Genomic DNA, 72089 nt, shown 5'->3' with positions numbered 1-72089 from the left:
CTTTGTTTTCTGCCATAAGCATGGCATCATCTGCACATCTGAAGTTGTTGATATTTCTGCCAGCAATCTTGATTCCAGCTTGTGCTTCATCCAGTCCAGAATTTCGCATGATGTACTCTGCATGTAAGTTAAATAAGCAGGATGACAACATACAGCCTTGATGTACTCCTTTCCCAATTTTGAACCAGTCTTTTTTCCATGTCTGATTCTAACTGTTGCTTATTCACCTGCATACAGATTTCTCAGGAGGCAGGTAAAGTGGTCTGGTATTGCCATCTCTTGAAGAATTTTCCACAGTTTGCTGTGATCCACAGAGTCAAAGGTTTTAGCATAGTCAATGAAGCAGAAGTAGATTTTTTTTTTTTTTTTTTTTTTGTGGAATTCTCTTGCTCTTTCTATGATCCAATGGATGTTGGCAATTTTATCTTTGGTTCCTCTGCCTTTTTTAAGTTCAGCTTGAACATCCAAAAGTTCTTGTTTCATGTACTGTTGAAGCCTAGGTTGGAGAATTTTGAACGTTACTTTGCTAGCGTGTGAGATGAGCGCAATTGTGTGGTAGTGAAAGGTTGTTGCTGAACGATAAAACGCTGGGATTCTTGGCCTCCGGAGGAGACGAATTCAATCCGGGGCCAGAGACGAGGCTGGATCGCTCAGAGCTTTTGTGTAATAAAGTTTATGAAAGATAGAGAAAGCTTCTGACATAGGCATCAGAAGGGGGCAAAAGAGTACCCCCCTCCTAGTCTTTAGCTGTATGTTATATAGTCACTCACAATCTGTTAATGAAGCGAAAGGCATGTCATAAAATTTAGAATGGCACCAGATAATTCATCCCTGGCCATAAAACGATTGACTTGAATCTTGTAGAAGGGCAGAATACCAACAAATAGTTTCATTTACATAGATTAGGGGAACAATACCTGAGTAAGTAGGTTGGGCCGTTTGGCAGAACCAACTTGAAGATAGAGTCTGGGGTACATTAACATAGCTTAAGACAACATTTCCATAAGAAAAAGAAATGTATTGGTTAACTCAAGGTTTGAGAGTAGTTAGCTTCAGGTGAAACCAGGTGTCATGGCAACACAGCATTTTAAGAGAAACCTCCTTTTAAATTTGTGTAGAGAAGAAAAAATATCGCTGGTTTGTTTCTTCCTTCCGCTTAAGAGAGAGAAAAATGTTTGGCACTTGCAGCCTCTTTCTTCCATTTGGAGACCCCTGGCCTTCCTGCCTGTTACCCTCTCAGTAGTTTGAATATTCTTTGGCATTGCCTTTGTTTGGGATTGGAATGAAAACTGACCTTTTTTTTTTTTTAACATAACTGACTAAAAAAAAAGAAAAAGAAAGAAAGAAAAAGACAACGTTGGCTGAAAGGCAACAGATAAAGATAAAATCTAATGAATCAGTTATTAGAGAAAATTATGTGTCATGGTGTTTTTAAAAAATTTTAAAAAACTTTAAAAAAGTTTCAAGAGATTTGGCAGGGTTACAGAGTAACATGTTAGATACTGAGAGGGAGATATTTGAGCAAATTCTTGAAGAATTTGGAGAATGTATGCATGAGTACACATAGGAGAACATTCCTGTCAGAGAAGAGGACCAGTACAGAACCCTACGGGTTACTCTTTATCACATTTACTCATGTCAGTAATGATGATAGTTTTAACTTTAGTGATATATTTAAGGTTATAAGATGTGTTAAGAATCATATATTTTGATAAATTAAAAAAGGTAGCCCAGGTTGGATGCATGAGGCAAGTGCTAGGGCCTGGTGCACAGGGAGGATCCAGAGGGATCGGGTAGAGAGGGAGGTGGGAGTGGGGATCGGGATGGGGAATACATGTAGATCCATGGCTGATTCATGTCAATGTATGACAAAAACCACTACAATATTGTAAAGTAATTAGCCTCCAACTAATAAAAATAAATGAAAAAAATAATAATAATAGAAAAAAAGAAAAAGAAAATCAAGGCTTACAACCTCCAAAAAAAAAAAAAGGTAGGGCTCATGAATGGATAAAAGTGTGCCACAACCTAAGGGGCATGATTATTTTAGTTTTCTGTGCCTGACATTCAAATGTTACAAAGCTCTGTCTGTGGTTCTTCAGGCAATCTTTCTACCAGATCTAATCCCTTAAATCTGTTCATCACCTCCACTATACAATTGTAAGGGATTTTATTTGGGTCATATCTGAATGGCCCAGTGGTTTTCCCTACTTTCTTAAATTCAAGACTGAAGTTTGCAATAAAGAGCTCATGATCTGAGCCACAGTCAGCTCCAGGTCTTGTTTTTATTGTTTTTACTGTATAGAGCTTCTACATTTTCAGCCACAAAGAACATAATCAATCTGATTTTGGTTCTGATCATTTGGTGATGTCCATGTGTAGAGTCAGCTCTTGGTTTTTTTTTTGAAAACTGTATTTTCTATGACCATTGTTCCCTTTACAAAACTCTATTAGCCTTTCCCCTGCTTCATTTTGTATTCCAAGGCTAAACTTGCCTGTTACTCCAGGTATCTCTTGACTTCCTTCTTTTGCATGTTAACCCCCTATGATGAAAAGAACATCTTTTTTTTTTTTTTTTCCTTTTGATGTTAGTTCTAGAAAGTCTTGTAGGTCTTCCTAGAACCTGTCAACTTCAGCTTCTTCAGCATCAGTAGTCAGTGTATAGACTTGGATTACTGTGAGGTTGAATGGTTTGCCTTGAAAATAAATTGAGATTGTTCTATCATTTTTGAGATTGCACCCAAGTACTGCCTTTTGGACTCTTTTGTTGACTTCAAGGGCTACTCCATTTCTTCTAAGGCATTCTTGTCCACGGTAGTAGATATAATGGTCATCTGAATTAGATTTACTCATAACCGTCAATTTGAGTTCACCGATTCCTAAGATGTCAATGTTCATTCTTGCCATCTCCTGCTTGACCTTGTCCAATTTGCCTTAATTCATGGACCTGACATTCCAGGTCCCTATGCAATATTGTTCTTTACAGCATCAAACTTTACTTTCACCACCAGACATATTCACAACTGAATGTCATTTCTTCTTTGGTCTAACCTCTTCATTCTCTCTGTAGCTATTAGTAATTGCCCTCTGCCCTTCCCCAGTAGCATATTGGGCACTTTCTGACCTGTGGAGGCCTCATTTTCCAGTGTCATATCTATTTGCCTTTTCATACTGTCCATGGGGTTCTCACGACAAGAATTCTGGAGTGGTTTGCCATTCCCACCTCCAGTGGACCACATTATGTCAGAACTCTTCACTATGACCCATCCATCTTGGGTGGCCCTGAATGGCATGACTCATAGCCTCATTGAGTTATGCAAGCCCCTTTGCCATGACAAGGCTGTGATCCATAAAAGGGATCCTTGAAGGACATTCAATTAAAAGTGAACATATATCAAAGAACAAAATGCCTACAAACTTATAGATGTAATTATTTGTGTATCTAGATAACTAATTTATCTTATTTTATTTATGCTATACTGTGAGGAACAGGTAGGAAAAACTGCATTTCCATTTGGTTATAAAAGCTTCCAAAATCATAGGAGCATATTATAGAATCTACATAGAAATGGAAGAGATGAATAAGAGGTTATAATCAAGTAGTAAATTTTTCATCCTCCCACTTGCCTAATATTCACAGTGACTTAATTTCACTTTTATAAAAGAAGCTTTCAGTGGGTACAGCAATATTTCTTTAAAGTAATTTGAGCTTTAGGAAATTTATTTAATTATATGATGTATAAATACAATGAGGCCTATAACAAGTGGGAGTAGAACATTTATAAATCCAGTTTTTAAGTAGTATTATTTCACTGAAGAAAATATACATCTGGTATTTATTATATGAAACTCACTGGGTGATATAAAAAATGAACTGAGAATAACAAAATATAAATAAAATACATAAGAAACATTATTAGGCAAGGAAACTAGCAGAGGGGTGTATGCTTATTTTCAGTTAATTTATATTCAAAAGTAAGACCACGAAACACTTTTATAAAGATACAATAGGAATTGAAAATTAGCAAGCCATGCCACTAAAGCAAAGGTCAACATATTTGATTATTAACTGCTGCTATACTCTTTGTCAACATGAATTCTAAGTTTTGTAACCTCCTTATGTTTCCTGATATATGGAATTTTTTAAAAATAATATGAGGCCAGTTCAATTAACTGTCCCACTGTGAGGAAAGGGTTATAGCTTGGGATAAAAACATTTTATTTCTTATTTTTATTATTTAATAAATAGTGAAACAAACTACTTATATACTAAGAAGTGCAATTGCTAATTACATCTAAAGATTTGTTATTACGGTTTTATATCAGTGGCAGCAGAAAATGGATGAAGAGCATATTCCAGTTTTACTCAGATAATCAGTTACTGAAAGACTTAATGGAAAGGAAAGGTGAGAATTGGAATAAATTTTATGTGACTTTAACCTGATAAACTCTTAATGAAATGTGTATTTTTTAAAAAATAAATTGCTAGTTAAGCAATTAGCTCAACCACAAAAGATGAATAATAATGTCTTATTAAAAGATAAAATAAGATTAGCTAGTATTTTCTACAGGGAAGAAATTTATTCTAAGAAGAAGGATGTCAATAATCAAAATTTTGAGTTATACCAACAGTTTTAAAACATTCTGCTGTAATGAAGCCAAGACATAAAATAAATAGAATTACAGCTTAATTCAGGTGGTAGGAAGTTTAAGAGCTATTAATGGTTATAGTGGTGTCTTTTTTTTTTTTTTTCCTGAGGAATGAGGAGTGATCCACCATAAAAGTTTTTGAAATCTGGTGAACTTGAACTTACTGCTCGACATGTTTGACATTAAAGAGATTTATTCTAGTGGGCAACCTTGCTGATGCGAACACAGAAAACAAAAAGTGGCTAGACTTTGGTAAAGTTTATCTTCAGAGGAAATTGGGCCAGTGGGGCCAAGATCTGTGTTCTGAAAGAAATAGATTAAAATCATAATCCAGAATAAATTGTGCCTCAGATTGTTCATTTCACATGGTTAGAGTTTTATGTGGAGAATGTGCCCACTTATTCTTGGAAAGTCTAAATTCAGCATTAACAATATGAGAAACCCCCAAATATCATCAGGTCTTCTCATGGATCTCCTGGCTGCTGCTGCTGCTGCTAAGTCACTTCAGTCGTGTCTGACTCTGTGCGACCCCATAGACGGCAGCCCACCAGGCTCCCCCGTCCCTGGGATTCTCCAGGCAAGGACACTGGAGTGGGTTGCCGTTTCCTTCTCCGGATCTCCTGGCTAGGATAGGATAAATTTTGAAGATAAGTGTTTTTTTTGTTTTGTTTTGTTTTTTCCTGATGAGAATAGTTGAGTCTAAGACAGACAGGATTAATCAGTTCCAGTAGCTCACAACATTCAAGGAGATGCCTCACCCTGGGATGAGCTCACAGTAGCCTTACTAACATATCGCTAGTATTCCCAGTGAGAAATACACAAGAGCTGAGCCTTCAAGAGATTCAGTATTAATAATGTACTATTTGAAAGGAAAAAGAAAAATCTAGAGGGAAAAAAAGTTGATCTGGAAGTTTTAATTTCTTTATAGTCTTTTTATGCTTCAAAGTAGATAGCCATGGAATTTCTGGGGGTTTTAATAAAATATGTAGCACAAAAATTATAAGATGCACTACACCATGAAGTGATAGATAATTTCGAAGTACATATATTAAAGCTAAGTCAAAAATGGTTGATAAAAATGAAAAATAAATTAATTTTATATGAAATATACTTCAATAATGATGTTCAAAATAGTTACATATATCTCTTCGTGCTGTAACTTCCTCAATTTGGTGGGTTTTTTCAACTAGGCTTTCCTGGTGGCTCAGATGGTAAAGAATTTACTGCAACGCAGGCGACCCAGAGTTCGATCCCTGGGTCCAGATGAATCGCTGGAGAAAGGAATTGCTACCCACTCCAGTATTCTTGCCTGGAGAATTCCAAAGACAGAGGACACTGGCCGCCAAAGTCCATGGGGTTGCAAAGAGTTGGACACAACTGAGAGACTAACACACTTCTTCAGTGTGTGGGAGATTATACTAAGAGATCTGATTTTGTTAGTTTTGGGATTAATGGTATATAAAAATTCCAGTTATGAAAAGTAGATCATAAAATAGATGACAAGAAGCACATTGTAAAACAGTTTCACCTACAGCTTGATTCACTGGAGAAATATTTTAAGCATTCTATTCACTTAAAATAATATTTAGTTTATAAAATCATCCCCAAAGAGCTCTTTTGAAACACATATCTCAAAGAACAATTTCTAATATACTAAAGATCATTTTTGAACACATAGAAAAAGTAGTCCATGGTAAATTTAGTAGCTATAAGAAGGTATTTCAAAGAAAGAAAGAAAAAAAAAAAAAAAGAAGAAGAAGAAGGTATTTCAAAGGCTAAAATTGATTGATATTAGACTTACCTAGTTTTAACTTGATATTTCTTTGGGGTTAAATACAGGTTATTCCACTGTTTGCACACTGTATTTGGATTGCAAATATAGTTAATGGGGAAAAAATAACAGAATCAATGTGTAGTTGAGTTAAAGGTTATGGAAGTTTGTGTTATAAGTAGGAGGATTGATACAATAGGCATATTCTTTGTGGATGTGTGGTAAAAAAAAAAAAAAAATACTAGGGTAAAGGGCAGCTGCGTTTAGCTTTTCTCTAAGGAGTTAAGGCAATGTAAATTTAATTAATTTTCAAATACTTTGCATTATTAATCATTTTATAAATTTGTGGTATTTGCTTCTTACTTCTTGAGAGATTTACATTTTCAAAAGTTCCATTCCAAGCTTGTTTCTTCATCAGTCTTCTTTCCTTTCAAGTACTTCAAATGTTATTTTTGTTCTTTTGAAAATGACCTTACATTTCCTAGAAGCTTTTAGACTTGTTCATTTCTCTGCCTGTGTGCTAAGTTGCTTCAGTCGTGTCCTACTTTTTTGAGACCCCATGGACTGTAGGCCAGGCTCCTCTGTTCATGGGGTTTCCCATGAACGGGGTACCATTTCCTTCTCCAGGGGATCTTCCAGACACAGGGATCAAACCTGTATCTCATGCATTGGCAGGCAGATTCTTTACCACTGAGCCACCAGGAAAGCCCACTGATTGGTTATCAAATGCTATAAATTCTACCCAGACCCTTAAAACCAATCTGTATCAAATCAGCTGTTCCTAATAATTATAGACCCATGTTATCAGGATTTCCTCCCAAATCCCATGTGTAATCTTTCCCTGAGTTAATTGTCTGCACATAGCAATCATATTTAACTTGGAGATAAATTTACAATTAGAATTACTATTAGTCAAATGATAATTTAAAGCTGTATTTCTCTTGAAGTTTACTGCTCCAATTTTAAATGCTTATTTTAAAATTTTGAGTCTTATTTTCCTGCTTTGATCTCTTGAGGCAGACTTTCTTGGGGAGGAACTTAGAAATCTATGTTTTCTACCATATCTTCAGGTGATTCTCATGCATGATGATCTTTTGAGAGCTAAGATTAATGGTCAAACCCCTGCTCATTGGAATCACCAGGGGGGCTTGTTAGAAAGGCAGATTACCAATGTTGCCATCTGGAAAATTCTGACTCAGGAAATCTCGAGATAACTCTGTGAATATATAACCCAGATTTTTCTGGTATAGTGTATTAGAAGCTTGATATTCAGGATTCCATAGTATTCAGGATCGACTCCGTATTTTGAAGGTAAATGTTTAATTTCTTAACCTAGGGCTCTCAGATGCTATGGATGTCAATGCTATGCTCAAAAAATGACAGTTATTCAATGTTGTCTAGTATTAGAGCTTTTTTGTAGGATTCACAAATCTTTGTAATGTTTCCATTTCAAAACAAAACAGTCTTGCCTACTATCAGGTCCTACATGTATTTCTTCTGTTCTGGTAAAACTGAATTTCTTCCCTTTGGTTTTCTTCAAAAAGATGGTTTAAGCTATTCTATTAGGTGAAATTTGTAAGCAATCTGTTGTAACTCCAAAATTGGGAATATGATTATAATTGTACTAAATGTCCTTATTAATTTTGGCAGAAGTGAACTCTTCAAATTATTGAATCATCTCATGCACAAACTTAGTATGTTTCTGAATTATTTATTTACACTTTGTATCAGTATTTTTCTGTTTTTGTCATAAAGATCTTGCACATTTCTTATATTTGTGTCTAGAAATATATATCTCAGTAAAAAATTATATCTCAGTGAAAGAGTTTGTTCATTATCAAATATTTCAACTGATTAATTCAGACCTAGGAAGTCATTTTCCCTACATATTGACCATAAAACTACCATACAGATATCTTTTAACACTTGTAATAATGGTCTCTTTTTTTTTTTTTTTTTTAGTATATGCATTTCTTTTCTTCTCTTCTTCACATTAGCTAAAATCTTCAGAATGATGTTGAATGAAAATGTTGATGTTGGACCTCAACTGACATGTCCTTGTGTTTAGTGGCAAATATAACAGCAGCAAAAACTGACACTTAATAATGCTATTATGTGCCAAGATGTTTCAAACATTTTACATGTATTATGTCTTTAAATTCTCCTAAGAAAACCATGAAGGAACTGAGGCACAAAATGTTAAATGATGTGCCCAAAATACTAAACCTAGAAAGTGAAGTAGCCACATTTGAGCCCAGAAAGTTTGCTTAGTTTCATGTTTGCAACAGATCAAAGTAGGTTCTCCTTATTGTGTAATAAAGACAAATTCCTATCATAATTTATGCAGAAAATTTACTGTACTATTGAAAATATTTTATGTAGAATGTTTATATGTAAATTCAAAATAAATTTCACCTATGCTTTTATGTTATTTTCTAGGTTTCTGCTATCTTTAAAGTTTAAAAATGTTTAGAAATTTCCTTCCAGAAGTTGTTTTTTAAAAATTCTATTCACAGTCAATAGCTTGCAATGTTAAACAAAAACTCTATTTTGCTCTCATAATTAAATGTTTGTTTAATCACTGTTAACAAAAGTGTAGGATAAAAAATGGTTTCATTGGAAAGTACAATGTCAGTAAGCTTTTCCTTCTATGTAGTTAGTCTATTTATGCTGGAAATTTTAGTATTTTCTCCATGCTCTTAAATTAAAAATAAATTTTTTCAAAGGACATATCTGAATAGAAAACATTTTTATTGATCTTTAATCACTGCAGATGGTGATTGTATCCATGAAATTAAAAGACGCTTACTCCTTGGAAGGAAAATTATGACCAACCTAGACAGCATATTAAAAAGCAGAGACATTATTTTGCCAACAAAGGTTCATCTAGTCAAGACTATGGTTTTTCCAGTAGTCATGTATGGATGTGAGTTGGACTGAAAAGAAAGCAGAGCGCTGAAGAATTGATGCTTTTGAACTGTGGTGTTGGAGAAGACTCTTGAGAGTCCCTTGGACTGCAAGGAGATCCAACAATTTGTCTATTAGTAAGAGTATACAAATCTAGAGTATGCTTTTTTTCTAATATTTCATTATCAGGTGTGAAGGACTTTTTAATATAAATTTGTATCATATTGTCTTATTTTGAAAGAAATGTATATGTATATATAAAAGTTACTAAAGTATAAATTCATATAAAACCTTTAAATTTTAAGTAGAATGGATTATTATATTGAATTAACAGAGTGAAAAGGGTATGAGAGATGAAAAATGAAATATATAGTTCTCTGTAATTTTACAAAAGGGAGCTTTTTTTGTTTGTTTGTTTGTTTTTATTTTTTGTAAATCTAACACAACAGTAAAATAAATTAGGAGAGAAAAAAATGTCAAAAGTTATTTTATCTCATTAGAAAGCACAAAAATCTTTTAGAATTCTTCAGGATAGGCTAAGTGTCAGATCATGATACATAAGAAAAATAAGCCTGTACCTTTCAGCTTCACAAATGTGGTGGATTTTTTTTAGAGGTAAAACATTTCTAAAGTGGTTGATTTCATTTTGGCACTTGCTCAGAAATATTTGCCTAACTTGCCTGATGATGAGAATCATTGGGGTGTTTGTTAACTACAGCTTTGCAGATTCCCTCTTATCTATGATTTATGAGGCCATGGGTATTTCTCAGGGGGTTAAATTTTTAATTACCCATGTGATTTTGATCACTGAGGAACTTTGGGAAACATTGTTTAAAGAAGGTTTTGAAATCAGCTATATGAGACAAGAAATGCAGCTTAAACAATGGAAAGAAAACTGACTATATTCAAACCTTCTTCTCCCATAATGGATTCAAGGTCATATAAATCCAGCTCTAAGTGAAATGGGGTTGTATCCATTTGGTAGACAGTGAGCTTAAATCTACCTTTCCTACTCTAAAGGATTTAAAGACTAAAATATAGGAATGTTGATCTTTATTTTCTACAGCTTTACCTCATTTTTAGTACTCAATTTCAAATGTTCTTCTAATTATGAAAGTTACAGATGAAAACAAATACAAAAATAGGATTTTAAAATCATTTATTATCTGGTATAAAGTACCATTTCTTAATTACCTCTCTGTAATATGTTAGTGTTAAGAGAACAGTGAATTTATAGTCTTCTTAACCATTTTGTAAAAAAGGTATTTTCATAGTTTGATTAAACTCTGAATACCTGACTGGTAAATATATTCAACAAGGAATTCAACCTGTAAGGGAAACTGCGTTAAGGCCATTCTGGTTGACAAATGTTTAGTCCCAGAAAGATTACATAATCTTTCAATAACCCATGCTAAAATTCAACTTTAGCTGCCAGAAAAATTAATTACTTTTATGCAAACTGAAGTTCTTATCATGATTTCCCTATGATTCTTTTCTAAAATTCCCATCGAACAGCCTCAGGCTATTGGCTGCATCTCTTCTCAGTTCCATAGGGTGAGAGGCAGGATTTTCTTTCCCATGATGTTGCACCTGCAAATGTTGTTTCATGGCAAAAGTAATTTGTAGATGGAATTAATAGTGCTAATAAGCTGATCTTCTAATTGAAGACTTATGTTGCCTTTTTGATTTGGGCTCAGTATCACATGATAAATTTGTGGTGCTTTAAGCAGCTAAATTTGTGATTTTCTTACGGCTTCCCCGATGGTTCAGTGGGTAAAGAATCAACATACAATGTAGGAGACTAAGGCTTGATCCCTGGATTGGAAAGATTCCCTGGAGTAGGAAATGGCAAACCACTCCAGTATTTTTGCCAGAAAAAAATCACATGGACAGTGGAGCCTGGTGAGCTACAGTCCAATGGGTCACAAAGATCAGATACAACTGAGTGACTAAGTACACAAGCAGTCAAATTTGTGATATTCATATGGAAACAATAGAAAACTAATAGGTAATGTACCTAGTAGAGTGTAACGAACAAATGGTTCAATTCAGTCACTCAGTTGTGTCCGACTCTTTGCAACCCCATGGACTGCAGCATGCCAGGAGTCCCTGTCCATCATCAACTTCCAGTGCTTACTCAAACTCATGTCCATAGAGTTGGCGATGCTATCCAACCATTTCGTCCCCTGTTGTCCCCTTTTCTTTCTGCCTCCAACCTTTCTCATCATAAGGGTCTTTTCCAATGAAGAAGTTCTTTGCATCAAGTGGCCATGTTGGAGCTTCAGCATCAGGCCTTCCAATGAATATTCAGGGCTCATTTCATTTAGGATTGACAGGTTTGATCTCCTTGCAGTTCAAGGGTCTCTCAAGAGTCTTCTCCAACACCACAGTTCAAAAGCATCAACTCTTTGGCACTTAGCTGTGGTCCACTTCTCACATCCATACATGACTACTGGAAAAACCATAGCTTTGACTGGACAGATCTTTGTTGGCAAAGTAATATCTCTGCTTTTTAATATGCTGTCTAGGTGGGTCATAGCTTTTTTCCAAGGTGCAAGCATCTTTTAATTTCAAGGCTGCAGTCACCATCTGCAGTGATTTTCAGTTCAGTTCAGTCACTCAGTCAGGTCCAACTCTTTGCTACCCTGTGAACTGCAGTACGCCAGGCCTTCCTGTCCATCACCAACTCCCAGAGTTTACTCAAACCCACATCCATTGAGTCAGTGATGCCATCCAACCATCTACTCCTCTGTTATCCTCTTCTCCTCCTGTCTTCAATCTTTCCCTGCATCACGGTCTTATCAAATGAGTCATCTCTTCACATCAGGTGGCCAAAGTATTGGAGTTTCAGCTCCAACATCACTCTCTCCAATGAACACTCAGAACTGATGCCCTTTAGGATGGGCTGGCTGGATCTCCTTGAAGATCAAGGGTCTCTCAAGAGTCTTCTCCAACACCATAATTCAAAAGCATCAATTCTTCAGTGCTCAGCTTTCTTTGTAGTCCAACCCTCACATCCATGCATGACTACTGGAAAAACCATAGCTTTGAATAGATGGACCTTTGTTGACAAAGTAACATCTCTGCTTTTTAATATGCTGTCTAGGTTGGTCATAACTTTCCTGCCAAGGAATAAGCATCTTTTAATTTCATGGCTACAGTCACCATCTGCAGTGCTTTTGTAGCCCCCCAAAATAAAGTCAGCCACTGTTTCCACTGTCTCCCCTCTTTCCTCATCTGTTTGCCATGAAGTGATGGGACCGGATGCCATGATCTTAGTTTTCTGAATGCTGAGCTTTAAGCCCACTTTTTCACTCTCCTCTTTCACTTTCATCAAGAGTCTCTTTAGTTCTTCTTCACTTTCTGCCATAAGGGTGGTGTCATCTGCATATCTGAGGTTATTGATATTTCTCCTGGCAATCTTCATTCCAGTTTGTGCTTCATCCAGCCCAGCATTACTCATGATGTACTCTGCATATAAGTTAAATAAGCAGGGTGACCATATACAGCCTTGACCTACTCCTTTTCCTATTTGGAACCAGTCTGTCATTCTCTGTCCAGTTCTAACTGTTGCTTCCTGATCTGCATACAGATTTCTCAAGAGGCAGATCAGGTGGTCTGGTATTCCCATCTCTTGAAGAATTTTCCACAGTTTATTGTGATCCACACAGTCAAAGGATCTGGCATAGTCAAGAAAGCAGAAATAGATGTTTTTCTGGAACTTCCTTGCTTTTTTTTTGATGATCCAGTGGATGTTGGCAATTTGATCTCTGGTTCCTCTGTCTTTTCTAAAACCAGCTTGAACATCTGGAAGTTCATGGTTGAAGCAGTGATTTTGGAGCCCTATAAAATAAATTTTGTCACTCTTTCCATTGTCTCCCCATCTATTTGCCATGAAGTAATGGGGCCAGATGCCATGATCGTAGTTTTTTGAATACTGAGTTTAAGCCAGATTTTTCACTCTCCTCTTTCACTTTCATCAGGAGGCTCTTTAGTTCCTCTTTGCTTTCTCCCATAATGGTGGTGTTTATAATTTCTGAGGTGATTGATACTTCTCCTGGCAGTGGATTCCAGCTCGAGCTAGTTACCAATCAACTACTCTAATTATTAACAATACTTTTTGAAGTTTAAGGAATATATCTGGCTCCACAGGGACTACTGAAAGAGACCCATAATTTGCACTCTAGTTCTTTAAATCAAAAAAAGACTTTTTTTGAACTAACCTATTAAAATTTCAGTTAGCTAATTATCTAGCTAGGTATAAGAACTGTGAAGTATCTGATATTTTATACCACTTCAAAGTTAGCTAGTCTGCAACAGTTTCATGGATGCAGGTGGAATATATAGGAATCTGGTTGGAGACAAAGGATGGTCTTCAAAAAATGGTACTGAAACAAATGAGCATCCCTATGCATTGTTAACCACCCCCCGCCCCCCCCAAAAAAAACACACATAGATAGGGTATTATTACTCTCAGCAATAACAATAGTCAAAATCCCAATTCCCACAGAGCAGTAGGAAGAGAACCAGGTGGTGTCTCCCCAACTGGTGATTGTTTTACAGGATAAGGACATCAAACTCAAAGGTGGTAAGTCTTTTTAGGTGGTAAGTCTTCTTGATTTTGTCCTAGAGGAAGAAACTGTATATATTATACTGCATAGTATGCACATCTACCCTTTGCTCCATAGGAAGCTAGTGTCTCTATCTTCCAAGCTATTTTATATACAAACATTATTGAACAAAAATAGTCCAAACCAAAATGATAGTGTTCCACTCATTTTTATGGTTACCTTGGTCAGCACCTCGCCCTACCCCAACCTTCAGGGTGTTTCATACATTGTAATATAGTTATATTGTTTGGTCACATTCTATATTTTATCCTGGAATCTCCTAGTTTCCTGAAAGATATACTTGTTTTCATAAATTAAGATCCCCTTTAAGTGCTGTAATAACTCAGAAAGTAAAGAATCTGCTTGCAGTACAGGAGACCCAGGTTCTATCACTGGGTTGGGAAAATCCCCTGGAGAAGGGAATATCTATCCACTCTAGTATTCTTGCCTTTAGAATTTCCTGGGTAGAAGAGTATGGTGGCTACATTCCACGGGGTTGCAAAGAGTTGGACATGACTGAGTGACTAACACTTTCACACTTTTAAGTGTTGTAGTTTCATATATAATGTCATATGCCTACCACTACAATGTCATATAGAATAATTTCACTGTGCCTCAAATTCTAATTTCACATATTCAACCTTTTTTCCCATCTCTCTTAGCCCTTAAATGTATTGATATATTTAACTATTAGTTTTGTCTTTTCTAGACCACCATATAATTGGGATCTTACCACATGTAGCCTTTTCAGAATTTTTGCTTTCACATAGAAATAAGCACTTAGAATTTAACCATGTCTTGTTGTGGGTTGATAGCTCATTTGCTTTTTCCATTTATTATTTATTTTATTGGAATGTAACTGCTTTTGATGTTGTATTAGTTTCTGCCGTACAGCAAAATGAATTGCTATATGTACACACACATCCTCTCTCTTTTGAACCTCCCTCCCACTGCCTCCAACCCATCCATCTCACCAAGGTGAGATGTGCTATATAGCTTATCTGTGTGCTATATAGCAAATCTGCTGTGCTATATAACAGCTCCCTACTAGGTATCCATTTCACACATAGTAGTGTACATATGTCAGTGCTACTCTCCTAGTTCGTCTCACCCCCATTTTCCCACTTTGTGTTCACATATCTGTTCTCTGTCTGCATCTCTATTCTTGCCCTGCAAATAAGGTCATCTGTACCATTTGTCTAGATTCCATATATATGCATTGACATGTGATATGTTTTTCTCTTTCTAACTGACTTCACTTTGTATGATAGACTCTAGGTCCATCCACATCACTACGAATAGCCCAATTTCTTTCCTTTTTATGACTGAGTAATATCCCATTGTCTATATGTACCACACCTTCTTTATCTATTCATCTGTTGATGGACATTTAGGTTGCTTCCACGACTTGGCTATTGTAAATAGTGTTACAGTGAGTACTAGAATACATGTGTCTTTTTGAATGATGGTTTTCTCAGGGTATATGCCTAATATTGGGATTGCTGAGTCATATGGTAGTTCTATTTATAGTTCTTTACAGAACCTGCATACTATTATCCATAGTGGGTGTATGAATTTACATTCCCACCAACAGTGTAAGAGGGTTCCCTTATCCTCACACCCTCTCCAACATTTGTTATTGGTGGACTTTTTAATGATGGCCATTCTGACTGGTGTGAGTTGGTATTTCAGTGTAGTTTTAATTTGCATTTCTCTAATAATTAGCAGGGTTGCACATCTTTTCATGTTTGTTGGCCATCTGTATGTCTTCTTTGGAAAAATGTTTATTTGGGTTTTTCACCCATTTTTTCACTGGGTTGTTTGTTTGTTTGTTTTTTATTGAGATGCATGTTGTTGTTGTTTAGTCACTAAATCCTGTCTGATTCTTGTGTGATTGCATGGACTGTAGCCTGCAGGGCTCCTCTTTCCATGGGATTTCCCAAGGAAGAACACTGGATTGGGTTGCCATTTCTTTCTCCGGGGTATCTTTCAAACCCAGGAATTGAACCTGCAATTGGGATCTTGCTGCAGTTTATGTTAAGGAGTGTTCAGCCTGTGTTTCCCTCTAAGAGTTTTATAGTTTCTGGTTTTACATTTAGGTCTTTAATCCATTTGGTTTTTTTTTTTTTTTAATATGGTGTTGAGGAAGTGTTCTAATTTCATTCTTTTATATTTAGTTGTCTTTATATTTAGTTGTCACATATTGAAGAAGCTGTCTTTTCTCCATTATATACTCCTGCCTCCTTTGTCAGAGATAAGGTGCCCATATGTGTGTAGGTTTATCTCTGGGCTTTCTGTCTTCTTACATTGTTATATTTCCTTTTCTGTGCAGTACTATACTGCCTTGATTACTGTAGCTTTGTATAGTCTGAAGTCAGGGAGCCTGATTCTTCCAACTCTGTTTCTCTTTCTTAAGATTGCTTTGGCTATTGAAGGTCTTTTGTACTTCCATACAAATTTTTAAATTTTTGTTCTAGTTCTGTGGAAAACATCACTGGTAATTTAATAGGGATGACATTGAATCTGTAGATAGTTTTGGGTAGTATAGTCATTTTGACAGTATTAATTCTTCCAATCCAAGAATATGGTATCTCTCCATCTATTTGTGCCATCTTTGATTTCCTTCATCAATGTCTTATATTTTTCTGCATACAGGTCTTTTGTCTCCTTAGGTAGGTTTATTCCTGGGTATTTTATCTTTTTTGTTGAAATGGTAAATGAGATTGTTTCCTTAATTTCTCTTTCTGATTTTTCATTGTTAGTGTCTTGGATTGCAAGAGATTTCTAGGTATGTTTGTATCTTGCTACTTTATGAAATTCATTGTTTAGCTTAGGCTTCCCAAGTGGTGCCATGGTAAAGAATCTGTCAAAAAAAAAAAAAAAAATCTGTCGGCCAATGGAAGAGAGGGAAGTTTGATCCCTGGGTCAGGAAGATCACCTGGAGTAGGAAATGGCAACCTGCTCCAATATTCTTGCCTGGAAAATTCCATGGACAGAGGAGAATGGCGGAATACAGTCTATGGGGTCACAAAGAGTCAGACATGACGGAGCACACACATACACACAGTTTTCTGGTGATATCTTTAGGATTTTTTATGTATAGTATTAATATCATGTCGTCTAGAGACAGTTTTACTTCTTTTCCAACCTGGATTCCTTGAATTTCTTTTATCTCCCCTCTGATTGATGTGGCTAGGAATTCTAGAACTATGTTGAATAATAGTGGCAAGAGTGGGCACCCTTGTCTTGTTCTTGATCTTAAAAGAAATGCTTGCAGTTTTTCACCACTGAGAATACTGTTTGCTGTGGGTTTGTCATATATTACCTTTATTATATTGAGTTTGGTTCCCTCTGCTCACTTTCTGGAGTTTTCATCATATTGAATTTTGTTGAAATCTTTTTTTCTCTGAGTAATATTTCATTATATAGATATACCACAATTTCTGTATTCATGCACCTATTGAAGGACAGTTGTGAATATAGCTGCTGTGACTATGCACAGGAAAGTTTTTCTGTGGATATAGTATAGCATAGTGATAGTGAAAGTTGCTCAGTCGTGTCTGACTCTTTGCAACCCCATGGACTATACAGGCCATGGAATTCTCTAGGTGAGAATACTGGAGAGGGTAGCCTTTCCCTCCTCCAGGAGATTTTCCTGACCCAGGGATCAAACCGGGTCTCCTGCATTGTGGCAGATTCTTTATCATCTGAGCCACCAGGGATATAGATTTTCAAATAAATTGGGTGAAAACCTGGGAGTGTGAATGCCAGATCAAATGGTAAGAGTACGTTTAGCTTTGTAAGGAGCTGACAAATTCCCTTCCAAAGCGATTGACCAGTTTACATTCCAAACAGCAATGAACAGGAGTTCTGTTTCTTTGCCCTCTGAATCAACAATTGGTATTATTAGTTATTTTTATTTTCTGGATTTTAGATTTTCTAATACCATTTCAACTTGCATTTCTTATTGAAAAATGATATTGAGCATATTTTCATGTGCTTATTTTTCCTTCCCATATATTGAGTCGTCTGTTCAGATCTTTTGTCAGCATTTAAATTGGATTATTTATCTTCTTATTATTGAAGTTTAAAATTCTATGAAGGTTTTAGAAACCATTGCATAATAATTTGTTTCTTTTGTGAATATCTTCAAGTCTGCAGGTTAATTTAGTTCTTTTAATAGTATCTTTAGCAAGTATTTAATCTTAATAAAATCAACTTTTTCTTTCATGGATAAAGCTTTGGTATTATACTTAAATCTGAGTTTACATAAAATTTGCTCTATTTTATTTTAATTTTTTTTCAGTTTTGGTGGTATGGTGGTGAGCATATCTGACTTCTCCTATGTTTTCTTTCAGAAAGTTGTAGTTTTGAATTTTACATTTACACCTATAGTCCATTTTGTGTCAGTCTTTATGAAAGATGTAAGATTTTTTCTGGGTTTATTTTTTTGACATAAAAATGCATATATGGATGCCCAACTGTTCTGCACTGTTTGTTCAAAAACTATCATTCACTGAATTTCATTGGCTTCTTTGTCATAGATCAATTGTCTATGTTTAAAAGAATCTATTTCTGTGTTCTCAATTTTGTTCCATTAGAATGAAAGTCTATTTTTTTCACCAAGACTGTGCTATGTTGCATGTTGTAGTTTTATAATAAATCTTAGAATCATGTATTCTGAGTCCCCCAAGTTTCTTCTTCAGAGTTGTGTTGTGTGTCATAGAAATTTTGCCTTTCTGTATAAACTTTAGAGTTTGTTGATATCTATAAAGTGCTTAGTGGTATGGCAGTTTAGTCACTAAAAGTCATGTCCAACTCTTTGTGACCCCATGAACTGTAGCCCACCAGCCTTCTCTCTCCATGGGATTTTCCAGGCAAGAATACTGGGGTGAGTTGCAATTTCCTTCTCCATGGGGTCTTCTCCTTCCAGGGAATGAACCTGAATCTCCTGTATTGCAGGTGGACTCTTTATCAACAGAGCCAACAGAGTGCTTACTAGGATTTTAAATATGATTACAGTGAATCTATAGATCAATAAGGAAAGCATTGACAAAATAATAGACATAACAATGCACATAGAATATCCATTTGTATGTTTAAATATACCTTGATTTCTTTAGTCAGAATTTTAAAGTTTTCCATATAAAGATTCTGTATATATTTTGTTGCATTTATACTTAAGAATTTCTTTTGCTGGTGCTATGTTAAATGGTGTTTTTAAAACAGCAATGTCAGTTGTTCATTGCTGGAATCTAGAAGGGTAATTGATTTATGTGATTCATTCCAATAGTCTATTGTCTGTACTTCAAGATTTTTTTACCATAAATATTCATGTCACATGTAATATAGTTTTATCTATAAAATTTTGCATCCTTTTCTTGTAATATTGCATTGGCTAGAACTTTCAGTGTGATATTGACTGGAAGTAGTGAAAGAGGACACCTGTATGTTGTTCTTGATTTTAGAGATAAAATGCACTGTGAGATTCAGGCTTTTTGTAGTTGTTCATTTTCACATTGAGAAAGGTATTCTGTATTGGTGTGTGTTTTTCTTGTGGTTTTAATTCTAAATGGATTTTTTTTTTTCAAATTCTTTTTCTGTATCAGTTGATATGATCATATGGTTTATCTTCTTTATACTATTGATAGAGTAGATTATATTGATTTTTGAAATATTGAACCAGCCTTGCAAACTTGGAGTATATCATACTTTTTCACAGTATATAATTCTTTTCATACACTGTTGGATTTGATTTGGTAATATTTTACGTATAGATTTTTGCATCCATGTTCATAAACAGTGTAGTCTCTGCTGCTTCTTTCCTTTTGCACAGAAGGTGATTCTGGCTTCATTAAATGAGACAGAGAGAGTCCTTTCTTTTTCTATTTTCTAAAAGATACTGTGAAGATTTGAAATCATTTCTTCCTGCTGTGTTTATAAAAATTCACTAATGAGACCATCTGGGCCTGGAACTCTCTCTTTTAGGAGATTGTTAGTCACTGACTCACTTTTTAAATATACACTTATTCAAACTATGTGTTTCTCATTGTAAAAGTTTTTATCTGTCAATTTTGAAATATAATTGACATACAGCATTCTATAAGCTTAAGGTGTATGGCATGATTTGACATGTATACATCATGAAATATAACATCCAGTGTTTTATATATATACACAAATAAATAGAAGAGTGTTTTCCTTGTGATGAATTCTCAAGATTTTCTCTCAATAATTTTCGTATATAACATACAGCAGTGTTAATGTTTATCATGTCATGCATTACATCTCTAGTACTTCTTTATCTTATAACTAGAAGTTATAGAACTATATAGAACTTAGAACTATAACTTTATCTTATAACTATACCTTCTATCTGCCTTCATCCAGCTCCTCTTCCCTCCACCCCCTGCTTCTAGTAACTAAAAATGTGACCTCTTTACCTATAAATCTGTTTGTTTTTGAAGTGTAATTGACTTCAAACAGTGCTAGTTCCTCATATACAACATAGTGTTGTTTTTTTTTAACATGGTGTTTTAATATTTCTATATATTTCAGAATTACCACTGTGATAAGTCTAGCTATGATCTGTCACCATAGAAAAACATTACATACTTATTGATATTCCTCACACTGTATATTTCATATCTGTGGCTCATTTTGCAAGAGGAAATTTGTGCATCTTAATCTTCACTTACATCTTTTCTCATTCCACCCACCTCTCCTCTGGCAATCATGTGTTTTTTTCTCTGTATCTATAATGGTCTATTTGAAAATTTTTATTTTCTCTTTTATAACCCACATGAAAATGAAATGATAAAGACTTTGACTTTCTCTGTCTGACTTATTATAACCTATAGGCACATCTGTATTTTTACAAATGGTAAAATTTCACTTTTTGTGACTGAGTGATATTCCACTCTGTATACATGCGTATACACTGCATCTTTATCCATTCTTTTGGTGACGGCAAGGTGTTTTATCTTGGATATTTTAAATAATGCTGTATTTAACATAGTGCATATATCTTTCTGAATTAGTATCATAATTTTCTTTGGATAAATATGTAGTAGTGGAATTGAAGGATCACATGGTAGTTCTATTTTTCATTTTTTAAGGAATTGCCCTACTCTTTTAATAGTGGCCGTACCAATTTACATCCCCACCAACTTTTCTTAACATCCTCACCAATACTTATTATTTGTTGTCTTTTGATGATAGCCATTCTGACAGATGTGAGGTGACATTTCATTGTGATTTTGATTTGCATTCCTCTGATTAGTGATGTTGAACACTTTATTATGTGCCTGCTGACCATTTATATGTCTTCTTTGGGAAATGTCCAAACAGGTCCTCTGCCCATTTTTTAATCAGTTTGTTTGATTTTTTTTTTTTTTTTTTTTTTGATGTTGAGTTGTATGAGTTCTTTATATATGTAGGCTATTAACCCCTATTAAGTATGTAGTGTGCAAATATCTTCCCCCTTTCAATAGTTCAGTTCAGTTCAGTTCAGTCACTTAGTTGGGTCTGACTCTTTGTGACCCCATGAACCACAGCACACCAGGCCTCCCTGTCCATCACCAACTCCCAGAATTTTCCCAAACCCGTGTCCATCGAGTTGGTGATGCCATCCAACCATCTCATCCTCTGTCATCCCCTTCTCCACCTGCCGTCAATCTTTCCCATCTTTAGAGTCTTTTCAAATGAGTCAGCTCTTCGAATCAGGTGGTCAAAGTATTGGAGTTTCAGCTTCAACATCAGTCCTTCCAACGAACACCCAGGACTGATCTCCTTTAGGATAGACTGATCTCCTTGCAGTCCAAGGGACTCTCAAGAGTCTTCTGCAACACCATAATTCAAAAGAGTCAATTCTTCTGTGCTCAGCTTTCTTTATAGTCCAACTCTCACATCCATACATGACTACTGGAAAAACCATAGCCTTGACTAGACAGACTTTGTTGACAAAGTAATGTCTCTACTTTTTAATATGTTGTCTACATTGGTCATAATTTGCCTACCAAGGAGTAAACATCTTTTAATTTCTTGGCTGCAATCACCATCTGCAGTGATTTTGGAGCCCCCAAAAATAAAGTCAGCCACTGTTTCCACTGTTTCCCCATCTATTTGCCATGAAGTGATGGGACCGGATGCCATGATCTTAGTTTTTTGAATGTGGAGTTTTAAGCCAGCTGTTTCACTCTCCTCTTTCACTTTCATCAAGAAGCTCTTTACTTCTTCCCTTTCTGCTGTAAGGGTGATGTCGTCTGCCCATCTGAGGTTATTGCTATTTCTCCTGACAATCTTTATTTCAGCTTGTACTTCATCCAGCCCAGCATTTCTCATGATGTACTCTGCATATATGTTAAATAATCAGGGAGACAATATACAGCCTTGACATATTCCTTTCATATTTGGAACCAGTCTATTGTTCCATGTCCAGTTCTAACTGTTGCTTCATGTCCTGCATACAGGTTTCTCAAGAGACAGGTCAGGTGGGGAGCTATTTTATTTTATTGATATTTCCATTCACTGCGTAAAAGCTTTTTTATGTTTTTGTCATATTTATTTTTTGCTTTTGTTTCTATTGCCTGATGAGGCATATCCAGGAAAAAAAAAAAAAAAAACTTAGATGTTAAAGAGTCTAGTGACTATCTTTTCTTTTAGAGGCCTCATAGTTTCAGGTTTTATGCTTATGTCTGTAATCTAATTTGAATTTATTTTTGTGTATGGTAAGATACAGTGGTTCAGTTTGACTTTTTTTTTTTTTTTTTTTTTGCATGTAGCTCTTCAGTTATTCCAACTGCTCATTGAAGTGTTTGTCTTTTCACAATTATTGCCTCCTTTGTCACAGGTTAATAAGCCATACAAATGTGGGTTTATTTCTGGACTTTCTGTTCTGTTCAATTTATATGTCCTTTTGCCAGTACTGTAGAGTTTTGATGACATAGATTGTGGTAGTTTAAAATTAGGGAGCATGATATTTTTAGCTTTTTCTTTCTCAACACTATCTTGGTTATTTACAGTTGTTTTTTTTTTTTGGGGGGGGGGGGTTTCCATACACATTTTAGAATTATTTGCTCTAGTTCTGTGAAAAATATCATTGGTATTTTGATAGGGACCAAATCTATATATCATCTTGGTTAGTTTGGTCATTTTAACAATGTTAATTCTTCTAACATATGAGCATGATACATGTTTCCATTTGTTTGTGTCAGCATCAAATTTTTTCATCGATTTCTCATCATTTTCCGGTCCAGGTCTTTTCTTATTTAGATTTATTCCTGGGTGTATTATTCTTGTTGATGCAATTGTAATTGAGATTGTTTTTCTTTTTTTTTTTTTTAATTTCTCTTTCTGGCAGTGTGTTAATGTATAGTAATGCAACTGTTACTCAGTCATTTAGTCGTGTCTGGCTTTTTGTGACATCATGGGCTATAACAAGCCAGGCTTCCCTGTCTTTCACTGTCTCCTGGAGTTTGCTCAAACTCATGTTCATTAAATCGGTGATGCCATACAAACATCTCATCCTCTGTCATCCCCTCCCCTCCTGCCCTCAATCTTTCCCAGCTTCATGGTCTTTTCCAATGAGTCAGCTCTTTGCATCAGGTGGTGAAAGTACTGGAGCTTCAACTTCAGCATCCGTCCTTCCAATGAATATTCAGGACTGATTTCTTTTAGGATTGACTGGTTTGATCTGCTTGCAGTCCAGGTGGCTATCAAGAAAATTCTCCAACACAGTTCAAAAGCATCAACTCCTTGGTGCTCAGCTTTCTTTATGGTCCAACTCTCATATCCATACATGACTACTGGAAAAGCCATACCTTTGACCATATGAACCTTTGTTGGCAAAGTGATGTCTCTGCTTTTTAACAAGCTGTCTAGGATTTTTATAGCTTCCCTTCAGAGGAAGGTATTCCTACCCTTTTCAGAATTTTCTAGTTTGTTGTGATTTACATAGTCAAAGACTTTCGTGTAGTCAATGAAGCAGAAGTAGATGTTTTTCTGGAATTCTCTTGCTTTTACTATGATCCAACCCATGTTGGCAACTTGATCTCTGGTTTCACTGCCTTTTGTAAATCCAGCTTGTACATCTGAAAGTTGTTGGTTCATATAGTGTTGAAGGATTTGGAGCATAGAGTTTTATATATTTACATGGATTACATGGGTCCTTCTGTTGTGGTAGGCTGACTACATGGATAGTCTGGTTTTGTGGTCTCACTGTGTAATATTTGGTAGTGTATCATAAGAAATTAATCCATTTTATTTAAGTTACAAATCTATAGTCAAGGGTTTGCTTATTGTATTGTGTAACTTACTTTATAATGTCCATAGATTGATAGTGTTGTTTACTTGTAATACTGGTAATCAGTGTATGTTCTTTTTCTTGTTTGGCCTAACTAGAAGTTTATAAATTTCATCACTCAAACACTCAGATTATGAGTTCACTGATTTAAATTTTATTTTCTCTATGTTCCTATTTTCAATATAATTTATCTCCCCTAATTTCATTCTTTGTAATGAGTGCCTTTGATGTAGATAACTCTCATTTCCCTAGGGCTCTAAGAATAGGTTATAGACTTTTGTATTTGTTTCTTATATATGAATATAGTGCTATAATTTTCCTGTACATGCTTTTTGTCCTGTAGCTAATAAATTTTGTATGCTCATTATCATATAATTTAATTAAAGCTATTTCTAAATTTCTCTTGAGACTTTATTTGTTGTTCATCTTATATAGAAATGTGTTGTTTAATTTCTAAATATTGGGGGATTTAACTTCTAGTTTAATCCTACTGTAGTCTGATAATATAGTTTGTGTTGTTTATATTATTTTAAATTTGTTAAGATATGATTTATGGCACAAAATGTTGTCCATCCTGGTGATTCTTCCCTGTGAGTTTAAAAATAATATGTAGTCTGCTGTTGTTGGAAATACCGTTCTATAATGTCAACTAGATTGTGCTGATTTCTAATCATATTCAGTCAAGTATATGCTTAATAACTTTCTGCTGATTTGATATGTCAATTTCTGAAAGAGGTGTGTTGAAGTCTTGAGTGGAATATGTTTGTAGACTTCTTTTTCAGTTCTGTCAGTGTTTATTTCATTTATTTTGATGCTCTGCTCCTGGGTAGATACTTGACTTAGTATTGTCTTGTTGAATATTGACCTCTTTAATAATTATGTAATACCCTCTATTCTCTGATAATTTTATTTATAATTTTTATTTTTAATTTTTTTGGAATGCTTTGTTTAAAATTAGAATAGTGAATTCCACTTTATTTGATTTAGAGTGCTATTTTTTTCCCCCAGCCTATTACTTAGAACCAATGTGAATCTGGTTGTTTATATTTATGAGTTACCTATAGATGGTATATATATAGAGGGGGAACAAAGAAAGCTACTAATTTTAGACTGACTCCTGATCCTCAAAAGACATCTGGTTAGAAATGTGGATGAGATGGGACCTTGGTGGTAAATGTGCACATCATCTCAGAATTTTTAAACTGATTCATCAAAGAGATACGTTGGGATTTCCAAGACAAATAACTTAGGTATTGACAGCAGACTTCCTTTTTTATGTAACAGTGAGATATAGAAAGAGACTTGGACTCAGTGATAACAAATGATATTGACCTTAATGGACTAGTACTCGTTGTCTCCCTGCATGTGTGCTAAGTCACTCAGTTGTGTCCGACTCTTTGCGACCCTATGGACTGTAGCCCGCCAGGCTCATCTGCCCATGGGATTTTCCAGGCAAGAGTACTGGAGTGGGCTGCCATGCCCACCTCTAGGGGGTCTTTCCAACCCATGGATTGAACATACATCTCTTAGGTCTCCTGTATTGGCAGACGGGTTCTTTACTAGTCTAAGACAAAAGAGGGATGCTGTCTGACACAGCGCTTCTTAGTTAAGGTTGAGGGACTTTGTTTTCATAATTTTCTTACATTATTCTCTATCTGAGACGTTCAATTTTTAAAACATGATTATGATGTAATTGACAAAAGATTGTGTAAATTTTTATGTTGTTCAGTTCAGTTCAGTCGCTCAGTCGTGTCTGACTCTTTGCGACGCCATGGACCACAGCACACCAGGCCTTCAACCTCAGGCCTTTCAGTGAACACTCAGAACTGATCTTCTTTAGGATGGACTGATTGGATCTCCTTGCTGTCCAAGGGGCTTTCAAGAGTATTCTAAAACACCACAATTCAAAAGCATCAATTTTTCCATGCTCAGCTTTCTTTGTAGTCCAACTCTCACATCCATACATGAGTACTGGAAAAACCATAGCCTTGACTGGATGGACCTTTGTTGGCAAAGTAACGTCTCTGATTTTTTATATGCTGTCTAGGTTGGTCATAACTTTTCTGCCAAGGAGTAAGTATATTTTAATTTCATGGCTACAGTCACCATCTGCAGTGATTTTGGAGCCTCCAAAAATGAACTCAGCCACTGTTTCCCCATCTCTTTGCCATGAAGTGATGGGACCAGATGCCATGATCTTAGTTTTCTGAATGTTGAGCTTTAAGCCAACTTTTTCACTCTCCTCTTTCACTTTCATCAAGAGGCTCTTTAGTTCTTCACTTTCTGCCGTAAGGGTGTTGTCATCTGCATATCTGAAGTTATTGATAATTATCCCGGCAATCTTGATTCCAGCTTGTGCTTCATCCAGCCCAGCATTTCTCATGATGTACTCTACATATAAGTTAAATAAGCAGAGTGACAATATACAGCCTTGACATACTCCTTTTCCTATTTTCCTGTTGTTCCATGCCCAGTTCTAACTGTTGCTTCCTGACCTGCATACAGGTTTCTCAAGTGGCAGGTCAGGTGTTCTGGTATTCCCATCTCTTTCAAAATTTTCACAGTTTATTGTGATCCACACAGTCAAAGGCTTTGGCATAGTCAATAAAGCAGAAGTAGATGTTTTTCTGGAACTCCCTTGCTTTTCCTATGATCTAGCAGTTGTTGGCAATTTGATCTCTGGTTCTTCTGCCTTTTCTAAACCAGCTTGAACATCTGGAAGTTTATGGTTAATGTATTGCTGAAGGCTGGCTTGGAGAATTTTGAGCATTACTTTACTAATGTGTGAGATGAGTGCAATTGTGTGGTAGTTTGAACATTCTTTGGTGTTGCCTTTCTTTGGGATTGGAATGAAAACTGACCTTTTCCAGTCCTGTGGCCACTGCTGACTTTTCCAAATTTGCCAGCATACCGAGTGCAGCACTTTCACAGCAGCATCTTTTAGGATTTGAAATAGGTCAGCTGGAATTTCATCACCTCCACTAGCTTTGTTCATAGTGCTGCTTCCTAAGGCTTACTTGACTTCACATTCCAGGATGTCTGGCTCTAGGTGAGTGATCACACCATCGTGATTATCTGGCTTATGAAGATCTTTTTTGTACTGTTCTGTGTATTCTTGCACCTCTTCTTAATATCTTCTGCTTCTGTTAGGTCCATACCATTCCTGTCCTTTATTGAGCCCATCTTTGCATGAAATGTTCCCTTGGCATCTCTAATTTTGACACACTTCAAAATGTATGCCATGGTAGCTTTAGCTAACCACTCTGTCATGCCACATCATTCTTATACTGGTGGAAATAGTTCAGGTAGTCTTTTTATAAATTTTAATACTTACATTACTGTTCTGTTTATAATCATTTACTGTGCATTATATCTCTAAGCCTTTTATACATACTAACTGAAAGTGTGTACTCCTAAACATGGGATGTTATTTTTAACTGAACATGAAGATATATATTCCATAAAGAAATCTGTCTCATTAGCTGACAAAAATGTGCTTTATTTATGTTGTGTCTATAGAAAGAGTCCTTGTAATGTAATTATAATAACTGATTGAAATATATACTGTTGTTCATTATGAACAATTAGTTTTTTTTTTTTTTTTTTTAGTGGAGATGTATCACAGCTCAGGTGTGTGTCATTATGAACAACTAATTTTGAATTAAAATGTTAGCCTGTTAATGTTTGATGTTTGTGTACTTTCTATATTAACTCAGAGTGGTAAGTAAAACATTATAAAACATACAGGAAAGATAATTTTGAATATCTGAACCTTGATTAACACATTTTTTTTGATTAACAAATTTTTAATGTCACAAAAATATTTTATATATCAATGGAAAAGTAATATATAACATATACCATTTTTACATTTGACATTATATCATCCAAGGCAGTTTAAATGTCCTCTTAGCCTCCAAACATTTTCCTTGAGTTTATATTACTTAGATTATGCTTATACATTGTATGAAGTTTAGAATTACTATGTAAGTAAAATTGCAAAGAGAAAACAAGAATATCAATTGAATTGTACTTATATATAATTTCATGTACTTTCATGACGCAAAGAAGAGGCAGAAAATTTTATTTATTTCTCTCACTTTGAATAACTATAACGAAGATTTAACCCTAATTTGGTTAAATATTTAAGAGGAATAATTTAAAGTATATTTTTAATCAAAAAAGAAAAACTGTACATGAAATATAGGGAAACTTCATTCCTTCAAGAGTGAGTGTGTGCTCTTTTTTCAGGGTATCACCTGAAATTAAAGAAATGTAACATAAGTAAAAATTTCCCTGTTGGAACACCAAACCTAATTTTCAGGACACTGATCTTTGTTTTGAAGTATTAAATCTTGAATTGCAATTATAGTTATTACTGAAATTTAGGTTATGAATCTTACTTTGTTGCTTCTGGGTATTCACAGTGACAGATGGAAAAAATGAAAAACTTTGAAATATATAAAACATTCATAGAGCCTATTTCCCAACTATTGCAAATGAAATCCTATAATTATACATTACAATAACATATATATTATAAATATTATATGTGTTTTTCTTTTCAAAATGATATTGGAGTCTCTATCCTATGGGTTCAATATCCCATTAAATTATGCTGTAGAAATAATATACAAGTCACAAGACATGGTATTATTGAAACCACATTGTATTGCAGAGTTTAAAAGCTAGTATTTATTACTAGCCATGTCACCATCTTATTTTCTTGGGTGACATTTTCCCACTTAAAATAGGTTCCAATCAATTTTTTATTATCATGGATTAGAAGCACCATTAAGAAATTGCAGCAAAATGGATGGACCTAGAAGCTGTCATACAAAATGATATGCTAGAAAAGGCAGATAACATATGACATCACTTGTATATGAAATCTAAAATATAACTTATTAGTCTTAGCATATATCTTATTAGTCTTATTTGTCTAATCTTATCTATCTAGTCTATATCTATCTTATTAGTCTTATCACAGACTAATTTTATAAAGTCTTCATTTCCTAAGGGATGTATGTGACTCTCTAGATTCCCACTTTTTAAAGTTCTTTTAACTCCAAAGCTTCTCATCTCTCAGCTTTTTCTTCCACGATTCATTTTAAACTTTTTCTTTTATATTGAAAAATACCCTGATGCTGGGAAAGATTGAAGGCAAAAGAAGAAGGAGGCAGCAAAGGATGAGATAGTTAGATAGTTTTACTGACACAGAGGACATGAATTTGAGCAAGGTCTGGAAGATAGCGGAGGACAGAGGAGTCTGGTGTGCTGAAGCCCATGGAGTAACAAAGAGTCAGACATAACATGGTTGATTAACGAGGTTGTGTTAGTTTCAGATGTACAGAAGAATGATTCAGTTATACATACACATGTATCTATTCTTTTCCAAATTCTTTTCTCATTTTGTTTGTTACATAATACTGAGCAGACTTCCCTGTGCTAAACAGTAGATCCTTGTTGGTTATCCATTTTAAATATAACACTAATCCAATATTCTTGATTTATGTTTATTTCTATCTATGCCAATTTTCTATCCATTATCTCAATGAGTAAAATATCTATCTACAAGTGTTTTGAGAAATGCCTCTCAGATAAAGGTTTTATTTCAGGGTGATTTCTGAATCAGGGAAGGTAAAGACAGACATTTTGAGTGGGTCTATTGACATTTGAGTCAATAGATAGATCAAATATGGACAGTTATTTGGGGATGAGGAAAATTTTTTTATACAGTACTGGTAGTAGAAATATTTTGTTATTTTCAACAGTTAGCACAGATTTGGAAAGCTTAGGAAAAGGGAAGAGTTCAATTTAACATGTTAACAAGTCTTATGTTCTTACAGAGATTCAGCCATTTTTCTTAAAGAAGCAGTTCTGCACAAATCACTAAAAGCTTTTAGTTAGTTTCCAGAGTCCCAAAACACCTGACTATGCCTGTTTTTTTTTTCTTTTTAATTGCCTCTATGGTGAGACAGATATTTGCATTGCCTGACTCTGTCATTTTTACTTACATTCTTTACTTTGCTTTTTTTTTTTTTTTAACTTCTGTTTTTGCTTTTCCTACAGTTAGCCCTTGAACAACACAGATTTGAACCATGCAGATCTACATATACATGATTTTTTTTTTTCCTTCAATAAATATATACTACAGTACTATGCAATCCATGATGGGTTGAGTCTGTAGAACCATAAATATGGAGGGCTGACTGTAAAGTTATACACAGTTTTAACTATGCCGAGGGTCAGCACCCTCTAGTCCCCAAGTTTGTGTGTCAACTGTATGTCAGTTCAGTTCACTTCAGTTCACTTGCTCAGTTGTGTCTGACTCTTTGTGACACCACGGACAGCAGAAGGCCAGGCCTCCCTGTCCATCACCAATTCCCGGAACTTACTCAAACTCATGTCCATTGATTTGGATATGCCATCCAACTATCTCATCCTCTGTCGTCCCCTTCTCCTCCTGCCCTCAATCTTTCATCAGAGTCTTTTCCAATGAGTCAGTTCCTTGTCTCAGTGGCCAAAGTACTGGAGTTTCAGCTTCAGCATCAGTCCTTCCAATGAACACCCAGGACTGATTTCCTTTAGGATGAACTGGTTGGATCTCCTTGCAGTCCAAGGAACTCTCAAGAGTCTTCTCCAACACCACAGTTCAAAAACATCAATTCTTTGGTGCTCAGCTTTCTTTAGAGTCCAACTCTCACATCTATACATGACTACTGGAAAAACCATAGCCTTGACTAGACAGATCTTTGTTGGCAAAGTAATGTCTCTGCTTTTTAATATGCTGTCTACGTTGGTCATAGTTTCTATTCCAAAGAGAAACTGTCTTAATTTCATGGCTGCAGTAACCATCTGCAGTGATTTTGGAGCCCCCCAAAATAAAATATGTCACTGTTTCCATTGTTTCCCCATCTATTTGCCATGAAGTGATGGGACCAGATGCCATGATCTTAGCTTTCTGAATGTTGGGCTTTAAGTCAACTTTTTCACACTACTCTTTCACTTTCATCAAGAGGCTCTTTAGTTCTCCTCTCTTTCTGCCATACCTGAAGTTATTGATATTTCTCCCAGCAATCTTGATTCCAGCTTGTGCTTCATCCAGCCCAGCATTACTCATGTTGTACTCTGCACATAAGTTAAATAAGCAGGGTGACAATTTACAGCCTTGATGTACTCCTTTTCCTATTTGGAACCAGTCTGTTGTTCCATGTCCAGTTCTAACTGTTGCTTCTTGACCTGTATACAGATATCTCAGGAGGCAGGTCAGGTGGTGTAGTGTTCCCATCACTTTAAAAATTTTCCACAGTTTGTTGTGATCCACACAGTCAAAGGCTTTGGTGTATTCAATAAAAAAGAAGTAAATATTTATCTGGAACTCTTGCTTTTTTGATGATTCAAGGATGTTGGCAATTTGATCTCTGGTCCCTCTGCCTTTTCTAAATCCAGCTTGAACATCTAGAAGTTCACAGCAACTGTATTTGCTCATTCTCAAATATGGCTCAAAGTTTGTCATCAGAGATGTATAGTCTATTCTTTGTCTTCATTTTAATTTTGATCGCTTGATGAAAGTTTTCTCAAGTTAACAACTTATCATGTACATTTTTCCTATCCAGTTTTCTAATGCCTAACATTTTTTTCTATGTCACCTATGTGTGATTGTAATGTTCTGTTAATTTCAAAGTAGAGTTTTGGTATCCTAAAATAAAGTCTGCACTTCTATGATAATCCATTCTATTTCTTTTACATTCATTGCTGAACCTTTAAAGCTTAATCTTTAGTTAATAAATCTTTTCCAATTTGCAATATATTATTAACTACTATCTCTAATGGTCTTCCCTTGTGGCTCAGCTGGTAAAGAATCCTCCTGCAATGCCGGAGACCTGGGTTCAATTCCTGGATTGGGTATATCTCCTGGAGAAGGGAAAGGCTACCCACTCCAGCATTCTGGCCTGGAGATTTCCATGGACTACATAGTCCATGAAATTGCAGAGTCGGACACAACTGAGCGACTTTCACTTTGTTTCACTTTCTCTAACAGTCACCACCTGCGTGTGTTCTTAGTTGCTCAGTCATGCCCAACTCTTTGCAACCCTGTGGACTGTAGCCAAGCAAGTTCCTCTGTCCATGGGGATTCTCCAGGCAAGAATTCTGGAGTGGGTTGTCATGCCCTCCACCAGGGAATCTTCCCAACCCAGGGATCAAAACCAGGTCTCCCACATTGCAGGCAGATTTTCTGCCATCTGACCCACCAGGGAAGCCCAAGACTCCTGGAGTGAGTAACCTACCCCTTCTCCAGGGGATCTTCCCAATCCAGGAATCAAACCGGGGTCACCTTCACTGCAGGCAGATTCTTTACCAGCTGAGCTTTTTTATTTGCCAAAAGTTAAACTCTCTGAATAAATTAAGAGTTGAGGTGGTACATTACTGGCAGAGGAAAAATTCAGTGGTCACCAGAAAATGCAATTCCACATAGAGGGTATTTAGGAGAATTTACCTAAATTATTTTTATATCTATCTCTCTTTTTTGGGAGGGTGGGTTGTTTTCCTTTTCTTTCTTTTTTTTTTTTTTTTTAAATTTCTCTTAAGATCATGCATGTGTCCTCAATTGTATTTTTATTTCTAGTTACATCATTTTATGCATTTTGCATAAATTTCATGAATATTTTGTTAATAGGCTGATTTCAGATGCTATATATTGTGTTTTCTATGAATGATTATACATTTTATGAAAGAGTTAAAGAAACTGCTAGCTAAATTAAATTTTCTAATAAGTTTTAAAAATGGAAATTCACCTGGTAAATATGTAATTAATGTAGAGGCTAGAATGGAAAGGGAAAAAAAGCAACAGGAAAACAACTTGGTAAAAATTATGGTAGTTGTTAGAAAAGAAAGATTGTAAGGATGATAAATTTTAGCAAACAGGATTTAGGATATATATATGAGACAAAATTTAGGATGTTGCTGATGTGATAATTTGCTGATTAATTGCAACTAGAAAGATGAAGGGCCAAGGTTATCACTATTTGTAAACTGGATATCTGGGTAAATGACAGTATTATTAAGCAAGGGAACAATAAGAAATGAATAACATGTTTGTATGGTAGTGAATAAATTTAATGATTTTTATTCAGAACATCAGCAGAGAGATAGTCCAAATCTGGGGATGGACATGTGGTAGGTGAAGCAGTATTAGAAGAATAGACTACTGAGCAAGAGAGCAAAGACAGTGAGAGAAGAGAAATGAGAAATTTAGAAAAGTGACGTTGAACACAAAAAAAGTCAACTAAGTTAACAAAACTTGAAACCACTGACTTTAAATGCTGTATGTGAAGTGAAGTCGCTCAGTCGTGTCCGACTCTTTGCAACCCCAGGGACTGCAGCCTCCCAGGCTCCTCCATCCATGGGACTTCCCAGGCAAGAATACTGGAGTGGGTTGCCATTTCCCTCTCCAGGAGATCTTTCCGACCCAGGGATTGAACCTGGGTCTCCCGCACTGTAGGCAGACGCTTTCCCATCTGAGCCACCAAGGAAGCAGCTGCCTCTCACAGGGCCACACGCTGGGTTAGACAGCTAAGTTCTCGGCACTCCAGGAACGAGAACCTCCACCCCAAACCACAGTCTCAGCTATGGCATGATACCCAGAAGACTGTCTCCTACACCAGGAGTATGCACCGAGGTTCCGATGTCCCTTCCGTGTTCATCTGGCGGGAGATCTCCAACACCTGCTCCCTAGACAGCTCATCCTGGTTCTACCCAGGCTGCCTGGCAAATCCTTATCTGCCGCTTGGTGTTGAGGCCACTCCCCTCTCCAGTGCTGGCTCCCAGCTCCACCCTGGCTAGAAACCACCTCTAGTTCCCCCTTTAGCACAGCTGCCCACACCCAAGCCTCAGTCTCTTCTGGCTCCTGCTGAAATCCAGGTTGTGGCCCCAATATACACATACATCGTCATGCTTCCCACTCACTCCCAGGAAACTCCATACCTCCCCTGGGCCTTTCTGTTGAGACTATCACCATGCTGTACAGACCCACATAAAAAAAAAAACAAAAAACAAAAAACTACAAATTATCACAAATGCATCATACTGGTTTTTTTTTTTTTTTCACTCTTTATAACATTTATTCTCCTTGGGTAATAATAATACCTACCGTACATTGTATATTGTACATTGTATACCATATATTGTAAAATATACGTTTGATATCTGTAGTTGATATGTCTGGTATCTTTGATATCAATTCTGTAAAATACTACTATTTACCTCTTATTTATCTATATTCAGTTTGTTCCAGAAATTATTAGTTATCATCATCTATTGGAGGAGGAAATGGCAACCCACTCCAGTATTCTTGCCTGGAGAATCCCAAGGGCAGAGGAGCCTGGCAGATCCCACTAGTCCATGGGGTCACAAAGAGTTGGACAGGACCGAGTGACTAAGCACAACATATTATCATCTATGACTTTTTTCATAAAACTTGTCCCTTAAACTAAGAGCCAAATCTCTCATATTTTGCTTCAGCCATCTCAAAGCTGAAAGCTGGATTTTTTCTTCAGACAGTTAAAGAAAAGATGATGATTACATTATAGAAAGATAAAGCCATATTGGGATGCAGAAGCTGGGAGGTTAGGTAGACTCAATAGCTAGTTAAGTGACTTTTTTCACACTAACCTGAAATTGAATTTGCTACAAATTTCTTCCTCAATTGATGTATATTTATTGCATTTCATTAACCTTCTGGTAGATCAAAGCACAACACTGTGGAAGCTGCCAATGTTAAACCCATGAAAACCAAGATTCAACTGTATTTGATTCAAAATATGTTCCTAATGCCCAACGGGAATGACAGATATCTGGCTTAGAGATCACTTATCCTTAAACTGTCAAATCATAAGTTTGAGAATAAGTTAAAAGTTATGAGTTCACCAATACTGAAATGAATTTGAAGGAGAAAACGGAAGCAGATTAGGGAAGTTGTAATTAATTCAAAGAATAGCAATTCATTGCCTACTTTGGGTACTGTTAGCCACCAAGGACACTTAAACAAGTTTAGGAAAAGATTCAATAATGTGACTAGGGGATTAAAAACAATGAGAGAGTTACCATGATAAGTACAGTGTTACAAGAGTCCACCAAAGAAATACCTAGCCAGAATGTAAGTTAGTGGGGAGAAGTGGTTGGCAAGAAAGAGCTATTCCCACCTAATTATATATAAATGAGATTTGAGTAGTGCAGTCATGGAAATGAGTAGAAACAAAATCTCTCATGATATGAGTTGATTATGTGGAAAGCATTATGTGGAAAATTCTGGATGTTAGAAAAGCTAGCAGTTTAAAGAAATGAAAACATTTAGTGTGTAATAACAAGCTCACTTGTTGCAAACTGTGTGACAAAGTTGGAAAAGTAATCTGGAGCCGCATGCTGAGGAGGCTGGACTATCTGAGGGCAAAAAATGGACCCAGAATATTAAGTGGCTTGACGAGATCAGGATTTAGTATGATTATTCTGGTTATAGTGTCAGACTCATATGATAATAGAAAAAATTTAAGATATTTTTCCCTCCAAAAATTAAGATCAGTGATAAATTATATCCTAGAATATTTTGACATATAGAATACAAGGAGCATTGGAGTGGAAATATTAACATGTATATTAAGTCGGATTTCTGTCATTTACTAATGGTATGGGTTTAAACATGTTTCTCAATATTGCTTTAAATGTAAATCTATAAATTGAAATGCAAAAATTTTAATAATGTCCATTCATAAAGTGGTTTTAAGTAATAGGACCTTGAAAGAGCTTTTGAAAATCAATAACAAAATATTGATTATTTTTAGAAGTGTGGCTATGAATATAATATTTTAAATGCCTATCAAGAAACATAAGCTCTATATTAGGTTTCAAAAACTATCTAAACTGAAAGAAGAAAGTATTTTCATATTTATAAGTGAAAACCCTTTGAAATAAGTTAAAGCTAGGTCATATGGTAACTTTTAGTTTTTTAAGGAACCTCCCTAATGTTTTCCATAGTGGCTCTACCAGTTTACATTCCCACCAACAGTGTAGGAGGGATCCTTTTTCTGCACACTCTCTCCAGAATTTGTGTGTGGACTTTTTGATGACAGCCACTCTGACTGATGTAAACTGATACCTCATTGTAGTTTTGATTTGCATTTCTCTAATAATTAGTGATGTTGAGCATCTTTCCATGTGCTTTGTCCGTCTCTATATCTTCTTTGTAGAAATGTCTATTTAGGTCTTTCACATTTTTTTTTTTTTTTTTTTTGAGCTACATGAGCTGTTTGTAAATTTTGGAGATTAATCCCTTGTCAATTGTTTCATTTGCAAATATTTCCTCCCATTCTGAGTGCTGTCTTTTTCATTTTTATAGTTTCCTTACCTGTGCAAACACTTTTCAATTTAATTAAATCCCATTAGTTTAATTTTGTTTTTATTTTCCTTATTCTAGGAAGTGATCGAAAAAGATCTTGCTGCCATTTATGTCAAAGCGTGTTCTGCATATGTTCTCCCCTAAGAGTCTTATAGAATCTGTCCTTACACATAAGTCTTTAATCCATTTTGAGTTTAGTTTTGTGTGGTGTTAAGGAGTGTTCTAATTACATTATTTTACATGTAGCTGTCTAAATTTTCTAGCACCACTCATTGAAGAGCCTACCTTTTCTCTATTGTAGTCTTACCTCCTTTTTCATAGATTAGGTGTCCACAGGTGTGTGTGTTTTTCTCTCTCTGAACTTTATCTCTTGTTTCATTGATCTATATTTCTGTTTTTGTGCTAGTACCATATTGTTTTGATGACTCAGCAATCCCATTCTTATGCATATATCCAAGAGGAAACCATAACTTGAAAGGATGTGTGCACCTTAATGATCATTGTAGTGCTATTTACAGTAGCCAAAACATGGAAGCACCTTAAAGGCCCATCAACAGAGGAACAGATAAAGAAGATGTGGAACATATATACAATGGAATATTACTCACCATAGAAAAGAATGAAAGGAAATGAAATAATACCATTTGCAGTGACATAGATGGACCTAGAGGAGAAGGCAATGGCACCCCACTCCAGTACTCTTGCCTGGAAAATTCCATAGATGGAGGAGCCTGGTAGGCTGTAGTCTATAAGGTCGCGAAGAGTCGGACATGACTGAGCAACTTCACTTTCACTTTTGACTTTTATGCATTGGAGAAGGAAATGGCAACCCACTCCAGTTTTCTTGCCTGGAGATTCCCAGCGATGGGGTTGCACAGAGTCAGACATGACTGAAGTGACTTAGCAGCAGCAGCAGCAGACGGACCTAGAGATTATCATACAGAGTAAAGTAATTCAGAAAGAGAAAGATGAATATTGTATAACTCTACTGATATGTAGAATCTAAAAAATGGTACAAATGAACCCATTTACAAAACAGAAATATTTACAGATGTAGAAAACAAATGTACCAAGAGGTTGCCAAGAGGGGAAGGGGTGGTAGGATGAATTGGTAGGTTGGGATTGACATACATACACTGTATACTATAGTGTATTGACTATATTGACATATATACAGTATATATAAAAGAGACTAATGAACTTATTTTTCTAGCTAATGAAGACATCCTGTATAGCACAGGATACTCTATTCAATGCTCTGTGGTGACCTAAATGGAAAGAAATCTAAAATATATATATATATATATATATATATATACACATATATATGTATGAATACACACAAACACATGTATATATATAAAACACTGGTTCACTTTGCTGTACAGCAGAAATTGACAACATTGTAAAACAAACATATTCTAGTAAATAAATAATAAATATACTTGAATAATAAAATATATGCCAATTAATTAACTAATTAAAGCCTTATAAATGAATTTATAAATCATAAATCACATATAGGTTGAAAGTGAGAGTGAAGTTGCTCAGTCGTGTCTGATTCTTTGCGACCCCATGGACTGTAGCCCACCAGGCTCCTCCGTCTATGGGGTTCTCCAGGCAAGAATACTGGAGTGGGTTGCCATTTCCTTTTCCACGAGATCTTCTCGACCCAGGGATCGAACCCAGGTCTCCTGCATTTCAGGCAGACCCTGAAATGACCTTTACCCTCTGAACCACCAGGGAAGCCCACATATAGGTTAGAACACAACTATTATATAAACTATAACTATGGACATTTTTTCTTTATTAATGATTTTGTAGAGCTTATTAAAACTAAGAAGCTTATTAAAACTAGGAAGATTATTAAACCTATGTATCTTACTAAAACTATAAAACTTCAGTTATAGTTTAGATGTAGCTGTTATATCAAACATTTGCTTATAATGGCATTTATATAACAATATTAGAATTATGAGATTTGTATTATAGGCCCATGTTTGAAATCACTATGACAATTGAATGTACTTTTTAATTTTTAAAATTACTTTTATTCTATCATAGGTACTTTGTAGGACATTTTAAACTATTTTTAGAGTAAGCCAAAAGATGAATAAAGAATTTCATTCATTGTCACTTATTGAATAAGCAAATAGAAGTAACTGTATATTTTAATTCAGATGTAAACATGGTTTTTTACAAAATACAATGCAGAACAGAAGAATAAGATAACATTAAATAATACTGAAAATTAGGGAATAGGATAATATTTGAGGTAAAGAGTGGATTGAAAAATAAACTAAGTCCTATTTGGATAAATTGAGCTTGCAATGTTTTAATGGAATCTATGAGATTAATGAGAAAATATTTAACAAGCTTTTAGAAATTTGCATCTGAGTTCAGGAATGGGCCAAAGGCTAGAGGCATAGATTTTGGCTTCAGCTACCTATAAATAATATCTGAATTCTTGAGATTAAAAGAACTTGTAAATGAAGGGATGCCCACATTCAAAAGTTGGGAAGAGGTAAGCATAGGACATATGTTAAGGTTGAAAAGGTATATCTGATAATTAAGAGAACCAAGAGAAACCAATCTCATAGAAATGAAAGTAAGATTTCAGACCCCCACCATCCCTATTTCTCTCATGAGTTCTCTTTATACTGCCCATCCTTTCTATGTAGTGGCTCAGTAGTTTTACAAACTCTGTTCTCTTCCCATCATATCTTTTTTGCTACAATTTCAACTACCACCTATAACCAATTAATATTCATAACTATCTTAGTCTTAGTTCAGTTGCTCACTCGTGTCCAACTCCTTGCAACCTCATGATCTGCAGCACACCAGGCCTCCATGTCCATCACCAACCCCTGGAGCCTATCCAAACTCATGTCCACTGAGTCGGTGATGCCATCAAACCATCTTATCCTGTCATCCCCTTCTCCTCCTGCCCTCAATCTTTCCCAGCATCAGGGTCTTTTCAGATGAGTCAGCTCTTTGTATCAGGTGGCCAAAGTATTGAAGTTTCATCTTCAACATCAGTCCTTCCAATGAATAGTCAGGACTGATTTCCTTTAGGATGGACTGGTTGGATCTCCTTGCAGTCCAAGGGATTCTCAAGAGTTTTCTCCAACACCACAGTTCAAAAGCACCAATTCTTCAGCGCTCACCTTTCTTTATAGTCCAACTCTCACATCCATACATGACCACTGGAAAAATGACAGCCTTGACTAGACGGACCTTTGTTGACGAAGTAATGTCTCTGCTTTTCAATAAGCTGTCTAGGTTGGTCATAATGTTCCTTCCAAAAAGTGAGTGTCTTTTAATTACATGGCTTCAAACACCATCTGCAGTTATTTTGGAGCCCAGAAAAATAAAGTCAGCTACTGTTTCCACTGTCTCCTCATCTATTTGCCATGAAGTGATGGGACCGGATGCCACGATCTTAGTTTTCTGAATGTTGAAGTTTAAGGCCACTTTTTCACTCTCCTCTTTCACTTTCATCAAGAGGCTCTTTAGTTCTTCACTTTTTACCATAAGGGTGGTGTCGTCTGCATATCTGAAGTTACTGATATTTCTCCCGGCAATCTTGATTTCAGCTTGTGCTTCCTCCAGTCCAGCGTTTCTCATGACATACTCTGAATATCAGTTAAATAAGCAGGGTGACAATATACAGCCTTGACGTACTCCTTTTCCTATTTGGAACCAGTCTGTTGTTCCATGTCCAGTTCTAACTGTTGCTTCTTGACCTGCATTCAGGTTTCTCAAGAAGCAGGTCAGGTGGTTTTATATTCCCATCTCTTTCAGAACTTTCCACAGTTTATTGTTATCCACGCAAAGGCTTTGGCATAGTCAATAAAGCAGAAATAGATGTTTTTCTGGAAGTGAACATCTGGAAAGTCATAGTTCACGTATTGCTGAAACTTGGCTTGGAGAATTTTGAGCAATACTTTACTATCATGTGAGATGAGTGCAGTTGTGCAGTAGTTTGAGCATTCTTTGGGATTGGAAAGAAAACTGACCATTCCCAGTCCTGTGGCCACTGCTGAGTTTTCCAAATTTGCAGACAATTTGGACAGCTTAGAATGGTCCAAAAATTAATAGAACCATTCAAGAATCAGGGCTTGAACTATTCAAGATAATTATCTGCTGCCTTTCTGATACAGTCTTCGAGAAATTTACTGAGCTTCTTATTTTTCAAATTAAAAAAAGAAATTACATTCAAGTATGATTGATTAACAATGATGTATTAGTTCCAGGTGTGCAGCAGAGTGATTCAAATATACATACACATGTATCTGTTGTTTTTCCAATTCTTTTGCCATTTATGTTATTACAGAGTATTGAGCAGTTTTCTGTTCTGTTCAGTAGGTCTTTATTGCTTATCTATTTAAAAAAATTTTTTAGTATAACAAAAAATATTTTACTAAAACACAAAATTTACAGAAGTTTCCAGACAAGCCATAGTAAATGATCACAATCATTTTCTTGAAGGGAGGATTCTACACTTGACAGAAAAGTCACAGTGTTTTCAGAAAGGGATGTAATGTTTGTGTAATGTTCCCATTTTGGTTCAAGCAGTCAAGGTGGTCTGTCTGCAGCATCTAAATAAAGTTACACTTGGATAGAGAGCATATTCTAAAGAAATGGTTAGCTACTTCTATTGATTATCAATTTTTAATATAGCACTATGTACATATCAATACCAAAATACCTATCCATCCCTTTCCCCCATCCTCGCCCTCTGGTAACTAAAAGTTAATTCTCTCAGTCTGTGAATCTTTTTCTGTTTTGTAAAATAAGTTCATTTGTAGCAGGTTTTCTAGGTATGCATATAAGCAATGTCATATGATATTTGTCTTTGTCTGACATACTTCACTTAGTGTAATCTCTAGGTATAGCCATATTGTTGCATATGGCATTACTTCATTTGTTATAATGGCTGAGTAATATTCCATTACATATCATATCTTCTGTATCCATTCATCTGTCTATGGACATTTAGGTTGCTTCCAAATCTTGGCTATTGTAAGCAGTGCTGCGATGGACACTGGGGTGAATGTATCCTTTTGAACCATGATTTTCTCCAGATGTATACCCAGGAGTGGAATTGCTGGATTATATGGTAGCTCTAGTTTAATTTCTTAAGGAATCCCATACTGTTCTCTATAGTGGCTGTACCAACTTACATTCCCATTAACGATGTAAGAGAGTTTCCTTTGCTCTACACCCTGTCCAGTATATAGTGCTTGTGCATTTTTTTGGTGATGACCATTCTGACTTGTTTGAAGTCATACCTCATTGCAGTTTTGACTTGCATATCTCTAGCAATTAGTGATGTTGAGCATCTTTTCATGTGTTTTTGTCCACCTGTACATCTTTGGACAAATGTCTACTGAAGGCTAGAGACCTCTTCAAGAAAATTAGAGATACCAAGGGAATATTTCATTCAAAGATGTGCTCAATAAAGGAAAGAAATGATATGGACCTAACAGAAGGAGAAGATATTAAGAAGGGGTGGAAAGAATGCACAGAAGATCTGTACAAAAAAAAAGATGTTCATGACCCAGATAATCATGAAGTTGTGATCACTCATCTAGAACCAGACATCCTGGAATGTGAAGTGAGTTGGGCCTTAGGAAACATCACTATGAACAAAGCTAGTGGAAGTGATGGAATTCAAGTTGAGTTATTTCAGATTCTAAAAGATGATTCTGTGAAGGTGCTACACTCAATATGCTGGCAAATTTGGAAAAGTTGCAGTAGTCACAGGACTGGAAAAGCTCAGTTTTCATTCCAATCCCAAAGAAAAGTAGTGTCAAAGAATGCTGAAACTACCACAAGCTTGCACTCATCTCACATGCTAGTAAAGAAATGTTCAAAATTCTACAAGCCAGGCTTCAGCAATATGTGAACTGTGAACTTCCAGATGTTCAAGCTGGATTTATAAAAGGCAGAGGAACCAGAGATCAAATTTCCAACATCTGCTGGATCATTGAAAAAGCAAGAGAGTTCCAGAAAAACATCTACATCTGCCTTATTGACTATACCAGAGCCTTTGACTGTGTGGATCACAATAAACTGTGGAAAATTCTGAAAGAGATGGGAACACCAGATAAACTGACCTCCCTCTTGAGAAATCTGCATGCAGGTCAGGAAACAACAGTTAGAACTGAACATGGAATGGCAGACTGGTTCAAAATAGGAAAAGAAATATGTCAAGGCTGTATATTGTCACCCTGCTTATTTAACTTATATCCAGAGTACATTATGAGAAACACTGGGCTGGATGAAGCACAAGCTGGAATCAAGATTGCTGGGAGAAATAACAATAATCTCAGATATGCAGATGACACCACCGTTATGGCAGAAAAAGAAGAAGAACTAAAGAGCCTCTTGATGGAAGTGAAAGAGGAGAGTGAAAAAGTGGGCTTACAGCTCAACATTCAGAAAACTAAGATCGTGGCATCCGGTCCCATCACTTCATGGCAAATAGATGGGGAAACAGTGGCAGACTTTCTTTTTGGGGGGTTCCAAAATCACTGCAGATGGTGACTGCAGTCATGAAATTAAAAGATACTTACTCCTTGACTGGAAAGTTATGACCAACCTAGAGGGCATATTAAAAAGCAGAGATATTATTCTGCCCACAAAGGTCCATCTAGTCAAGGATATGGTTTTTCCGGTAGTCATGCGTGGATGTGAGAGTTGAACTGTGAGGAAAGCTGAGAGCCAAAAAATTGATGCTTTTGAACTGTGGTGTTGGAGAACACTCTTGAGAGACCCTTGATCTGCAAGGAGATCCAGCCAGCCCATCCTAAAGGGCATCAGTTCTGAGTGTTCATTGGAGAGAGTGATGTTGGAGCTGAAACTCCAATTCTTTGGCCACCTGATGTGAAGAGCTGACTCATTTGAAAAGACCCTGATTCTGGGAAAGATTGCAGGTGGGAGGAGAAGGGAACAACAGAGGATGAGATGGTTGGATGGCTTTACCGACTCAATGGATATATGTTAGAGTAAACTCCGGGAGTTGGTAATGGACAGGGAGGCCTGGCATGCTGCAGTCCATGGGGTCACAAAGAGCTGGACACGACTGAGCAACTGAACTGAACTGAGCTGAAGTCTTCTTTGCATATATATATATATATATATATATATGATTTGATTTTATATATATATTATGAGCCTTATGAGCTGTTTGTAAATTTTGGAGATTAATCCCTTGTCAGTCCCATCATTTGCAAATATTTTGTCCCATTTTATGGGTTGTCTTTTGTTTCCTTGCTGTGCAAAAGCTTTTGAGTTTAATTAGGTCCCATTTGTTTATTTTTATTTTCATTATTCTAGAAGGTGGATCAAGAAAGATGTTTCTGTGATTTATGTTAGAGTGTTCTGCCTATGTTTTTCTCTAAGAGTTTTATGGTGTCCAGCCTTACATTTATGTCTGATTCATTTTGAGCTTATTTTTGTGTATGGTGTTAGAGAATGTTCTAATTTAATTCTTCGACATGTAACTGCAGTTTTCCAAGCACCATTTATTGAAGAGACTGCCTTTTCCCCATTGTACAATCTTCCCTCCTTTTCATAGATTGACCATAGATGTGTGGGTTTATTTCTGAGTTTTCTATCCTGTTTCATTGACGTATATTTCTGTTTCTGCATCAACACCATACTGTTTTTATGATTGTAGCTTTGTAGTATGGTCTGAGTTCAAGAAGCTTGCTTCTTCCATCTCTTTTTCTTTCTCAACACTGATTTTGCATATAAAGTTTTAAAATTTTTGTTCTTGTTCTGAAAAAACATACCATTAGTAACTTGATAGTGAGTGCATTGAATCTGTAGATTGCCTTAGGTGAGATTGTCATTTTGATGATATTGATTCTTCCAATCCAAGAATGTGGTATATCTTTCTGTTTGTGTCATCTTTGATTTCTTTCATCACTGTTTTAGAGTTTTCAGAGTACAGATCTTTTGTCTCCTTAGTTAGGTTTATTCCTAGGCTTTTTTTTTTTTTTTGATATGATGGTGTATAGGATTTTCTTAATTTCTTTTTTGATCTTTCATTGTTAGCATCCAGGAAATCAAGAATTTTCTGTGTATTAATTCTGTATCCTGCAACTTTACCAAATTCATTGATGAACTCTAATAGTTTTCTGGTGGTATTGTTAGGGGTTTCTATATATGGCATCTTGTCATCTGCAAACATTGATAGTTTTAACTTCTTTCTTTTTCCACTTTGGATTCCCTTTATTTTATTCCCTTTATTCTCAGATTGCTGTCATTGGTAATTTTGTATCAGCAGTGAGCCATAGCCTCCCCCTGCCTCTACAGAAAGACTCTCCAGTGCTAGCAGGTAAGTCTGTCCCAGTCTCTTATGAGGTCATCATTTTTTTTATGGGGATCCTGGTGTGCATGAGATCCTGTGTGTGCCCTTCAAAAGTAGAGTTTCCATTTCCTCTAGTCCTGTGGAATCCCTGAGATCAAACCCCACTTTCCTTCAAAGCCAGATTCTGTGGATGCCCCCCTCCCTTTGCCACTCCCAGACGGGCAGCCTGATGTAGTGCTCAGAAAGTTGACCCCTGTGAAAGAACTACTGTGGTATAATTATTTTTTTCAGTTGGTGATTTGCCCACTGGTGTACATGGGATTTGATTTTATCATGATTTGAGCCCTTCCTACCATTTCATTGTGATTTCTTCTCTGCCTTTGGATGTAAGGTATCTTTTTCAGTAGGTTCCAGTGTTTCTTAGCTAATGGTTTTTCAGCACTTAGTTGTGATTTTGATGTTTCTGTAAGAAAATCATGTTGTTCTACTTTGTCATCTTATCTCCTCCTTGCTTTTTATTCTTTATACCTTACTTCTGAGTACATTTAATTCATTATAATAAAAGTATTTTTTTTTTATCCTCTGCTAGTAACAGGCACTGTTTTTAAGTGCCTGTGATACACTATTAAGAAAGTAGGCAGGATCTGTATGCTTTTGGACTCTATTTTCTGGAAATGATAACGCAATGAGCATAGGAGCCAGTGAGAAGGAGCAGAGCCAAGTCAGAAGAAATACTACTGAGCTTTTAAAAAAAGTCACAAAACTTTGGAGTTTTTTGGTCTACTCCTTATTTTGTAAGTGGAAGAAAAACATGGAGTGGCTTGAACTTACCCTCACAACAAACCACCTTACCTGGGAGCACAGTTCTATTGCTCCAAGTTTGCTTTTCTTTAACTTCTATTTGAACCTCTTATAAATGGTTTCTAAACTCTGAATGTTATTCAAAGATCCCCCTGTTTAACAGAAAGTGTAAAAAACTTTATATGAATAATAATACTGTAATAAATACAGCTTGTAATTCTCTCTAATATTTCACTTTGTTGTTAGCATTTACCCCTTTTGTTATTTATTCTGATACTGTTTTTCTCTGGTGTTTTTAAAGTTTGTGTATATGATTTACCTAGATCAACAATAGCATTGAGAAGCTTAGATTTCCTTTTTCCAGAAGACAGGAGTCATATAGAGTAATGAACTTAGTGTTATTATTTCATTTAGATCCAAATTTTAAAAGGTAAATTCAAAGGTACACTTTGAATATTTAAAAGAAATGACCTATAGATTCAACTTTGTGTTCTGTTCCTGTTACTAATTGAGAAATTGTAAATGATTAATTTAACCATTCAATTGCCTTATCTGTATAAAAAGAATGTTAAAATAATAATAGTAACAGTAATTAACACAATACTAATATTTGCTATGCATACGTTTATAGATTTTGGTGTAAGAAAATAAGAGATACATATTAAGAACTTTGTGGAGTCAAAAATATATTTAAATGTTAAGACAGAAGAATGAAAGATAGTCACAAGGGGCAGAAAAAGTGTTTCCTATTCAAAAGACATGAGAGCAATGAGTTCACAGGTTTGTCTTAATATTAAAGGCAAAGAAATCACAGATTTTTAGAAATCAAAGGATCTCCAAAATATTTTGTCAGATTCCTTCTTTTATAATTCAAAGAGCTTCAAGAAATAAGGCCACCAGTCAAGGTGTCACAAAATTAGAATTAAAACTCTGGTATTCTGATTGTCTGTGTCTGTATATAATATATATAAAATTTCCAATGCACCCTATTGTCTCACAGAGACAACTAGCACATCTAGTCTCAGTGTGTAGAAGGAAAACAGATAAATGATCATTGCTTACATCCAATTCAGTCTTAAATTCAAATGATTGACATGTTCAAAAATCTACTCCAGGCAATATACTGGCAATGTCAGATAAAAGACACATCACCCAGTACTCACTAAAAATTTTTGAGGATTGTGGATTCCCTTAATGCAACATATAATGATGTGGATCCTTGGTCAAAGTTCCAATAACCCAAAACACTACAATTCCACTCTGTGATTATCAGTATCTACCTCCCCAGTGCCCTTGGCAGCTTAAGAAACATTGGTGGCACTTTGCCAGATTTGACAGCCTCCTCTCATCTGACACAAAACAAAGAAAAATGTGTTTCCCAGATGTATTAACAGCAACAGCTGGTCCCATCAATGCAGGAAAAAAAGATAATCCTCTAAAAAGCAAATGCATAATATGTACTCCAAGGCTGGTACATATCTAGCATTTCAATATGACACAAGTTTCAGCTCTCTTCTGATTTGGCTTTAGTCTCTGATTTAAAGGTTGCCAGCTGCAACAGGAGAGTTTGGAGGAGTCAACCTGGGACTATAGATAAGTCATTCTAGGATGAATGCTTGCTCTTGCTGAATATCAGGATCCTACAAGCCAATTCAAAGTGAGAGAAAATGTCATTATGCTTAAAGAAGTTCAATTATAGATTCAAATACATCTGCTATTCATCACTTTTAATCATTGTCATTGTCTGACAAGAGAACCAAAGAAAGAAAGCTCAGTGTAGTGCTGAAGGGTCTGTCTCCAAAAACATTCAATTTGTCAACTCTTTTTCAGATAAAGGAAAAAAAAAAAAAAGATCAAGTGGTAGTCTGTGTGCCTTTTAATGACTCAGTCTTGCTGGAAAATATATATTACACAATGCCAAACAAAAGAAATACCCCTCTTTTTTTTTTAATATCTTGTTTTTCCTTTGCTAAAGGAATTCATAAATCTATAAATTGATCACATATGAGTTTCAGGTTTAAAGTACAACATAAGTGTTATAATGTAAAGTTGATACAAAATAAGTTAGTTGTCTGAGAAATCTCTCAGGTCAATGCCCCATTATTGATCCATTTTTATCTTGAAGAGCTGGTAAAGGGACCAAAAATAATAAGGTAAATCAGATAGTTTTCATGGAAAAGTTTCCCACAAATACTTTCAAACTATTCTATTATATCAAATTATTTCTTTTATAAAAAATGCATCCTCCTGGATTGGAGAAGATTTAATATCTTAATACATCTTACTCTAGTTTCTGTCTTCTTTATGTCTACCTGGGATCATGCTCACAACAGAAATGAGAGCTTTAACTGAGGTAGAGGAAAAAGAAAAGTTTAGTTTGTAGAATATCTGAAACTATAGCAAATCATTCACTGAATAACATATGTTAATACAATCACTGAAACAAAAATGTTAAACATTTCATTTCCCATTTTAATTAGATCATACATCATTGATTAAGAACATGAAGTTTGTGCAAAACTTCACTGTTAAAATATGTTTAAATCAGCTTGATTATTTATTTAGCTAAATCCTAACAAAAATAAAATTTCTCAGAATATTTGCCACCTTAGCAAACCATCAGATTCAACCAGGCCATTTATACACCCATGCTAAGAGCTTACACAATAACAAGAGGGTGATTATTGTGAAAGATAGGTTTAGAAAATAATTTTTTTACTATGTTTTTTTTTTTTTTTTCAAATTTTTGCAAAACCAGATATATAAATCTCTTTGTAAAATAGATATTGTATGATCCTGATGAAACATTGAATCATAGTTAAAATCATTATTCTGGAATAGAAATTGCAAGTAAGATAAAATCACTAAATGACTTGCCTGAAGTAACAATGACCAACATAATAATTGTGAATAGTTTGAATTGATTTCAGTTATTCATATAAAATCTAGGAAAAGACAAAGATCTTATAGTTCTTTTACAGTACATTTTCACAATATTAATAGAGGCTGATTATTTGGTACATATTACATTTCGGGCACTGTTCTGGATCTTTTCCATTTATAGGTGGAGAATAGAATAAAATGTTTATTTGATCACTGTGCTATAGCTAGTAATTTCCATAGCTGAGATTCAAATGACTCAAATCTTAATCTCTCCAAAGCTCATTTGTCCTCACTAGAGATCATGTTTGAGTATAATCCATAAAGAATTTTTTCTAGACATTTCACAGAGCATTGTTTTGACCATAAAGGTAATGTTCATACCAAAAATATTTCATTCTTTCATTCACAGTTTGTCCCCCTAGACTGAGTATTGAATACAATGGTAAAATCAAAACACATGAAACTTGTCCACATGGACCTTTTCTTGTTTTATTTGGCTTTTGCTTTTTAGTAAAAGGAACAGATTTCAACCAAATAGTTAAATAGATATACAATTATAATTGGTGTAAGGTTCATAAAGGAAAAGAGCAGCTTAATTTGAGGGTGGATAGCAAAAGAAACTTGATTCAAGATTAAGAACTCAGGAAAACTCACTCTGAAGAACTGATATTTAACCAAATACCAACTGCGAGAGCATGGAAGGTCATGGGAAGAGGGAGTCAGAGGAGTCTAGAGAGAGGAAACAGTGATTGTTAAGCCCTTGAGTTTGGAAGAAGTGGGTTATGAACTAAATTAAAACAACAAAACAAACAAACAAAAATACTATTTAAGAATCATCTTGATGGAGGACAGTTTATCATGTGATTAGATTGAAAGGATTTGCAGGAGCACAGAGTCATTATTACTGTAGGTGAGAGACTTAAATATAAAAAAACAATATATAAACTATAAACAAAATTTAACAAAATCAAACAGTTACAGTCTTAATCACTGGGAGTAGAAATAAGAATTAAGACTTTTCTTTCATGTCTGTATGAGTTCAGAAAGCTATACCTTGAGGTAACTATCTTCTTTCTTAAAAAGTTCTATTTTAGCACAGATCAATTATATAGGAATGTAGGCTAAAGCCCATATGCATTTCACTGTGAAGACCAAAAATATCTCAGCTATAAATCATCACAAACCTTTTGGTATTTGGCAATAAGTCCTAGGAGAAGATTTTTGAAATATTATTTTTCTTTCAAATGCTAGAAAAGTCTAATCAAATGAATATATTTTTATTTATTATAATCTTTAACAATGTAGCATATATTTTTAAAATTTGTAATGGAAATCACAATTTGTCATAACGTTACCTTTTTTTGGTTTTACAGCTTTTAGCAGTCTCACTTATAACACATTTATAGCTTGATTCTCCTTGAGCCCTCATGAATCTTGATTTTACAGCATAAGCACAAATGCAGTAGACAATGGTTCTCATTTAAATTATGTGAAATTGATATTGCGATGCATTCAAATGCCATAAAAAAAATGTACCTGGTCATGACAGGGGTGTCAGAGGCAGAGAGGACTGAAGCCCTTAAGAGAGAATGCTTTAGACTTTACCTTTTCATAAACTTCAGAATCCTTTCCAAAAAGAATTCTGATACTGTCAGGGTATTTCTAACACTGGATTTTGTTACATTAGGAAGGCTGCATTGCCTATTGTAAGTTCACATAACCCACTGAAAGTACAGATGTTTTAAAGTAATCTATTGTTGCTAGAGATCAAGAGTTTGTTTTACATGAAAGTGGCATTAAACTACCTTCTTTAGGGTCTCAGAAAAACCTATTTGCTTCTAATTTATTCCCCAATGACATTAATATATCTATCATTTCACAAGATAGAGAATCAAACTGTGTAAATGTGAACAGCTTTCCAGAGATTAACAATGTGTGTAGTTAATTCATGGGGGAAAAAAAAAAATGCCTGCCAAGAATGTCTTTTGAAGCTGCTTAGAATGCTGCAGAAGAACTGGATTCTACACTGCTGTTTCTATTCTGCTATCAGAAAGTGACAATTAGTTAGAAATGCTATTCACTTAGAAATACCAAAGCTTCTTCTTTTAAGATTAAGGCCAAAAATATACCCTGAAGTGCTTTCTTCAAGTCTATGACCAGTTGTATTATGTCTGGTTGCTAATGAATTAATAATTAGTTTTACTGATGTTTAGCCTTGTGTGCATGCTCAGTCATGTCCAACTCTTTGTAACCCTATGGACTGAAGCCTGCCAGGCTCCTCTGTCCACGGGATTCTCCAGACAAGAATACTAGAGTGGGTTGCTGTTTCCTTCTCAGGGGATCTTCCTGGCCCAGGAATCTAACCCACATTTCTTACATCTCCTGCATGAGCAGGTGGATTCTTTACACTGAGCCACCTGAGAAGCCCTGATCATTTAGCTTTAGTTGGGTATGTTTTCAGTTCCACTTATAAGCATAGCAATCCATCCAAGATTGCTTTTTCTACTGAAGTGTAGTTGATGCAAAATATGTTACAGGTATACAGTATAGTAATTCATAATTTTAAAGGTTATACTCCATTTATACTTATAAAATATTGCCTATATCCCCTGTATTGTACAGTATATCCTTGTAGCTTATTTTTTGTTTACTATTAATTGGAGGATAATTACTTTACAATACTGAGTTGGCTTTTGCCATACAACATGAATCAGCCATACATGTACATATGTTCCCTCCATCTTGAAACTCATCTCCTCTCCAAACCCCATCCCACCCTTCTAGGTTGTCACAGAACTTCAGGTTGAGCTTCTGGTGTTAAACAGAAGCTTCCCTTTAGCTATCTGTTTTACACAGGATAATGTATATGTTTCAATCCTTCTCCCTCAGTGGGTCCCACTCTCTCCTTCCCGCCATGTCCCACGTCTGTTCTTTCTGTCTGTGTCTCTATTCCTGCCCTGCAAATAGATTCATCAGTACCATCTTCTAAGTTGCATAATGTATTTTATGCATAGTAGCTTGTATCCCTTAATCCCCTAACTTTATATTGCCCCTCCCCACCACTGGTAACACTAGTTTGTACTCTGTATCTGTGAGTCTGCTTCTTATTTGTTGCATTAACTAGTTTGTTGTAGTTTTTAAATTCCACAAGCAGGTTATATCATATAGCATTTATCTTTCTTGATTTGACTTATTTTACTTAGCTTAGTATTTCTTTGATCACCTTCACAGTCATTACTCTGAACTCAGGTAGATTGTCTATCTCCTCTTCATATAATTCTTCTGGGGTTTTATCTTGTTCCTTTGTCTGGAACTTTCCCTCTGCTGCCTCATTTTGCCTAAGTTGCTCTTTGTTTTTTCAATGTATCTGGTCAATTATGTTCCTAAGCCTTGGAGAGGCGGCTTTCTGGAGGAGATATCCTATGCATGCCCCTGTTTCTGAGCTGTATCATCTAGGGGTTTTCTCTGTGAAGGGTCTATGGGTCCTTCTGTTGTAGCAGGCTGTCTAAATGTCTGGTTGTCTTGTCTGGCCCCTAGTCCAGTTAGTTGCCAGGCCCTGCCTTGTGCAGAAGCTGCCAGCTGCTTGTTTGTGGGGCCTAGTCATGAGCTACTGATTGCAGATTCTCCAGTTTCCCTGAAGCTAGTGTTGGCTCACTGTGAGTGGAATCAGGGTCCAGAAGGCTCTGGGTCTGTTGCCTGCTCACTGGTGGGTGAAGCCAGGTCATGAGGGTAGTGACAGATTATTGGCAGGCAGAGCTGGTCCTGGAGTCTGATTGTGGGACCCAGGTTCTTCAGAGTTGGTGTCAGATTGCTGGTGGTGAGGGATCCAGTTTGTGACACAGTTGGGTATGGGGTCCAAGGTGTTCTATGCTTGTGTTGGACTGCTAGTAGACAGAGCCATGATCCAGCTGGTCCAAGGGCAGGATCTGACCCACCGTGGGCAGATGGGTCTGTAGGTTGCAGGATTGTGACTTTCTTATGTTCAGTGTCTGCCCCCTGGAAGGTGAGAGGCTAGCACATGCTTCTTGGAGGGCAGGGCCAGTGCCTGCTCACTGGTGGATGGAGCTGGGTCTTGATCCTTTAGTAGACAGGACCATGTACAGAGGCAGCCATGGGCCCAGGATGTCTTTAGGTATAATGTCTGCTGATGGGTAGTGCTGTATCTCCACCCAGTTAGTTGACTGTTTTGTTTTTATACTGAACTATGTTGTTGTAGTTGAGTCACTAAGCCTTGTCTGACTCTTTGTGACCTCATGAACTGTAGCACTCCAAGTGCTGCAAACGTGAATTTGCCCCACTTCATGTCCATTGAATCAGTGATACTATCCAACCATCTCATCCTCTGCTGCCCTCTTTTGTTGGTTCAATCTTTCCCAGCATCAGAGTCTTTTCCAGTGAGTTGGCTGTTTGCATGAGGCAGCCAAAGTATTAGAGCTTCAGCATCAGGCCTTGCAATGAATATTCAGGGTTGATTTCCTTTAAGATTGACTGGTTTTATCTCCTTGCTGTCCAAGGGACTCTTAAGAGCCTTCTCCATTACCACAATTCAAAAGTATCAATTCTTCATTGCTCAGCCTTCTTTTTGGCCCAAGTATCAGAACTGTACATGATTACTCAAAAAATCATAGCTTTCACTATACTGGCCTTTGTCGGCAAAGTAATGTCCCTGCTTTTTAATACACTCTCTAGGTTATGTCATAGTTTTTCTTCCAAGGAGCAAGCGTCTTTTAATTTCATTGCTGTAATCACCATCTGCAGTGATTTTTGGAGCCCAACAAAATAAAATCTGTCATTGCTTCCACATTTCCCCCTTCTATTTGCTGTGAAGTGAAGGGACAAGATGCCATGATCTTGTGAAAAGTGAAAGTGTTAGTTGCTCAGTCGTGTCCGACTCTTTGAGACACTATGGCTGTAACCTGCCAGGCATCTCTGTCCGTGGAATTCTCCAGGCAAGAATATTAGAGTGGGTAGCCATTTGCTTCTGCAGGGGATCTTGCTGACCCAGGGATCAAAATCGGGTTGCCAACATTGCAAGCAGAGTGTGTACCATCTGAGCCACCAGGGACACCCATGATCATGATCTTAGTTTTTTTGTTTGTTTTGTTTTTTTAACCTTGAGTTTTAACCCAGCATTTTTTTTTTTTTAACCTTTTATAAACAGAGGATTTTAAGATTCATTTGTAAAGAAAAATTAAGTGGTTGTTTAGGTAGCTATTATCCACAGTATTTGTTAAGTTAAATACAAGGTGGACTTTAGAAAACACTTTCTAAAATGATGTATTTTGATAGCACTTAGTATATTGAAACATTGAAATCACACACTTAGAGTTCAGAGAAATATTGCTTTCTTCATCTACAGTAAGAGTTATTCAACATGATACTGTGTGTACTAGATGCTCATGCCCAGAAAATACTTCAAAAGGTATTTTTATACTATTATACTGAAATACAGGTTTGAGTGACATAAGATACTTTCTAAGTAATGACTTCAGTAGAATTTTGGTAAACATTTTTTTGTGCCAAATTATTTTCATGCCACATTAAAAGGATTAGCATTTTGTGAATGGTTTGAAATGGATTTTGCCCATTGTCTTTTTGTGCCTTTAACTTTATATTTATGCTTTTGTTTGCATATGGTAAGACTAGTGCTCTCACACTTAATATTGAATGTAAACACCAAGAGGTAGGGCATGGCATTGTGTTACTTTCAATTAACAGAGGGGGATGAGGGTGCTGTTTACATTCCCTTAGTTCCCCAGTGCACTCAATTAATCATTTTAGATATTCCACTTGGAGCCTAACTAATTCCATATGATTTTGACAATTTGAAACAAACACATTTAATAAAATACACATTATCCAGGATATGTGTTAATAATTATGTTTTATATTTCAGGAGAAATAAACAAGATACTGGAGGTTAATTTACTGATGAGGGGAGGAAATTTCACTTAAAGAATCATAAATAGGAGGTCATGTTACCTCAAGGCAAGAATTCAGTTAAAATGGCAGTGCCTTCATGTTATTTGTAAAGCAAAACAATTTTTTTTTTTTTTTTTTTAAGACTCACCTTCAGTGGTTGCTTTCAGGAATTTCTAGAGTTAGAGCTCCAAGAATAACTAAATCACAGTGGCAAAAAGCAGGAAACAGAAACAATAACAAACAAAACACAAGCCATCATGAATGACAGAATAAAAAGTCAAGGCTAAGATGAACAAAAATTTCAGATATTGAAATTAAGCATAGTGTTAAAATGTGTTTAAGACAATGAGTAGAAATTAAAACTGTGTAAAAGGCAAGGGTTTAAGAAATGGCAGGCATATATGAACACAATGTAAATGCATATAAACATCCTACAAATTAAACAGAGCAATTTTATATAAATAGTATTAACAGTGAATTATGAGAAGCTGAAGGGAATTTGTATTCTCTAAAGTTGATGTAAATAAATTATTAAAAAATAACAGAAACAAAGGGACTAAAACTATGAAAACATTTTGTAAAGACATAGAGAGCAGAGAGAATATGTAATATACATCCAATCGGGGTTTCTGAAGGAAAAGAGAAAGAAAATGAGAGAGAATATTCAAGAAAATAGATGAGAATGTTTCATAAATGACTCGGCACAATATGCCACTGATTCCAGCATGCTGCTGAATCCTTTCAAAAATATAAAGAGAGATACACACCTAGACACAAAAAAATAAAATATAGAACACCTAAGACAAAAAGTAAATTCTAAAAGCAGCCAGAAAAAAAAAAATGATGATTAACTTCAGTGGAATTGATATTAAAGTGACTACTGAATTTTCCAATGGAAATGATGGATGCCAGAATACAATGGAGTAATATCTTAAACACACTAAGAGAAAAAAAGTCAACATCAGATGCTACATGAAGTTAAAATACCTTTCAAAAGTTAGAACCAAATAATACTTTAAAGCAAACATTTAAAAACTAACATTTACTGAGAAAATAAAAATTTAAAGGATACACAAAAAAATAAGGGCAATTATCCTAAACAAAAATCTGAAATTCATTAAAATATACTTTCTAACAAAAATTATAGATGTGAGGATTAATACAGCTCCTATTTTTTTAAAATAATGTTACCATTCTGCATAACTGAAAACAATGAAAGATAAAAAGTAATGAATAGAGAAGATCATGAATTTTTTAATTTTTGTTGAGTTTCATGTACCTTTGAGAGATTGTGCCAAAATGCGAAGTACAGAGTTACATCTGTGGATTGAAACCTCATGAGAGATCCCTGGGATGGAGATAAACTATGTGATTAATATGCTTATAAGTGGTCATTGGGAATAATGGGCATGGATGAGATCACCCAATGAGATGATGAAAAGGATATAGACTAGGACCTGGCATTGAGGAACACCAACATTTAATAAAGAATCTTGCTTGTAAATTGAACATTTGAATTTGGTTTTTAAAGTGATTTTTTACTTCTTAGAGATTTAGGTCATATTAATGTATTTCTCTATCCAAATGTTAATCTCAATTTTTTCTCTTCAATGTAATATTGAGCCAAACAATGCTCTAGAGTCCATAAAGCACCTAACATTAGATGCAAGTATAAACTGTTACATTATTGAACATCATCCGTCAATTCAGTGAGTCTTAATTGTATTAATAAAACACATTGAACTCCATGGCTGATTCATGTTAATGTATGACAAAACCCACTGCAATGTTGTGAAGTAATTAGACTCCAACTAATAAAAATAAATGAAAAAAAAAAAAAACACATTGAAGAACTGATCCATGATTCATTTATCACTTCTCCAAGGAATGTTGCCAAGCCCACATTACATGATCCTATCAAGTTAGCACCCTTGTAATTTCTGAATTCCAATTCCAGGGAAGAAACAGTCGTTCTTCAGCACTGAGAAAACATTATATAACCTTGATCACCCAAGTTCAGAGGGTGTCAGCTACTAGATGATCTAACTGCAACTACGCAGGACATCAAATTTGTAAACTATGTAGATATAAATTTTATTTTTTTCTTGATGAGAAATGGAATATTCTTGCCATTGATTTCAAATCCAAGCTCTTCAGTGTCACTTTTCAAATGTATCCTATTTGTTTCCTAGTTAGCCCCCTCATTTAATTATACTTACCTTTCACTATGGGCTTCCCGGATGGCAAAAGTGGTACAGAACCTGCCTGCCGATGCAGGAGACATGAGCAGATGCGGGTTTGATCCCTAGGCCAGGAAGACCCCTGGAGGAGGGCACTGCAACCCTCTCCAGTATTCTTGCCTGGAGAATCCCAGGGACACAGAGTCTGGTGGGCTACAGTCCATAGGGTTACAAAGAGTTGGACACAACTCATGACTTAGCATGAATGCACCTTTGGTTACTTTCTGTGCAAAAGTTCCCTTCCAGACAAGCTAACATGAAAGTTTTCCTTTTGATACATTTTGAGTAATTGTTCCTAAACTTTGTAAGTCTTTGCTCTAGACTTGAATCAGCTCCACCACTCCACCAATCATCTTCTCCTTCAAACTTTAAAATACCTATTTAAAAATCCCTGGTTGGTGTACTGATTTTATTATTGGACTTTAGTCATCTCAGTGACGAAAGGTAGTCATCTCAATGAGCTCAATGACTCTTTTGGAATTTAAACACATGATTTCTTCAATAGGCACTTGACACACTTTCTGTCTTATATTTTAACATTTATTTGCCCTATATTGCCCCCTTCTGTATAAATTTTAGTTACTCTTAATATTTTTCATAAGACCTAATAAAATGCCATTCACAAATCAAAACAGCAGAACATTCATTATTATCTTTTCTGGTTGATCATTGAATAGTAGCTTGTTTTTCTATCTAATGTATTCACTTTGGGAAACAGCTAATTTCTTAAAATTTGATAGCACTTTATGTATACTTCTTTTAGCTGTCCAGTGGGGGAAAGTGTCCTAGTGGAGAGTTTTGACAAAACGTGGTCCACTGTAGAACGGAATGGCAAACCACATCAGTATTCTTCCCTTGAGAACCCCATGAACAGTATGAAAAAGCAAAAAGATAGGACATTGAAAGATCTCAGTAGCTGCACTATATGCTACTGGAGATCAGAGGAGAAATAATGAAGAGAATAAATGAAGAGATGGACTGAAAGCAAAAACAACACCCAGTTGTGGATGTGACTGGTGATAGAAGTAAAGTCCAATGCTGTAAAGAGCAATATTACAGAGGAACCTGGAATATTATGTCCATGAATCAAGGCAAATTGGAAGTGGTCAAACAGGTGATGGCAAGAGTGAACATCGACATTTTAGAAATCAATGAACTAAAATGGACAGGAATGGGTGATTTTAACTCAGGTGACCATTATGTCTACTACTGTGGGCAAGTACTTGGATGCAATCTCAAAAACGACAGAATGATCTCTAAACATTTCCAAGGCAAAGATTCAATTTCACAGTAATCCAAGTCTATGCCCTGACCAGTAATGCAGAAGAAGCTGAAGTTGAATGATTCTATGAAGACCTACAAGACCTTCTAGAACTAACACTCAAAAAAGATGTCTATTTCAGTATAAGAGACTGGAATGCAAAAGTAGGAAGTCAAGAAACACCTGGAGTAACAGGCAAATTTGGCCTTGGAGTACAGAATGAAGCAGGGCAAAGGCTAATAGAGTTTTGCCAAAAGAACGTACTGGTCATAGCAAACACTGTCTTCCAACAACACAAGAGAAGACTCTAAACATGGACATCACCAGATGGTCAATATTGAAATCAGATTGATTATATTCTTTGCAGCTAAAGATGGAGAAGCTCTATATAGTCAGCAAAAACAAGACCATGAACAGACTGTGGCTCAGATTATGAACTCCTTATTTCCAAATTTAGACTTAAATTGAAGAAAGTGGGGAAAACTACTAGACCATTCAGGTATGACCTAAATCAAAACCCTTACAATTATACAGAGGAAGTGAGAAATAGATTCAAGGGACTTGATCTGATAGAGTGCCTGAAGAACTATGGACAGAGCTTTGTGACATTGTACAGGAGACAGGGATCAAGACCATCCCCATGGAAAAGAAATGCAAAAAGGAAAAATGGTTGTCTGAGGAGACCTTACAAATAGCTGTGAAAACAAGAGAAGTGAAAAGCACAGGGGAAAGGGAAAGATATATCCATTTGAGTGTAGAGTTCCAAAGAATAGTAAGAAAAGATAAGAAAGCCTTCCTCAGTGATTAATGCAAAGAAATAGAGGAAAACAATTGAATGGGAAAGACTAGAGATCTCTTCAAGAAAATTAGAGATGTGAAGGGAAAGTTTTATGCAAAGATGGACACAAAAAAGGACAGAAACGGTATGGACCTAAGAGAAGCAGAAGATATTAAGAAGAGGTGGCAAGAATACACAGAAGAACTATACAGCAATTATCTTCATGACCCAGATAACCACGATGATGTGATTTCTCACCTAGAGCCAGACATCCTGGAAAGCAAAGTCAAATGGGCCTTAGAAAGAATCACAATGAACAAAGCTAGTCGAGGTAATGGAATTCCAGTTGAGCTATTTCAAATCCTAAAAGACGATGCTGTGAAAGTGCTGCACTTAATATGCCAGCAAATTTGGAAAACTCAGCAGTGGCCACAGGATTGGAAAAGGTCAGTTTTCATTCCAATACCAAAGAAAGGCAATGCAAAGAATGCTCAAACTACTGCACAACTGCACTCATCTCACACACTAGTAAAGTAATGCTCAAAATTCTGCAAGCCAGGCTTCAACAGTACATGAACCATGAAATTCTAGATGTTCAAGCTGGTTTTAGAAAAGGCAGAGGAACCAGAGATCAAACTGCCAACATCCTTTGGATCATCAAAACAAACAAACAAACAAACAAACAAACAAAAAAAAAAAAAACAAACGAGTCCCAGAAAAACATCCACTTCTTCTTTACTGACTATGTCAAAGCCTTTGACTGTGTGGCTCACAAGCTGTGGAAAATTCCAAAAGAGATGGGAATACCAGACCACCTGCCTGCCTCCTAAGAAATCTGTATACATGTTAAGAAGCAACAGTTAGAACTGGACATGGACTGGTTCCAAATAGGAAAAGGAGTACATCAAGGCTGCATATTACCACCTTGCTTATGTAACTTATATGCAGAGTACCTCATGATAAATGCTGGACTGATGAAGCACAAGCTGGAATCAAGATTTCCAGAAGAAATATTAATAACCTCTGATATGCAGATGACATCACTCTTATGGCAGAAAGTGAAGAAATAAAGAGCCTCTTAATGAAAGTGAAAGAGGGGAGTGAAAATGTTGGCTTAAAACTCAACATTCACAAAAGTAAGATCATGGCATCTGGTCCCATCATTTCATGGTAAATAGATGGGGAAACAGTAGAAACAGTGACAAACTTTATTTTGGGGGGCTACAAAATCACTGCAGATGGTGACTGCAGCCATGAAATTGAAAGACATTTGCTCCTTGGAAAAAAGTTATGACCAACCTATACAGCATATTAAAAAGCAGAGACATTACTTTGCCAACAAAATCCATCTAGTCAAAACTATGGTTTTTTCATCATTCATGTATGGATGTGAGAGTTGGGCTATAAAGAAAGCTGAGCACCAAAGAATTGATGCTTTTGAACTGTGTTGGAGAAGACTCTTGAGAGTCCCTTGGACACCAAGGAGATCCAGCCAGTCCATTTGAAAGAAAATCAGTCCTGAATATTCATTGGAAGGACTGATGCTAAAGCTGAAACTCCAATGCTTTGGCCACCTGATGTCAAGAACCAACTCTATGGAAAAGATCCTGATGCTGGGAATGATTGAGGGCAGGAGGAGAAGGGGACGATAGAGGATGAGATGGTTGGATGGCATCACGACCCAATGGACATGAGTTTGAGTAAACTCCGGGAGTTGGTGATGGACAGGGAGTCCTGGCGTGCAGCACTCCATGGGTTCGCAAAGTGTTGGACTGAGTGACCAACTGAACTAATCTGAACTTCCCCCCACACACAAATTTTTTCCTCTGTGTTTAATATTCAGTTAATTTCTGAACTCCAGCCCAACTCTTCATGTAATCTTTTCCTTGTCTTCTGAAACAGATCAGGTTTTTCTTATTCTGTGCCCTCCTGTACTTTGTACCTTTCAGTTATGGTACTTGTCACATTCTAATTTTGATATACTAATGTTAAGTATGGGATTATTTCTTTAGTGTGTATCTCAATCACATACAATAAGATTTCTGAAGCAGGCACCATATGTATTTTTGGTCTAACATTGTATTCCTATTACTATCTCACAATGATAGTCAGTGCATGCTGTGCTAAGCTGCTTCAGGTATTTTTGACTCTTTGAGACTCTGTGGCCCATAACCTGCAAGGCTCCTCTATTCATTGATTCTCCAGACATGAATACTGGAGTGGGTTGTCATTCCCTCCTCCAGGGATCTTCTCGATCCAGGGATCAAAGTTCCATCTCTTATGTCTCCTGGATTGGCAAGTGGGTTCTTTACCAGTAGTGCCACCTGGGAAGTCCCAGATACTCAATGAAAAGAAAAGAAAGTGAAAGTGAAGCCACTCAATCTTGTGTGACTCTGCAACCCCACAGTCTGTGACCTGGCAGGCTCCTCCACCCATGTGCTTTTCCAGGCAAGAATACTGGAGTGGGTTATCATTTCCTTCTCCAGGGGATCTTCCTGACCCAGGGATAGAACCTGGGTCTCCCGCACTGCAGGCAGGCTCTTTACTGATATACCAGGGTTGAAAGAAAGCTTACAACATTTCTACCTTTAGTGTATGCCCAATTATTTTAAATGTTTATGTCATCATCTAACAAGTTTATAGCTACACTAGCTTACTGTAGCAAATGTTCCTAATTCTTAGAATTATAATAAATATACAACATTCACAAAGTCAGCTTAGGTTCATGAAAATCCAAAGTATCTCAGAGCTTTTCAGAATTGTCCCTAGTATAATTAATATTGCAATTGGATAGTGATTGTTAGCTTCCCTAATTTCTATCTCATCTTAAGACCAACCAGAGAAACTTCCAACTTAGGACCAATCAGGGAAATCAAGTATGTACCACTAACCAATCACACAGGACGCCTATTTCTAGTGAGCCCACCTCTAGCTTCCTCATTGTCAATAGCCTCCAATAAGTGCGTAGCTGGAATCTTCCTCTTTCTCACTGTAAAGTATTCCCACTCCTCTGCCTTTGAGTCTCAACCAAGCACACGTGATGGTGACTGACTTCCTCACTATATCAAGCTCTGAATAAATAGCTTTTGGTTGTTCTCATTTGGTTGGTGATGGTTTAGTCACTATGTTGTGTCCAGCTCTTGTGACCCTATGGACTGTAGACCACCAGACTCCTCTATCCATGGGATTTCTCAGGCAAAGATACTGGAGTGGGTTGCCATTGCCTTCTCCAGGGCATTGTCCTGACCTAGGATTGAACCCCAGTCTCCTGCATTGCAGGCAGATTCCTTAAGCTGAGCCACAAGAGAAGCCTCTCATTTGGTTGGTCTTCATTTATTTCCAAACAATGAAGTCCTGACTGATCTCTGCCTACTATCTAGATATTTTCGATTGGTTTTACTTTATAACTACAGTTCTGTTCCAAAACTCAAAACTTGTATTGTTACTGATCTGCATATTTTTCAATGGGTCCCCATTGCCTTGGGAACTGAACTAAAGTGCCTCAGCTGATCACACAAGTCCACAATCTCAAATCTTACCATTTCCCCAAGTAAAACATCTTGCTGATTTCATAATACACTGAATGCTTTCATTTCTCCAATTGCTTGAACAATCTGATTTCATTTTCTTTAATGAGTTTATCTGCTTTATCCACCTGTTTAACTCTTTTCTTTTCCTTTGAGACTGGGTTTAGCTTTTTCCTTAAAATCATTTATTCTCCAATAATATCCTGAGGTCATTTCTACTTCACATTATTAAGATCAAACTTTTTTATATATTCTTTTATCTACCTCCTGTTAAACTGTGAATCTCAAGTGTGAAGTTTGTTTTATCAATTTTCTATCCATGGAAATTAGACCAATTCTTAGAGCATAGTAGGCTCTCAACAAATACTATTAGCTATTTTATTTCTGGCCTTAATTGTTACTCATAAATTATTTACTAATGTTGTTAAATTATATATATAATCATATCTTAATAATATTATTATTAAATAATTACATTCTATTTTATACCCAGTGAATCTAAAGTATTCATATTAATTTTCAGTATAAAAATACTTAGCAGTTTTTTATTTTCATTAATAATTATATACCTTTCATCCTAATAGGCAGCATCAAAAAGACCTAAAGGAAATAATGCAGTAAATATATTCTATAGGGTTTGTTCAATTTTGAGCTTATTTCAAGTGCTTCCTCCTATTCACTCAGGACCGTCCTTTCCTAGACTCTAAACCACTGAGAATAATAGCTTAAGCCCACATCGTTTTGCTGCCTGGGGTGGACTAGATGTTTGCATTGTAGAAGTGGGCATTCTTATTTTTCTATCTCTGTAAAATTATACCAATCTACCACATGATCTCATTTTATGATTTCTCCCACCACTCAGAAATTGAATGAGGCACCTACCTCACCTCACACCTACATAGGGTGTGAGATCTGGCTTCCTGACTAACTAAAGAAAGGTTCAGTTCAGTTCACTTCACTTCAGTCGCTCAGTCGTGTCCGACTCTTTGCGACCCCATGAATCATGCCACACCAGGCCTCCCTGTCCATCAGCAACTCCCAGAGTTTACTCAAACTCATGCCCATCGAGTCGGTGATGCCATCCAGCCACCCCATCCTCTGTCGTCCCCTTCTCCTCCTGCCCCCAATCCCTCCAAGCATCAGGGTCTTTTCCAATGAGTTAACTCTTCGCATGAGGTGGCCAAATTATTAGAGTTTCATTTTCAGCATCAGTCCTTCCAATGAATGCCCAGGACTTATCTCCTTCAGGATGGACTGGTTGGATCTCCTTGCAGTCCAAGGCACTCTCAAGAGTCTTCTCCAACACCACAGTTCAAAACCATCAATTATTCGGCACTAAGCTTTCTTCACAGTCCAACTCTCACATCCATACATGACCACTGGAAAAACCATAGCTTTGACCAGACGGACCTCTGTTGGCAAAGTAATATCTCTGCTTTTTAATATGCTATCTAGGTTGGTCATAACTTTCCTGCCAAGGAGTAAGCATCTTTTAATTTTATGGCTGCAATCACCATCTTCAGTGACTTTGGAGCCCCCAAAAATAAAGTCTGATACTGTTTCCACTGTCTCCCTATCTATTTCCCATGAGGTGATTGGACCAGATGCCATGATCTTAGTTTTCTGAAAGCTGAGCTTTAAGCCAACTTTTTTATTCTCTTCTTTCACATTCATCAAGAGGCTTTTTAGTTCCTCTTCACTTTCTGCCATAAGGGTGGGTCATCTGCATATCTGAGGTTATTGGTATTTCTCCCGGCAATCTTGATTCCAGCTTGTGCTTCTTCCAGTCCAGCGTTTCTCATGGTGTACTCTGCATATAAGTTAAATAAGCAGGGTGACAATATACAGCCTTGATGTACTCCTTTTCCTATTTAGAACCAGTCTGTTGTTCCATGTCCAGTTCTAACTGTTGCTTCCTGACCTGCATACAAGTGTCTCAAGAGGCAGGTCAGGTGGTCTGGTATTCCTTCAGAATTTTCCACAGTTTATTGTGATCCACACAGTTGAAGGCTTTGAAATAGTCAATAAAGCAGAAATAGATGTGTTTTTCTGGAACTTTCTTGCTTTTTCGATGATCCAGCAGATACTGGCAATTTGACCTCTGGTTCCTCTGCCTTTTCTAAAACCAGCTTGAACATCTGGAAGTTCTCGGTTCACATATTGCTGAAGTCTGGCTTGGAGAATTTTGAGCATTACTTTACTATCGTGTGAGGTGAGCACAATTGTGCAGTAGTTTGAGCATTCTTTGGGATTGTCTTTCTTTGGGATTGGAATGAAAACTGACCTTTTCCAGTGCTGTGGCCACTGCTGAGTTTTCCAAATTTGCTGGCACATTGAGTGCAGCGCTTTCACAGCATCATCTTTCAGGATTTGAAATATCTCAACTGGAATTCCATCACATCCACTAGCTTTGTTCGTAGTAATGCTTTCTAAGGCCCACTTGACTTCACATTCTAGGATGTCTGACTCTAGGTGTGTGATCACACCATTGTGATTATTTGGGTCATCAAGATCTTTTTTTGTACAGTTCTTCTGTGTATTGTTGCCACCTCTTCTTAATGTCTTCTGCTTCTGTTAGATCCATACCATTCCTGTCCTTTATTGAGCCCATTTTTGCATGAAATGTTCCCTTGGTATCCCTAATTTTCTTGAAGAGATCTCTAGTTTTTCCCATTCTGCTATTTTCTTCTATTTCTTTGCACTGATCACTGAGGAAGGCTTTCTTATCTCTCCTTGCTATTCTTTGGAACTCTGCGTTCAAATGGGAATATCTCCTTTTCTCCTTTGCCTTTCTCTTCTCTTCATTTTACAGCTATTTGTAAGTCCTTCTCAGACAACCATTTTTCCTTTTTGCATTTCTTTTCCATGAGGATGGTCTTGATCCCTGTCTCCTGTACAATGTCACGAACCTCCGTCCATAGTTCATCAGGCTCTCTGTCTATCTGATCTAGTCCCTTAAGTCTATTTCTCACTTCCACTGTATATTCATAAGGGATTTGATTTAGGTCATACCTGATGGTCTAGTGGTTATCCCTACTCTCTTCAGTTTAAGTCTGAATTTGGCAATAAGGAGTTCATGATCTGAGCCACAGTCAGGTCCTGGTCTTGTTTTTGCTGATTGTATAGAGCTTCTCCATCTTTGGCTACAAAGAATATAATCAACCTGATTTCGGTGTTGGCCATCTGGTGATGTCCATGTGTAGAGTCTTCTCTTGTGTTGTTGGAAGAGGGGGTTTGCTATGACCAGTGAGTTCTCTTGGCAAAACTCTATTAGCCTTTGCCCTGCTTCATTCTTTACTCCAAGGCCAAATTTGCCTGTTACTCCAGGTGTTTCTTGACTTCCTACTTTTGCATTCCAGTCCCCTATAATGAAAAGGACATCTTTTTTGGCTGTTAGTTCTAAAAGGTCTTGTAGGTCTTCATAGAACTGTTCAACTTCGGCTTCTTCAGCGTTACTGGTTGGGACACAGGCTTGGATTACCGTGATATTGAATGGTTTGCCTTGGAAACGAACAGAGATCATTCTGTCATTTTTGAGATTGCATCCAAGTACTGCATTTCAGACTCTTCTGTTGACTATGATGGCTACTCCATTTCTTCTAAGGGATTCCTGCCCACAGTAGTAGATATAATGGTCATGTGAGTTAAATTCACCCATTCCAGTCCATTTTAGTTCGCTGATTCCTAGAATGTTGACATTCACTCTTGCCATCTCCTGTTTTACCACTTCCAATTTGCCTTGATTCATGGACCTAACATTCCAGGTTCCTATGCGATATTGCTCTTTACAGCATCGGACCTTGTTTCTATCACCAGTCCCATCCACAACTGGGTATTGTTTTTGCTTTGGCTCCATCCCTTCATTCTTTCTGGAGTTATTTCTCCACTGATCTCCAGTAGCATATTGGGCACCTACCGACCTGGGGAGTTTCTCTTTCAGTATCCTATCATTTTGCCTTCTCATACTGTTCATAGGGTTCTCAAGGCAAGAATACTGAAGTGGTTTGCCATTCCCTTCTCCAGTGGACCACATTCTGTCAGACCTCTCCACTATGACCTGACCATCTTGGGTGGCCCCACATGGCGTGGCTTAGTTTCATTTTGTTAGACAAGACTGTGGTCCTGTGATCAAATTGGCTAGTTTTCTGTGATTATGGTTTTAGTGGGTCTGCCCTCTGATGCCCTCTCGCAACATCTACCGTCTTACTTGGGTTTCTCTTACCTTGGCCGTGGGGTATCTCTTCACGGCTGCTCCAGCAAAGCACAGCCACTGCTCCTTACCTTGGACGAGGGGTATCTTCTCACAGCTGCCCCTCCTGACCTTGAACGTGGAGTAGCTCCTCTCAGCCCAAAGATTAGCACCTGAATATTAAAAGTGAATAAGAAATTTCCCCACGTAGGGAAACATTGACCATTGAAAAAGAAGTCTAGACAGATTTTGGCAAATGGATTTGCCCTTTTCCCTATCTCCAATTGCTTATGTCACACTGGGGAGATAAGTCCTATATTGCAGAATGGGTGTAACTGCTGAATAGCTAGCTGCATCTTTTCACATTTGTTGGTGAATTTGATAAAGTATCACCATCATTACTCCCCACCCTTTCCTATTTTACCTCCCATTTCCTTCATTCTTATTACCCTTTGTTTGTGCTTCCTAAATAAAAAACTAGCAATAATATTTGCCTCAGGTTTTGTTTTCTGGGTATCAAGGTCTAAAATAGGATGGATATAAATGTTAGCCTGCAAGAAGAACTTTTAATTTAAATGAGCGAAAAATATTGTATAACCAGTAGTAACAGAAATCTTGTCTTTGTCAACATGAAGCTTTTATCCTCTTTATAGTTTTACATATAAAGTCAAAATCCCAAGAATTTTTGCATATACTTGTTATTCAGGTATCTATAACCTGTGTGTACTTGTATATACAGGTTATGTGCTAAGATAGTGAAGAATCTCAGTAGTTATCTGCTAAGAAAAGTAAAACTGGTAATGTATTTACATTAAGAAACCAATTTTGGAGGGGTCTTTTAATCCAGATTCATTTGGAATGGGTTCAAAGGATGGAAAACCTAGTGATCCCTGATCCTGCGAGCCTGCTAGCATACGAGACAGGGTCTCAGAACGTGAGCTGCGTGCGCATCTCACTTCCTACTCGCCCCTTTCTGTTAGTCCTTGAAAACCTCTGACTTAAAGGCTTTGAGGAAAAGCACGAACAAAAGGTATAATCAAGTACAGAAAAGCAGACATTTGCTGCAATTGACGCCTGACAAAGCCGTAAACCGTTCATGAACACTGGAGACATATGCTTGCCACAGTAGGAGTAAATAGGCCTGCTAGCGCAGAGCCCGTGAAGCCAGGGATCCTGTGGAGTCTTTTGTAAGCTGTATATAGAAAGGGAGGTCTTTGTTGTGTCCAAATATGTACACTGTTGCTTTTATTTATTTTTTTTAAATATAAAACCCATCATCTCTACAAGGGTGGCTGTTTATCAATATTGGCACTCTAGAAGCACCTTAATCTACTTGAAAATAACATTGAATTTGATGTCAAGAAATGCTTGAAAAGACTATTTCTGTACACAGAGAAAGGTTGCAGTTCCGCAATACTAACTTCACAGGACAGGAAGAAAGATTTTCACTGAAATGTTGGCCCAGGGCTGTGTGTGGTTGTGTGTAGAGCTCTCCCTGCTTCCAGTGTGAGTGTATCAGGACAAGAAAAGAAACATGAGTTCATTGCTAGATGGTAATATGGACTTCAAAACGAGCAGTAAACTTGTAACTTCTAAACACATCAATACATAGGATTCTCATCAATTTTTCAAAGTGGAAAAATATTCTAAGAAAAGTGATATTCTTATACGAAATTAAGAATAGATATTCTAGCGCAATGTTTAAATGTATACTAGTAGTATGCTTTTAAAACATTTTAAATAACAATGGGAAAGTTTTTTTTTTTTCCATTTATTTTTATTAGTTGGAGGCTAATTACTTTACAATATTGTAGTGGTTTTTGCCATACATTGACATGAATCAGCCATGGATTTACATGTATTCCCCATCCCGATCCCCCCTCCCACCTCCCTCTCCACCCCATCCCTCTGGGTCTTCCCAGTGCACCAGGCCCGAGCACTTGTCTCATGCATCCAACCTGGGCTGGTGATCTGTTTCACCATAGATAATATACATGTTTCGATGCTGTTCTCTCAAAACATCCCACCCTCGCCTTCTCCCACAGAGTGAAAAAGAGACACAGATGTACAGAATGGAAAAGTTTTAAAAATTATTTATGTATTTTTTAAACTCCTGGTATCCTTTGAAATCTGAAGCCCTATAAGTAGGTGAGAGAAAGTGAGCAGCTGCAAAAAAAGTATTAAAATGACTACTCTGGTGGTTCAGATAGTAAAGCATCTGCCTGCAATGTGGGAGACCCATATTTGATCCCTAAGTTGGGAAGATCCCCTGGAGAAGGAAACGGCAGCCCACTCCAGTACTCTTGCCTGGAAAAATCCCATGGATGGAGGAAGCTGGTAGGCTATAGTCCATGGGGTCACAAAGAGTTGGACACAACTGAGCGACTTCACATACATACATACTGAATATCTATATACCCATTTTGAAAAAGACTGTTTGCTTAGTCTATCCTAGGACACAGAATATTGATGTAAAGCTCGTGGTTACTTCTCAAACACAGGTGTTCACAGTGAAATGGGAGACTTGAAAAATTTGTTCCTCTAAGTCAAGGAACATAGTATAGGTACTCTCATCTGAACAACAAAAACAAACAAACAAAAAACCCTCCAAAATTTAAAAGTCTAGGCAAAAGAAAAAAGAAAAAAGAAAAAAAAATCACCTGCACACATTCATGAAAGTAGTATGAGGCTTGAATTTTTGAAGAATGGAATGAAGTGTATTTGATAAAACATAGTATCTAAACCTGAGGCATCCCTTCTAACTCAGTTGGTAAAGAATCCGCCTGCAATGCAGGAGACCCAGGTTCCATTCCTGGGTCAGGAAGATATCCTGGAGAAGGAAATGACAACCCACTCCAATATTCTTGCCTAGAGAATCCCATGAACAGAAGATCCTGGCAGGCTATAGTCCATGGGGTTGCAAGAGTCGGACATGACTTAGCAACTAAACCACCACCACTATCTAAATTTATTAACTTCCAGATGTTCTTCAAGTTTCAGTTCAGTTCAGTTCAGTCACTCAGTCGTGTCCGACTCTTTGTGACCCCATGAATCACAGCATACCAGGCCTCCCTGTCCATCACCAACCCCCGGAGTTCACTCAAACTCATGCCCATTGAGTCGGTAATGCCATCCAACCATCTCATTCTCTGTCGTCCCCTTCTCCTCCTGCCCCCAATCCCTCGCAGCATCAGGATCTTTTCCAATGAGTAAACTCTTCGCATGAGGTGGTCAGAGTATTGGAGTTTCATCTTCAACATCAGTCCTTCCAGTGAACACCCAGGACTGATCTCCTTTAGGATGGACTGGTTGGATCTCCCTGCAGTCCAAGGGACTCTCAAGAGTCTTCTCCAACACCACAGTTCAAAAGTATCAATTCTTCCACGCTCAGCTTTCTTCACAGTCCAACTCTCACATCCATACATGACCACTGGAAAAACCATAGCCTTGACCAGACGAACCTTTGTTGGCAAAGTAATGTCTCTGTTTTTTAATATGCTATCTAGGTTAGTCATAACTTTCCTTCCAAGGAGTAAGTGTCTTTTAATTTCATGGCTGCAGTCACCATCTGCAGTGATTTTGGAGCCCCCAAAATAAAGTCTGACACTGCTTCCACTGTTTCCCCATCTATTTGCCATAAGTGATGGGACAGGATGCCATGATCTTAGTTTTCTGAATGCTGAGCTTTAAGCCAACTTTTTCACTCTCCTCTTTCACTTTCATCGAGACGCTTTTTAGTTCCTCTTCACTTTCATCCATAAAGGTGATATAATCTGCATATCTGAGGTTATTGATATTTCCCCTGGCAATCTTGATTCCAGCTTGTGCTTCTTCCAGCCCAGCGTTTCTCATGATGTACTCTTCAAGTTTAGCTTTATATTAAATATTTTAAAATAAATAACAGCATATAAGATCCATCATAATTATACTCCAGGTTACGTTCCCACATTCATCCCTCTCATTTATGTACCGAATTCTTTAGTCAAATCACTGATCTCGAGATCATACAACATTTTACTTATCTTTGCCATTCTTTATGCTCAGTTCACATGATAGTCCCGTTCCTGTTCTTCTTCCCTCATCTATTCTGTCTCTTTTTCATCCCACCACTACTACTCATTTTTAAAGGTGATACTTTCTGTGTAACTTCCTGAGATCACCCCATGTCCCTTCATTCTGCTAAGCAGAGACAATTTTGCCTGGAAATATATCCCATTTAAATTTTAATTGTGCCTTTATAGCCCTTATCATCCTGTATTGTTGTTATTTGCTGCTACCTTATGTTTCCTGAGCTCTTTGTAGAGGAAAAACATAAATCTTGATTATTTATGTATATTCTGCTCCTACTTACAAGATAGCACATGGTTACAGTGCAATAAATATTGTTGGATTGTTGAAAATTAATTTTTATTGCATGTCACTTTAATGTATAGTTTCTAATAGTACAGTTAGCTCATGTTTCAAAATAGTTTCTTGTAAATGATTCTGTCTGTGTGTGTCTGAGAAGACTTTTAGTTTTCACAAAAATTATGGTTTAATTGAACATACAATTCTAGGGTTGTAATTTTCCTTCAAAATTTTGGATATAACAACATCTTTTTCTGATAACCAGACAAAATTATAGGGAAACATTTATCTTGCTGCCTTTAGCCAATATCCTTTCTTTTTCAAATTGTTGTCACTTTTTGGCCCAAATGCTTTGTTCTTGTCATTCACTTGGCCACATTTTGCTCTGATGTGCCTCCCTGTCCATTGATTCATTGATGATTTCTGTGATTTTCTTATTAGGTCATTCTAGTCATGTTCTACAACCATTTTTGTTGTTGTTTAGTCACTCAGTCATGTCAGACTCTGCGACCCCATGGACTGCAGCATGCCAGGCTTCCCTGTCCTTCACTCTCTCCCAGAGTTTGCTCAAACTCATGTCCATTGAGTTGGTGATGCAGTTCAACCATCTCGTCCTCTGTTGCTCATTTCTCCTCCTGTTCTCAATCTTTCCCAGTATCAGAGTATTTTCCAATGAATTGGCTCTTTTCATCATAGTCTTCTTTAAACAAATTACCATGTTTTATTTCTACTTGTTAAAAGTGTAATAAAGTTCCTGTAGAAGTAATATGATTTTTGAGGGCTCAAGACTACATGTAACTTCACTTTCTAAATTAAAAAACAACAACAACAACAAAATCAATGTTAAGCATGTAATTGCCCCTCAGAACAAAATTCTCCAATAAATCAAATGATTGAACAATAGTCTGCAAGTCACTCAACTTTGCTATTACCATTTTCATTAAAATAGATTTAGTACTGGATGTAAAAACTTTCTAATTTTTTCACACCATGCATTCTTTTAATAAATCATACTAGTTTATTCTGAATAATTGTGTATTGTTGAATTTATGCAGAAATACATTGGGTCACCAACAAACTTTTTTTTTTTTTAACTGAATGATGTATTGATCAAAATCTTTGTCTGATTTCTCAGTTTGGAAAGACTTAATTTATTAGTGCTCTGCTAGCCTGAGAGAGTACT

The sequence above is a fragment of the Dama dama genome, chromosome 6 (genome assembly GCF_033118175.1).
Source record: "Dama dama isolate Ldn47 chromosome 6, ASM3311817v1, whole genome shotgun sequence".
NCBI lineage: Eukaryota > Metazoa > Chordata > Mammalia > Artiodactyla > Cervidae > Dama > Dama dama.
The sequence above is the reverse complement of the archived record's forward strand: the minus strand, read 5'-3'. Positions refer to the sequence as shown.